This window comes from Coregonus clupeaformis, chromosome 9 (assembly GCF_020615455.1).
Source record: "Coregonus clupeaformis isolate EN_2021a chromosome 9, ASM2061545v1, whole genome shotgun sequence".
NCBI lineage: Eukaryota > Metazoa > Chordata > Actinopteri > Salmoniformes > Salmonidae > Coregonus > Coregonus clupeaformis.
This window is the reverse complement of record NC_059200.1, coordinates 6952987-7025075: the sequence shown is the minus strand read 5'-3', so window position 1 is coordinate 7025075 and position 72089 is coordinate 6952987. Positions and strand designations below refer to the sequence as shown.

Genomic DNA, 72089 nt, shown 5'->3' with positions numbered 1-72089 from the left:
TCAACATTTCAACATAATCTAATCACCTATGCTTAGTCTAATACAGTGACAACTAAAAGATACCAAAAACCATTTTTAAGCTAAATATGATGTGGCTGTCCATGGTACTGATTTGTGTCTGTGTGTGTATGTGTGCAAGTAGAAAAACATGTTGACTCACCTACTTGTAGAGAAACATCAATGCCATCCTCCTCTCTTTCATGTTGCCGAAACGGTCTGTGACTCTGTCATACATTACACGATTTTAGTTATTGTTGTCCTAGGCTACCTGGCTAAAATGCTTGCTCGCTAGCCTAACTACTTTTCATGGGCAACGATGCGCCAGGCCGGTTAGTTAACATTAGCATACCACATGTTGAACTTCCATCCTCTCAGGCCAGGGGCACAATGTATGAATTTATGGTTGGATCAGAATCGCCGTTATAATCATTGGCCAGTATGGAGAATTAAGTAAAACCAGTGGTGGAAAAAGTACCCAATTGTCATACTTGAGTAAAAGTAAAGATACCTGAATAGAAAATGACTCAAGTAAAAGTGAAAGTCACCCAGTAAAATACTACTTGAGTAAAAGTCTAAAAGTATTTGGTTTTAAATATACTTAAGTATCAAAAGTAAATGTAATTGCTAAAATATACTTAAGTATTAAAAGTAAAAGTAAAAGTATAAATCTTTTCAAATTCCTTATATAAAGCAAACCAGGAGGCACCATTTTCTAAATTTACTGATAGCTAGGGGCATGCTCCAACACTCAGACATCATTTACAAACGAAGCATGTGTTTAGTGAGTCCGCCATATCAGAGGCAGTAGGGATGACCAGGGATGTTCTCTTGATAAGTGTGTGAATTAGACAATTTTTCTGTCTCGCTAACCATTCAAAATGTAATGAGTACTTTTGGGTGTCAGGGAGAATGTATGGAATAAAAAGTACATCATTTTCTTTAGGAATGTAGTGAAGTAAAAGTAAAAGTAGTCAAAAATATAAATAGTAAAGTACACAAAAAAACTACTTAAGTAGTACTTTCAAGTATTTTTACATAAGTTCTTTACACCACTGAGTAAAACCACAAGTCCAAATCCCTATCTCCATTCATGGCTAATTTAGGAAAGGGGTGATTTTAGCTAGCTAGCTAAATAGCCACCGGAAGACAACAATACAACGAGATTCAACAATTCAATTTATTTTCATTTGGCTTGTGGTGTGATTGGTCTGAAGCCAAATCCAAACTGGATTCCCTTGACACTTTTTTTTGGGTGCGCCAGGACCATTCACAGCTGAGCTCACTCAATTTAGCTCAACGCTGATTTTTTCTTAAAGGGAGGCTTAATGCTCGCTGGCTTCCCTTGCATTCAATGCTATGGGCGGCAATAATGTCATACTCTTTCTGACCAGACAGTATCAGATAGTACGCTACACATACTGAGACAGAGGGACGCTGTTTTGTTAGCTCAGATGCTTTCTCCGGTGAGATACATTCAGTCTCTTGTGAATTGAAGGAAATGTATGAAACACAGAGATGAAAGAAACATTATTTTGTATGGTTATTTTATTTTAGCAAATTTTTTGGGGAAGCCTGGCTTCCCTTGGCATCCATGAATACACACCACTGCATCCAATGCTTTAGTCCACATTACAAAGAAGAGACAAAAATGATCTGTAAATGGTAATGGTTATAGGCCTTCGCACGGAGGAGAAAGGACTTGTAACTTTTCAAGACTACATTCATAAGGACAAAGGCGTCTGCAAATGTATATTGACAAGTTATCACCTATTTTTGTCAATTATGAAGTATTGGTTAACTACTTTAATATTTTCCCCACAATAATATTCTCCCACAGTAAATCATACAGTTAACTACATTAATGTCAAGAGGAATAATGACATCCCCAGTCATATTCCAGATATACTCAAATATTATTATTTTACACATGATAGGAAAATCCAAAAAAATGTAAATGAGGGTTAGGGCAAATATGTTCTTCAGTTAATATCTAAGATTACTTGTTTCGATGTTAGCCGGTCAAGTTCAAGTTCAAGTTCTTAACATTTTTAATTGGATATTTGTACCTTTAGTGGCCAATTTAATTTGGCCTCACTTGGTTTGAGTGTAACATTCTAATCAGCTTCGGACAGAACAAGAAGCTTGTGTTCCCTATTTATTTGGATCTATGGGGACAGCAATGCCTGATCATGGTGAACTTACAAACAGTTCGGGGATCACACAGACAGTCCCATTGGAGACAGCCAACACTGTTTAATGAGCTTGTTATTGTTATCAAACTAAGATGTGTTTTATGTTCATTAAAGCTAGAATCCTTAGTTGAAACATTAACAAAGAGCAACCCCACCTCTATTTTGTTAAAAAGCTGAGGGATGGGCCTAGAGAAATCACTCCTAACCACTCCTAAATTCATAGAACGAGCTATGGATGCAAGGAATGACCATCCATGATATCACAATTATAGTTTTAAGCATGTTTTGAGGCTATACAGTGTTTGTTTACATTTACGTTGTTTACAAACATTTGAGTACAAAAAGCTTATATTTTGGGTTCTGATGGGGTACGACGGTTGAACTAAGCTCATGAGGCATATATAAGTTATCCTCTTCAAGAATCAATGGGTATATATCATTAATTTATAAGTCCAAAAATGAATGTAAGGATTCTAGCGTTAAGGTTTAGAAAGCCCACCGACCCCTATGATATGAATATCCTTGTCCCATAGGCAGCTCTTCCCTGTATGCCCTAGCTAGGCCTGCTATAGCTGCAGCTACTGAATCATATATACAGTACATGAACACAATAATTTCCCCACTCATGTTACAATGAATGTGTTCAATCCACCCTGGTTTGATGAGCCAAGGTAAATTATGTTGAACAGTACTGTGTATTGGATCACTTGACATATTTTCTTGATTTACGGCTTTTTGTTTTGTGCAACCAAAACTGTCGTATTAATATGACAATACAAACATATTTAACTGAAGGACGATGTTGGATCCTTCATGTAATGTGAAAATTCTCACTACTCTACTTTCAGTCTGTTTGTTTTAATGAAAGTTGATGAACTAGGCTGGCGCTAACCTAATGTATTTCCAAAGGAATTAACATTTGCACAAGCACCAGCAAACATCCTCCAGTGACCCCCACAGCTTAACTATGTTCATAGAGTAATTTTTGAGGGTTTACAAGCTAACGTCATGTTCGAGTGATGCATGCGCATGCTTGCAACGAAAAGCCCTGAAGCATGACAAACTTCACAGTGAGTGAGTGATGACCATGAAAACACACAAGACTGCAGACTATGGCTACGCTCAACAAGTATATTATTCTTCTGGCTCTATCTAGATCTGTTTGTGATTATTTTACTGTGCCTCGATGGCTTGCTAGCTTGCTAGGTAATCAATCCTCCAATTACATCTGCAATGTTAAAGACAATAGCCATCTGATTATGTGTTTTCTAACTTGCATGTGCTGCTTCTGAAGTCGGACATGATCGTATCTACCTCCATGTAAACAAACGGCTTTCTGATTCGAAAATGTGTGGGCAACTTTTCATGACGCGGCCGGGAAATGGGTCTATAGTCCAAAATCAAGTTGATGGCAAAAAGAGTGTGACGAGCTAGAAAAACAAAGATCCAATCGATTGGGGTTGAACATCTTCATATATTTTAAAATGTTTGAGCTTGTTCTTTTTAAAAATGACTAAAGTATGTGTCCTGGAAGCCATATCATAACCTTTAGCAGTGTTATGTTAGAATCACATTTGGCAGTGATTACAGCTGTGAGTGTTTTGGATTAAATCTCTAAGAGCTTTGCATACCTGTATTGTACAATACTTGCCCATTATAATTTTTTATTCTTCATGTTGGTTGTTGATCATTGCTAGACAGGCATTTTCAAGTCTTACCATAGATTTTCAAGCTGATTTAAGTCAAAACTGTAACTAGGCCATTTAGAAACATTCAACGTCATCTTTGTAAGCAACTCCAATGTATATTTGTCCTTTTAGGTTATTGTCCTGCTGAAAGGTGAATTTGACTCCCAGTGTCTGTTGAAAACCAGACTGAACTAGTTTGTCCTGTTGGATGTTGCCAGTGCTTAGCTCTATTACGTTTATTTTTTATCTTAAATAACTCCCTAGTACTTGCCAATGACAAGCATACCCATAACATGATGCAGCCACCACCATACATGAAAATATGAAGAGTGGTACTCAGTGATGTGTTGTGTTGGATTTGCCCCGAGCATAACACTTTGTATTCAGGACAAAAAGTTAATTTCTTTTGCCACATTTTTTGCAGTATTACTTTAGTGCCTTATTGCGAACAGGATGCATGTTTTTGAATATTTTTATTCTGTACAGGCTTCCTTCTTTTCACTCTGTCAATTGTGTTATTATTGTGGAGTAACTACAATTTTGTTGATCCATCCTCAGTTTTCTCCTATCACAGCCATTCAACTCTGTAATTGTTTTAAAGTCACTGAGCGATTTCCTTCCTCTACGGCAACTGCGTTAGGAAGGACACCTGTATATTGGTAGTGACTGGGTGTATTGCTACACCATCCAAGGTGTAATTAACCCCCTAAGGTCGATGTCTGCACTCGCACTGAAATATACTTTGCATAATACAAAAATCCCCATACAAATCTGGCAGTTATTTAGGTTAGTATTGTGGAGTACTGATACACCATCCAAAGTTTAATGAATAACTTCACCATGCTCAAAGGGATATTCAGTGTCTGTTTTTTTTTATTTTCACCCATCTATCAATAGGTGCCCTTCTTTGCGAGGCATTGGAAAATTCATTAACCATGTCGTTGGCCGTTCTAAAACAACTGAGCGTGGGCTGTTCTAAAACAGATCTCTTGCATGTCGTCATCACAAATCAGAAGTTTTAAAGAGGATATTGCTGCAAGACGATAATGGATTTGTGGGGAAGATCGAGTGGAAAAAGGCTACAGAAACAAGAGGGAACCACAGGAACTTCTGTTATGAGTGTGGGAACTTACTGCCTCTACCTACTGTAAGCTGCAGGAGACAGTCTTCTGTTCCTGCTGTGAGGAATGGAAGAGGAAAGAGACGAAGAAGGCTTCGAAGAGAATGAGGAAAGCAAAAGATGAGATTGAATTTGATGAAGATGGCGAAAGAAAGAGAGATGGGGGGGGCGAAGAAGACTGGTGGAAAGTACAATCAGAGTGAGCAGTATGCCAGGTTAAGTTCTGAAGGTGAAATGGAAGTGAATGAGGGCGAGTTAAGTGAAGTGTAAGGTGTGGTGAAAAGCTTGGAGCCCGAGCTTTGCATCGATGGACATGATAAAGAAGAATCTGTTCCAGTAGGAGTGATTTTTTTGAAGAAAGTGGCTCCATTTGTGGTTTCAGAGTGGTTGGGAAAGGAGTTGGGTGCAGTTGAGTCAGTGAAAGTAACCCGTAGAGGACATGTAATATTGGTGTGTGTTTCTTCTGCCCAGAGGGAGCGGACGCACCATGTCATGCAACTCGGGGCAAGATCGTTTTCTTCCTTTGGTCTTAGGAACAAGGCGCCATTGAAAATAGTGATTTCTAATGTAGTGTTAAGTGCGGAGGTGAAGCAATTGAAGGTAAAGATTCCAGGTGTTTGTGACGCCCGCTGTTTGGTGCGACGCAGACCTGGTGGTGAGCATGGGGAAGTAGAGGAGTCACTGTCCTTTTGTGTTTTGAATCAGAGTCTTTACCCGACAAAGTAATGTTAGGATTTATCAGTTATTCTGTTAGAGCTTTTGTGCCAAACCCACTGCAGTGTTTCAGGTGCCACGTGTATGGTCATGTTGCAGCAGTGTGTAGGAGGGAGATTCCAAGTTGTGGGAGGTGTGCAGGAGGGCATGGGACAGAGAGAGGAATGTGTAGTTTCAGTGGAAAAGTTGTATGTCAACTGTCGCGTGCCCATGTTGATGGGGATCGGAGGGGTCCGGTGCGAGAGAGGCAAGTTGAGGTGGCCAGGGTCAAAGTAGTACAGAAGGCATTGTATGCTGAGGCAGGGAAGAAAGTAGAGGAGGATGGGTCAAGGGTGAGGGATCCTGAGAGGATGCCCATGAGTAGTAGATCTGTGCCAGCACAGAGGGATAGGTCAACGAGTGATGTAGAGTGCCTTCGGAAAGTATTCAGACCCCTTGACTTTTTCCACATTTTGTTACGTTACAGCCTTATTCTAAAATTGATTAAATAAATGTTTTCCCTCAGCAATCTACACAAAATAACCCATAATGACAAAGCGAAAACAGGTTTTTAGAATAAAAAAAAAACAGAAATACGTTTTCAGATCGTTTGCTATGAGACTCGAAATTGAGCTCAGGTGCATTCTATTTACATTAATCATCCTTGAGATGTTTCTACAACTTCATATCAAATCAAATCAAATTTGTTGGTCACATACACATGGTTAGAAGATGTTATTGCGAGTGTAGCGAAATGCTTGTGCTTCTAGTTCCGATAGTGCAGCAATATCTAGCAAGTAATATCTAACAGTTCTACAACAGAAACCTAATACACACAAATCTAAGTAAAGGAATGGAATAAGAATATATAAATATATGGATGAGCAATGTCATTATCATTATCAGAGTGGCATAGTCTAACATGCAATAGATAGTATAGAATACAGTATATACAGTGGGGGAAAAAAGTATTTAGTCAGCCACCAATTGTGCAAGTTCTCCCACTTAAAAAGATGAGAGAGGCCTGTAATTTTCATCATAGGTACACGTCAACTATGACAGACAAATTGAGAATTTTTTTTCCAGAAAATCACATTGTAGGATTTTTTATGAATTTATTTGCAAATTATGGTGGAAAATAAGTGTTTGGTCACCTACAAACAAGCAAGATTTCTGGCTCTCACAGACCTGTAACTTCTTCTTTAAGAGGCTCCTCTGTCCTCCACTCGTTACCTGTATTAATGGCACCTGTTTGAACTTGTTATCAGTATAAAAGACACCTGTCCACCTCAAACAGTCACACTCCAAACTCCACTATGGCCAAGACCAAAGAGCTGTCAAAGGACACCAGAAACAAAATTGTAGACCTGCACCAGGCTGGGAAGACTGAATCTGCAATAGGTAAGCAGCTTGGTTTGAAGACATCAACTGTGGGAGCAATTATTAGGAAATGGAAGACATACAAGACCACTGATAATCTCCCTCGATCTGGGGCTCCACGCAAGATCTCACCCCCGTGGGGTAAAAATGATCACAAGAACGGTGAGCAAAAATCCCAGAACCACACGGGGGACCTAGTGAATGACCTGCAGAGAGCTGGGACCAAAGTAACAAAGCCTACCATCAGTAACACACTACGCCGCCAGGGACTCAAATCCTGCAGTGCCAGACGTGTCCCCCTGCTTAAGCCAGTACATGTCCAGGCCCGTCTGAAGTCTGCTAGAGTGCATTTGGATGATCCAGAAGAGGATTGGGAGAATGTCATATGTTCAGATGAAACCAAAATATAACTTTTTGGTAAAACTCAACTCGTCGTGTTTGGAGGACAAAGAATGCTGAGTTGCATCCAAAGAACACCATACCTACTGTGAAGCATGGGGGTGGAAACATCATGCTTTGGGGCTGTTTTTCTGCAAAGGGACCAGGACGACTGATCCATGTAAAGGAAAGAATGAATGGGGCCATGTATCGTGAGATTTTGAGTGAAAACCTCCTTCCATCAGCAAGGGCATTGAAGATGAAACGTGGCTGGGTCTTTCAGCTTGACAATGATCCCAAACACACCGCCCGGGCAACGAAGGAGTGGCTTCGTAAGAAGCATTTCAAGGTCCTGGAGTGGCCTAGCCAGTCTCCAGATCTCAACCCCATAGAAAATCTTTGGAGGGAGTTGAAAGTCCGTGTTGCCCAACGACAGCCCCAAAAACATCACTGCTCTAGAGGAGATCTGCATGGAGGAATGGGCCAAAATACCAGCAACAGTGTGTGAAAACCTTGTGAAGACTTACAGAAAACGTTTGACCTGTGTCATTGCCAACAAAGGGTATATAACAAAGTATTGAGAAACTTTTGTTATTGACCAAATACTTATTTTCCACCATAATTTGCAAATAAATTCATTAAAAATCCTACAATGTGATTTTCTGGATTTTTTTCCTCATTTTGTCTGTCATAGTTGACGTGTACCTATGATGAAAATTACAGGCCTCTCTCATCTTTTTAAGTGGGAGAACTTGCACAATTGGTGGCTGACTAAATACTTTTTTACCCCACTGTACATATGAGATGGGTAATGCAAGATATGTAAACATTATTAAGATAGTATAGATTACAGTATATACATATGAGAAACCCTGCCACATACGTCTCGTGTCTTGTGGAGGGAACGACCACTCTGTTTGTATTCTGCCATATTCCCTGTCACCTTGCCATGGTTAAATGCAGTGGTTCGAGTTTTCAGTTTTTCGCAAATTTTGCCATCTATCCACGGTTTCTGGTTAGGGTAGGTTTTAATAGTCACAGTGGGTACGACATCTCCTATACACTTCCTTATAAACCCACTCACCGAATCAGCGTACATGTCTATATTATTCTCAGAGGATACCCGGAACATATCCCAGTCCGCGTGATCAAAACAATCTTGAAGCGTGGATTCCGATTGGTCAGACCAGCGTTGAATAGTCCTAAGCACGGGTACTTCCTGTTTGAGTTTCTGCCTATAGGAAGGGAGGAGTAAAATGGAGTCGTGGTCAGATTTGCCGAAAGGAGGGCGGGGGAGGGCCTTGTATGCATAGCGGAAATGAGTGTAACAATGGTCCAGCGTTTTTCCAGCGCGAGTGCTACCGTCAATATGCTGATAGAATTTAGGTAGCCTTTTTCTCAAATTTGCTTTGTTAAAATCCCCAGCTACAATAAATGCAGCCTCAGGATATATGGTTTCCAGTTTGCATAAAGTCCAGTGGAGTTCCTTGAGGGCCGTCGTGGTATCGGCTTGAAGGGGGATATACACGGCTGTAACAATAACCAAAGATAATTATCTTGGGAGATAATACGGTCGGCATTTGATTGTGAGGAATTCTAGGTCAGGTGAACAAAATTACTTGAGTTCCTGTATGTTGTTACAATTACACCATTAGTCGTTAGTCATGAAAGTCACCTCCCCACCCCTCTTCTTCCCGGAGAGATGTTTATTCCTGTCGGCTCGATGTACTGAGAACCCAGATGGCTGTATGGACGGGGACAGTATATCCCGAGAGAGCCATGTTTCCGTGAAACAGAGTATGTTACAATCCCTGATGTCTCTCTGGAAAGCAACCCTTGCCCTGATCTTGTCCACTTTGTTGTCTAGGGACTGAACATTAGCGAGTAATATACTCGGAAGCGATTGGTGGTGTGGGCGCCTCCTAAATCTGACTAGGAGACCGCTCTGGCTCCCTCTCCTCCGGTGGCGTTGTTTTGGGTGGGCCTCTGGAATCAATTCAAATGCCCTGGGTGGTGTGAACAAAGGATCCGCTTCGGGAAAGTCGTATTCCTGGTCGTAGTGCTTTCAAGTTGACGCCGCTCTGATATCCAATAGTTCTTCCTGGCTGTATGTAATTTCACTTAAGATTTTCTGGGCTAACAATGTAAGAAATAATACGTTAAAAAAAAAAATACTGCAAAGTTTCCTAAGGTCCACCTGTGATATATTCAATTGATTGGACATGATTTGGAAAGGCACACACCTGTCTATATAAGGTCCCACAGTTGACAGTGCATGTCAGAGCAAAAACCAAGCCATGAGGTCGAAGGAATTGTCCGTAGAGCTCCGAGACAGGATTGTGTCGAGGCACAGATCTGGGGAAGGGTACCGAAAAATGTCTGCAGCATTGAAGGTCCCCAAGAACACAGTGGCCTCCATCATTCTTAAATGGAAGAAGTTTGGAACCACCAAGACTCTTCCTAGAGCTGGCCACCCAGCCAAACTGAGCAATCGGGGGAGAAGGGCCTTGGTCAGGGAGGTGACCTAGAACATGATGGTCACTCTGATAGAGCTCTAGAGTTCCTCTGTGGAGATGGGAGAACCTTCCAGAAGGACAACCATCTCTGCAGCATTCCACCAATCAAGCCTTTATGGTAGAGTGGCCAGACGGAAGCCACTCCTCAGTAGAAGGCACATGACAGCCCGCTTGGAGTTTGCCAAAAGGCACCTAAAGACTCTCAGATCATGAGAAACCAGATTATCTTGTCTGATGAAACCAAGATTGAACTCTTTGGCCTGAATGCCAAGCGTCACGTCTGGAGGAAACTTGGCACCATCCCTACGGTGAAGCATGGTGGTGGAAGCATCATAATGTGGGGATGTTTTTCAGCGGCAGGGACTGGGATACTAGTCGGGATCGATGCAAAGATGAACGGAGCAAAGTACAGAGAGATCCTTGATGAAACCCTGCTCCAGAGCGCTCAGGACCTCAGACTGGGGCGAAGGTTCACCTTCCAACAGGTCAACGACCCTTAGCACACAGCCAAGACAGCGCAGGAGTGGTTTTGGTACAAGTCTCTGAATGTCCTTGAGTGGCCCAGACAGAACCCGATCAAACATCTCTGGAGAGACCTGAAAATAGCTGTGCAGCAACACTCCCCATCCAACCTGACAGAGCTTGAGAGGATCTGCAGAGAAGAATGTGAGAAACTCCCCAAATACATGTGTGCCAAGCTTGTAGCGTCACACCCAAGAAGACTTGATGCTGTAATCGCTGCCAAAGGTGCTTCAACAAAGTACTGAGTAAAGTGTCTGAATACGTATGTAAACGTAATATTTCAGTTTTTAAATTTTTTTTTATGAGCAAACATTTCTAAAAACCTGTTTTTGGTTTGTCATTATGGGGTATTGTGTGTAGATTGATGAGGAAAATAAATGATTTAATCAATTTTAGAATAAGGCTGTAATGTAACAAAATGTGGAAAAAGTCAAAGGGTCTGAATAGTTTCCGACGGCACTGTTTGCTTCAGTAAGGTTGGATTCTTAGCGTTCATAGTTATGGTCATCAACTGTACAGATTAGATGGAACGTAAATCACGGAAAATAGATGTTGTGGTGGCAGCAGCAGAGAAGTATTTGTGTGTATGAAATTTGACTTTAGAATAGTTACAGGGTGTGTTGAGTGGTGGTGTCTAGTCCTCCCAGGCCGTTGGCCTGGGGTAGGACTAGATAGGGTAAAATAGTGGAATAGGGTGGTAGGTTTTATTGAGTGTAGGTTTAGATGGTGGGGTAATTTCATTTAAAAAAAAATATTTTTCCTTTCCCCTTTTTTCCATTTTGTGGGTAAATGTATAAGGGATTTTTATCCCAGACTAGTTGGTGGCGGTAATGCAACATAAATTGGATGCCAACCACCGTTAAAACTCACAGAAGACGAAGAACCCTGGAACCCCAAAGAACCTCTGGTGCGTTTGTGTCACACCCTGATCTGTTTCACCTGTCCTGTGCTTGTCTCCACCCCCCACCAGGTGTCTCCCATTTGTCCCCATTATCTCCTGTGTATTTATACCTGCGTTTTCTGTTTGTCTGTTGCCAGTTCGTCTCGTTCCGTGAAGTCCTACCAGCGTGTTAGAGTGTTTCCTGTGCTCTAGGTTTGTTTTTCTTTGTCGTTAACTGTTCTGGCCTTTCTGCCTGTCGTGACCCTGATCCTGCCTGCCATCTGGGTCTTAGCCTGAGCCTTGATAGTTTGTAAAAAACAGTTGTTCCATTGCGGCTGTAAACAGCTAGCTGGCTAAGCTAGCTAACTTAGTCTAGCTGTTTTCTCAAGGTCCTTTGACCATAGTATTCACGGGTGGGATAGTCCTTATGTCCGGGGACGAATCTATTTTTTAAAATGAAAGTTGATAGATTTCCCAAAGAAGCATTGCAGTGGGCTGCATTGCCTGGATGGATAGTAATGTTAGCAGCAGTAGGTGCTGAAACAGATAAGGGCCTTCCCCAAACTGTTGCCACAAAGTTGGAAGCACAGAATCGTCTAGAATGTCATTAGATGATGTAGCGTTAAGATTTCCTTTCACTGGAACTAAGGGGCCTAGCCCGAACCATGAAAAACAGCCCCAGCCATTATTTATCCTCTTTACAGTTGGCACTATGCATCGGGTCAGGTAGCATTCTACTGGCATCCGCAAAACCCAGATTCGTCTGTTGGACTGCCAGATGGTGAAGCGTGATTCATCACTCCAGAGATTGTGTTTCCACTGCTCCAGAGTCCAATAGTGGTGAGCTATACACCAACTCATTTCATAAAGTTGTGAGTTGTGAGTAAACAGCGCCGGAGAAGATGGCTGCCGTTTTACAGCCCTCTAACCAATTGTCCTATTATGTGTGTTTTTCCGCGTTATTTGTAATTTATTTTGTACATAATGTTTCTGCCATCGTCTCTTATAACCAAAAAGAGCTTCTGGATATCAGGACAGCGATTACTCACCTCGTATTGGACGAAGATTTTTTCTTCAACGAGGCGGCCGCGAAGGATATCATACAGACACCCGACAAGGCCCAAATCCCCGTCATTCGCGTGAGGAAGAGACGGAGATATCGTGGACGTAGATCGGGGTGCCTTGTAAGGATCCGACGGCGAGCGAGTAAACTGCCTCTTCCATCAATCCTATTAGCCAACGTTCAATCATTTGATAATCAATTGGACGATTTAAGATTACGGTTATCCTACCAACGGGACATTAAAAACTGTAATATCTTATGTTTCACCGAGTCGTGGCTGAACGACGACAATGCTAACATTCAGCTAGCAGGCTATACGCTACATCGGCAGGACAGAACGGCTGACTCCGGTAAGACAAGGGGTGGCGGTCTGTGTATATTTGTAAACAACAGCTGGTGCACAAAATCAAATACTAAGGAAGTCTCGAGGTTTTGCTCGCCTGAGGTAGCGTATCTTATGATAAGCTGTAGACCACACTATTTACCAAGATAGTTTTCATCTATATTTTTCATAGCTGTCTATTTACCACCACAAACCAATGCTGGCATTAAGATTGCACTGAATGAGTTGTACAAGGCCATTAATCAACAGGAAAACGCTCATCCAGATGCAGCGCTCCTAGTGGCCGGGGACTTTAATGCAGGGAAACTTAAATCCGTTCTACCTAATTTCTACCAGCATGTTAAATGTGCAACCAGAGGAAAAAAAACTCTAGACCACCTTTACTCCACACACAGAGACGCATACAAAGCTCTCCCTCGCCCTCCATTTGGCAAATCTGACCATAACTCTATCCTCCTGATTCCTGCTTATAAGCAAAAACTAAAGCAGGAAGCACCAGTGACTCGGTTAATAAAAAAGTGGTCAGATGACGCAGATGCTAAGCTACAGGACTGTTTTGCTAGCACAGACTGGAACATGTTCCGGGATTCTTCAGACTAGCATTGAGGAGTACACCACATCAGTCACTGGCTTCATCAATAAGTGCATCGATGATGTCGTCCCCACAGTGACCGTACGTACATACCCCAACCAGAAGCCATGGATTACAGGAAACATCCACTCTGAGCTAAAGGGTAGAGCTGCCGCTTTCAAGGAACGGGACTCTAACCCGGACGCTTATAAGAAATCCCGCTATGACCTCCGACGAACCATCAAACAGGCAAAGAGTCAATACAGGACTAAGATTGAATCGTACTACACTGGCTCTGACGCTCGTCGGATGTGGCAGGGCTTGAAAACTATTACAGACTACAAAGGGAAGCACAGCCGCGAGCTGCCCATTGACACAAGCCTACCAGACGAGCTAAACCACTTCATGCTCGCTTCGAGGCAAGCAACACTGAAGCATGCATGAGAGCACCAGCTGTTCCGGATGACTATGTGATCACGCTCTCCGTAGCCGATGTGAGTAAGACTTTAAAGCAGGTCAACATTCACAAGGCCGCAGGGCCAGACGGATTACCAGGACGTGTACTCCGAGCATGTGCTGACCAACTGGCAAGTGTCTTCACTGACATTTTCAACATGTCCCTGACTGAGTCTGTAATACCAACATGTTTCAAGCAGACCACCATAGTCCCCGTGCCCAAGGACTCTAAGATAACCTGCCTAAATGACTACCGACCCGTAGCACTGACGTCTGTAGCCATGAAGTGCTTTGAAAGGCTGGTCATGGCTCACATCAACAGCATTATCTCAGAAACCCTAGACCCACTCCAATTTGCATACCGCCCCAACAGATCCACAGATGATGCAATCTCTATTGCACTCCACACTGCCCTTTCCCACCTGGACAAGAGGAACACCTACGTGAGAATGCTATTCATTGACTACAGCTCAGCATTCAACACCATAGTGCCCTCTAAGCTCATCACTAAGCTAAGGATCCTGGGACTAAACACCTCCCTCTGCAACTGGATCCTGGACTTCCTGACGGGCCGCCCCCAGGTGGTAAGGGTAGGTAACAACACATCTGCCACACTGATCCTCAACACGGGGGCCCCTCAGGGGTGCGTGCTCAGTCCCCTCCTGTACTCTCTGTTCACCCATGACTGCATGGCCAGGCACGACTCCAACACCATCATTAAGTTTGCCGACGACACAACAGTGGTAGGCCTGATCACCGACAACGATGAGACAGCCTATAGGGAGGAGGTCAGAGATCTGGCCGTGTGGTGCCAGGACAACAACCTCTCCCTCAACGTGATCAAGACAAAGGAGATGATTGTGGACTACAGGAAAAAAAAGAGGACTGAGCACGCCCCCATTCTCATCGACGGGGCTGTAGTGGAACAGGTTGAGAGCTTCAAGTTCCTTGGTGTCCACATCACCAACGAACTATCATGGTCCAAACACACCAAGACAGTCGTGAAGAGGGCATGACAAAGCCTATTCCCCCTCAGGAGACTGAAAAGATTTGGCATGGGTCCTCAGATCCTCAAAAAATTCTATAGCTGCACCATCGAGAGCATCCTGACTGGTTGCATCACCGCCTGGTATGGCAACTGCTTGGCCTCCGACCGCAAGGCACTACAGAGGGTAGTGCGTACGGCCCAGTACATCACTGGGTCAAAGCTTCCTGCCATCCAGGACCTCTATACCAGGCGGTGTCAGAGGAAGGCCCTCAAAATTGTCAAAGACTCCAGCCACCGTAGTCATAGACTGTTCTCTCTTCTACCGCACGGCAAGCGGTACCGGAGTGCCAAGTCTAGGTCCAAAAGACTTCTCAACAGCTTCTACCCCCAAGCCATAAGACTCCTGAACAGCTAATCATGGCTACCCAGACTATTTGCACTGCCCCCCCACCCCATCCTTTTTACGCTGCTGCTACTCTGTTAAGTATTTATGCATAGTCACTTTAACTCTACCCGCATGTACATATTACCTCAACTGCCTCAACTAGCCGGTGCCCCCGCACATTGACTCTGCAACGGTACCCCCCTGTATATATAGCCTCCCTACTGTCACTTTATTTTACTTCTGCTCTTTTTTTCTCAACACTTTTTTTTGTTGTTGTTTTATTTTTACTTTTTTTGTTTAAAATAAATGCACTGTTTGTTAAGGGCTGTAAGTAAGCATTTCACTGTAATGTCTGCACCTGTTGTCTTCGGCGCATGTGACCAATAAAATTTGATTTGATTTGATAAAGCTACCGACGAAAAGTTATTGTGCTGACGTTGCTTCCAGAGGCAGTTTGGAACTCGGTAGTGAGTGTTGCAACTGAGGACAGACAATTTTTATGCGCTACGTGCTTCAGCACTCGGTGGTCCAATTCTGTGAGCTTGTGTGGCCTACCACTTCACGGCTGAGCCGTTGTTGCTCCTAGACGTTTCCACTTCACAATAACAACACTTACAGTTGACCGGGGCAGCTCTAGCAGGGCAGAAATTTGACGAACTGACTTGTTGGAACGGTGACACTGAGCTCTTCAATAAGGCCATTCTACCTCCAATGTTTGTCTTTTGAGATTGCTGTGTGCTCGATTTTATACACGGGTGTAGCTGAAATAGCCGAATCCTCTAATTTGAAGGGGTGTCCACATACTTCTGTGTACTTCCATAATTTTTTTCAACTGGTACGGGGGACCTTCAGAGGAGTCTTGTCAGGCTTGTGGGCATCCTATAGCAAAACAACCGACAAGTACGTTTTCGGGAGAATCTCACCTTTATACAGAGGGGTACTATTAATGTGCCAAAATTGTTGGGATGTTACAGACAGAAGTTGGCAGATTGGCTGTATCGACTTCAGACGAGTCCCAAGACGCGACAGACGATTTTATGGGGATTTTTGTATTATGCAAATTATATTTCAGTGGGGGAGCGGACATCGACCTTAGGGGGTTAATTACACCTTGAATGGTGTATCAATACACCCAGTCACTACAAAGATACAGGCGTCCTTCCTAAAGCAGTTGCCGGAGAGGAAGGAAACCGCTCAGTGACTTTAAAACAGTTACAGAGTTTAATGGCTGTGATAGGAGAAAACTGAGGATGGATCAACAACATCGTAGTTACTCCACAATACTAACACAATTGACAGAGTGAAAAGAAGGAAGCCTGTACAGAGAAAAATATTCCAAAACATATATCCTGTTCGCAACAAGGCACTAAAGTAATACTGCAAAAAATGTGGCAAAGCAATTAACTTTTTGCCCTGAATACAAAGTCTTACATTTGGGGCAAATCCAACACAACACATTACAGATTACCACTCTACATATACTGAACAAAAATATAAACGCTACATGCAACAATTTCAGTTACAGTTCATATAAAGAAGTCAGTCAATTGAAATACATTTATTAGGCCCTAATCTCTGGATTCCACATGACTGGGCAGGGGCACAGCCATGGGTAGTCCTGGGAGGGCATAAGCCCACCCACTTGGGAGCCAGGCCGACCTACTGGGGAGCCAGGCTCAGTCAATCAGAATGGGTTTTTCCCCCACAAAAGGGCTTTATTACTGACAGAAATACTCCCCCCACCCCTTCCCACCTCAGACGATCCCGCAGGTGAAGAAGCCAGATGTGGAGGTATGTAAACACTTTTGTGCACAAAATTTGAGAGAAATAAGCTTTTTGTTCGTATGGAAAATGTCTGAGATCTTTTACTTCAGCTCATGAAACATGGGACCAGCACTTTACATGTTATGTTTATATTTTTGTCCAGTGTATTTTCAAGCATAGTGGTGGCTGCATCATGTTATGGGAATGCTTGTACTCGTTAAGGACTGGGGAGTTTTTCAGCATAAAAAAGAAATGGAATGGAGCCAAGCACAGACAAAATCCTAGGGGAAACCTGGTTAGGTTTACTTTCCACCAGCCACTGGGTGTCAAAGTGCGACGTGAATGCGGTAGGCGAAGTCAAACGCAGGACACCGAGCTACTGGAAACATACTTTTACTAACAAAGTAACCAGAGTACAAAACAACCTCCAAACAGGGAGGAGAATACCCGCACAATAGCAACTGCCGAAAATGACGAGAACAATCACACACAAAAGTCAAACACAGAAACATAGATCGGTAGCAGCTAGTACTCCGGGGACGACGAACGCCGAAACCTGCCCGAGCAAGGAGGAGGAGCAGCCTCGGCTGATTCCATGACAGTACCCCCCCCTTGACAAGCCGTGCGCCGACCCCGGCCTCGGGGACGGCCAGGAGGACGCGGAGCAGGGCAAGTCGGATGACTCCGGTGGAAGTCCCTCAACATGGAGGGATCTAGGATGTCCCTCCTGGGGACCCAGCACCGTTCCTCCGGACCGTACCCCTCCCACTCCACGAGATACTGCAGGCCCCCCGTCCGACGCCTCGAATCCAAGATGGAACTGATGGAGTACGCCGGAGCCCCCTAGATGTCCAACGGGGGCGGAGGAGCCTCTCGTACCTCACTCTCCTAAAGTGGACCAGCCACCACCGGCCTGAGGAGAGACACATGGAACGAGGGGTTAATGCGGTAATTAATGGCCTATAGCATACCTCGTTCAGTCTCCTCAGGACTTTAAATGGCCCCACAAACCGCTGACCCAGCTTCCGGCAGGGCAGGCGAAGGGGCAGGTTTCGGGTCGAGAGCCAGACCCAATCTCCCGGTGCATACACCGGAGCCTCACTGCGGTGGCGATCGGCGCTCGTCTTTTGCCGCCTGATAGCCCGCTGCAGATGGACATGCGCAGCGTTCAAAGTTTCTTCCGAGCGCCGAAACCACTCGTCCACCGCAGGGGCTTCGATCTGACTCTGATGCCAAGGTGCCAGGACCGGCTGATAACCTAGCACACACTGGAAAGGCGTAAGGTTAGTGGACAAATGGCGGAGTGAGTTTTGGGCTATCTCTGCCCAGGGAATATATCCCGACCACTCCTCTTGCCGGTCCTGGCAATACGACCTCAGAAACCTACCCACATCCTGGTTCACTCTCTCCACCTGCCCATTACTCAGGGTGAAAACCTGAGGTAAGGCTAATTGAGACCCCCAGACGTTCCATAAACGCCCTCCAGACTCTAGAGGTGAACTGGGGACCCCGATCAGACACTATATCCTCAGGCACCCCATAGTGCCGGAAGACGTGTGTAAACAGGGCCTCAGCAGTTTGTAGGGCAGTAGGGAGACCTGGCAGGGGAATGAGACGGCAGGCTTTAGAAAACCGATCCACAACGACCAAGATCGTAGTGTTCCCCTGGGAGGGGGGAAGGTCCGTGACAAAATCCACCGATAGGTGAGACCACGGCCGTTGTGGAACGGATAGGGGTTGTAACTTCCCCCTGGGCAGGGGCACTGGGCGCACACCGAGCAGGAGGAAACATAAACCCTCACGTCCTTCGCTAAAGTAGGCCACCAGTACTTCCCACTAAGGCAGTGCACTGTCCGACCAATACCCGGATGACCAGAGGAGGGTGACGTGTGAGCCCAGTATATCAAACGATCGCGAACCTCGAGCGGCACGTACTTCCGACCCTCTGCACACTGTGGAGGAGTAGGATCGGAACGTAACGCCCGCTCGATTTCCGCATCAACCTCCCACACCACCGGTGCCACCAGACAAGACACCGGGAGTATGGGAGTGGGCTCAATGGACCTCTCCTCTGTGTCATATAGTCGAGACAGGGCGTCTGCCTTAGCGTTCTGGGACCCTGGTCTATAGGTGAGCTTAAATACAAAGCGGGAGAAAAACATAGCCCACCATGCCTGGCGAGGGTTCAGCCTCCTCGCTGCCCGAATGTACTCCAGGTTACGATGGTCAGTCAGAATGAGAAAAGGGTGTTTAGCCCCCTCAAGCCAATGTCTCCACACCTTCAGGGCTTGAACCACAGCTAGCAGCTCCCTGTCCCCCACGTCATAATTGCGCTCCGCCGGACTGAGCTTCTTAGAATAGAAAGCACAGGGGCGGAGTTTAGGTGGCGTACCCGAGCGCTGAGACAGCACCGTGCCGATCCCAGCCTCGGAAGCGTCCACCTCCACCTGGAATGCCAAAGAGGGATCCGGATGCGCCAGCACCGGAGCCGAGGTGAACAGGTCCTTCAGACGTTTAAACGCACTGTCCGCCTCAGCCGACCACTGCAGGCGCACCGGACCCCCCTTTAGCAGAGAGGTAATGGGAGCTGCTACCTGTCCAAAGCCCCGGATAAACCTCCGGTAGTAATTGGCAAAACCCAAGAAGCGCTGCACCTCCTTTACCGTGGTGGGAGTCTGCCAATTACGCACGGCAGAAACGCGGTCAATCTCCATCTCTACCCCTAACGCGGACAACCGATGTCCCAGGAAGGAGATGGACTCCTGGAAGAACAGACATTTCTCCGCCTTCGCATACAGGTCATGCTCCAACAGTCTACCAAGCACTCGACGCACCAGGGACACATGCTCGGCTCGTGTAGCGGAGTATATTAGAATGTCATCAATATATACCACTACACCCTGTCCATGCAAGTCCCGGAAAATCTTGTCCACAAATGATTGGAAGACTGAAGGAGCATTCATTAAACCATATGGCATGACGAGGTACTCATAGTGACCTGAGGTGGTACTGAATGCTATCTTCCACTGCCGAGAGCCTGGATCATGGCCGCTTGGTGTTCGACGCGTGCCTCCATAGATCCAGCTGGCACCGCCGCTCCTGCTGACTCCGTGAGTGGTGTGTGATTCTGTCAAAGTGCGACGTGAATGCGGTAGGCGAAGTCAAATGCAGGACACCGAGCTACTGGAAACGTACTTTTACTAACAAAGTAACCAGAGTACAAAACAACCTCCTAACATAATAGGAAACAGGTGTACACAATCAAGACAAAACAAGTCAAACACAGAAACATAGATCGGTAGCAGCTAGTACTCCGGGGACGACGAACGCCGAAGCCTGCCCGAGCAAGGAGGAGGAGCAGCCTCGGCTGATTCCGTGACACTGGGAGATTACTTCCCCTTTCAGCAGGACAATAATCTAAAACACAAGGCCAAATCTACACTTGATTTGCTTATCAAGAAGACAGTGATTGTTCCCGAGTGGCCGAGTTACAGTTTCGACTTAAATCTGCTTGAAAATCTATGGCAAGACCTGAAAATGGTTGTCTTGCAATGATCAACAACCAATTTGACAGAACTTGAATAATTTTGAAAATAATAATGGGCAAATGTTACACAATCCAGAAGTGGAAAGTTCTTAGAGACTTACCCAGAAAGACTCACAGCTATAATCGCTGCCAAAGGGGATTCTAACATGAAGATATATTAGTGTCTTTTTTTTCTCATTATTTTTTAAAATTTTTCTACAAATGTTAGAATTTTTCTTCCACTTTGACATTACAGAGTTTGTTGTGTAGATCGTTGACAAAAAAAAGACAATTAAAATCAATTTTAATCCCACTTTGTAACACAACAAAACGAAAAAGTCAAGGAGTGTGAATACTTTCTGAAGGCACTGTGTCACTCCTACTCCCGCTCCCCCGCTCCGGTGCTCGACGTTGCCGGTTTACTAACCCCCGACCCTGGCAACCATCATTAAGCACACCTGCTCGCCATCATTACGCACACCTGGACATCATTATTTCTTTGATTACTCTCCCTTTATTTTGCCCTCAGTAGCCATCAGTCATTAGGTAGTATTGTTTTAATTCACGTTCTGTACTCTTCTCATGTTTTGTTTATTTGCATTTATCATTATTAAACTCACCTTCTGCACCTGCTTCCTGACTCCTGGCGTATATATAACAGAATACTACCTCGACATATGGAAGCAGCAGAAGATAAAATCATCTTCCAGACGGTCAACGAACCGGGTCATCTACTCCACCAACACCACGACCAGCTCACGCAACTGCGTATGGCTATGGAGGAGGTCCTCTGCTCCTACCACGGGTCGTCACAGTGAGCCAGTCCCCCAGCCTACCCAGCAGTCCGCCCAGGTCAGCAATGCCCAAATGTCCCTTCCAGAGAAGTATGACGGTACTCCATCAAAATGCTGTGGCTTCCTACTCCAGTGCTCCCTCTATTTTGCCCATCAGACGGGAGCCCCCACCACCGAGAAGTCCAAAGATGCCACGGTCATTTCCCTGCTGACCAGGGGGGCGTTGGAGTGGGCTACGGCAGTCTGGGAGAGAGGATAGGAGGAGCTGGGTTCCTATGAGAGGTTCATGGCTCTGTTCAGGGCGGTCATCGACCATCCTCCAGAGGGCAGAGAGGGAGGTTAGTGACTTCTCCAACTCAATCAGGGTGCCCAGACTGCTGCAGAGTACACCCTCATCTTTCGGACTGTGGCAGGCTCCAGCGGATGGAATGAGCCGGCGCTCCGCACCCTATTCCGGAGAGGACTGCACGAAGAGGTCCAGACGGAGTTAACATGTCAGGATGACAATCTTTCCTTGGACGCACTCATCGCAATGGCCATCTGTCTGGATAACCTGCTTCGGGAGCAGCGGTGCCCACCCCGCCATTCGCCTCCCTCCTTTGGCCGTCCTGAGGCAGAGTCTGAACCCATGGAGATAGGGTCCACTCACCTCCCCGAAGCAGAGTGGCGTCGCCGGAGACAGCTGGGGCTCTGCGCCTATTGTGGCCAGGAGGGGCACCAGCTTCAGCGATGTCCGGTGCATCCCAACCCAGGATCCATGAGAGCAGAGGGGCGGCCCTGTGATCATTCATCTCCCGGGAAAGGCGTGAGCACTCCATCATCATCGTTTTCCGCCAAACCGTTCCTGGTTTCCATTTCACTGGTTTGCTGTCCCTCATATGTTGTTTCTACCGCTCTAGTGGATTCCGGTGCCGCTGGGAATTTCATCGACCAGGCCCTCGTCTCCTCCATGAATATCTCCTCGTACCCGCTCTCCTTTCCTCTTCCGGTCCACACCCTGGATAATCGACCAGTGGGATCCGGCATTATCTCACATGTAACAGCACCACTTACCTTCACCGTGAGATCCATGCACCAGGAAAGCCTTCCCTTCCTCATCATCACCGCACCAGTGAACAAAGTCATCCTCGGCCTCCTGTGGCTCCAACGTCATGAACCCACCATCTCCTGGTCGAGGATGGAAATTACCGACTGGGCACCCGGATGCCGGAGGACCTGCTTTCCCTTGCTGTGCAGTTCCACGTCGGTTGAGAGTCCTATGGTTGCCCTCCAGCCCGACATCCCTGAAGTTTACCAGGATCTCCGGGAGGTGTTCTCCAAGACCCAAGCCACCTGTCTCCCTCCTCATCACCCCTGGGACTCTGCCATCGACCTGCTAGAAGGCTCTGCGCCGCCGCGCAGCCACATCTACCCTCTGTCGGTGACTGAGACTGAGGCCATGGAGGAGTACATCCAGGATGCTCTCCAACAGGGTTTTGTCCGCTCATCCACCTCTCCTGTGTTGGCAGGCTTCTTCTTCGTGACCAAGAAGGATGGGGTCTGCGTCCCTGCATCGATTACAGAGGTCTCAATTCCATCACCACCAAGTACCACTACCCTCTCCCGTTGGTACTGGCCACCATCGAACAGCTCCGCAGGGCCCGTTTTTTTACGAAGCTGGTCTGCAGAGGCCTACAATCTTATCCGCATCCGAGAGGGGGATGAATGGAAAACGGCCTTCAGCACGACGTCTGTGCACTACGCGTACTTGTTGATGCCTTATGGACTAGCCAATGCTCCATCTGTGTTTCAGGCATTCGTGAACGAGGTGTTCCCGGGACATGATCGGGTACCAGGTGGTCATGTATATCGATGACATCCTGGTCTACTCGGCCACCTTGGAGGATCACATCACTCACGCCCGAGTAGTCCTGTGATGCCTCCTGGATAACCAACTTTATGTTAAAGCGGAGAAGTGCCAGTTCCATCAGGTTGATGTCTCCTTTTTGGGATACCGGCTCAGCCCGCATGGGGTGAATATGGATGAAAGGAAGGTCAAAGCAGTCAGGTCATGGCCAGTCCCAACCACCATAAAAGGGCTCCAACGGTTTCTGGGGTTTGCCAACTTCTACTGCCGTTTCATTAAGAACTTCAGCTCCATCGCCTCTCCTCTCACCTCTCTCCTCAATGGTGGTCCTCGTACGTTGGTGTGGAGTCCTGCAGCCGATGAGGCCTTCCGGCTACTGAAGAGGCGTTTCACCTCCCCCCGTTGTTGAAACACCCAGATTCTACGCTGCCCTTCGTGGTTGAGGTGGACGCCTCAAAAGTGGGCGTCCCAACGCCAAGGTAACCCACAGAAATTGTATCCATGTGCATACTTCTCAAAGAAACTGTCTCTTGCAGAGAGGAACTATGACGCGGTGAAGTTGGCATTAAAGGATTGGAGACACTGACTGGAGGGCGCCAAGGAGACATTCCTCATCCTAACCGACCATCAGAACCTGGAGTACATATGGACATCGAGGCGGCTGAACCTGCGACAAGCAAGGTGGGCCCTTTTCTTCACTAGATTCAACTTCACCCTGTCATATCGCCCAGGTTCTAAGAACATCAAAGCCGATGCCCTGTCCCATCTCCATGATTCGGGAGGGGTTCCGATCCGGAGCGCAACTACGGTAAGGGATCAGCTGTTGAACTGGGCACACACAACCCTCGCCGCTGGACACCCAGGTATCACCCACACCATTCAATCTCTCTCCACTAAGTACTGGTGGCCCACCTTGGAGCGGGAGGTCGCCCACTATGTCAACTCCTGCTACGTATGTGCCCAAACCAAATCTTCCAGGCATGCTCCAGCAGGGAATCTCCTTCCCCTTCCGTGCCTCAGCAGTCTTGGTCCCATCTGTCCATAGACTTCATCACTGATTTCCCCCTTTCTGTTGGTTTTACCACTATTATGATGGTTGTTAACAGATTCTCTAAATCCTGCGGTTGTATCCCTCTCTCTGGTCTACCTACCGCTCTCCAGGTCGCTGAGGCACTATTCCAGCATGTCTTACGGCATTATGGCCTTCCGGAGGACATCGTTTCCGACCGTGGTCCCCAATTCACGTCGCAGGTATGGAGAGCCTTTATGGAGAAGCTGGGGACCACGGTCAGCCTCACATTTGGGTAACGGCCTCAGTCCAACGGGCAGGTGGAGAGGATCAACCAGGAGCTGGGGAGGTTCCTTAGGAGTCACTGCCAGGAACAACAGGGGGAGTGGGCCCGGTTCCTTCCCTGGGCGTAGTACGCCCAGAACTCCCTTCGTCACCTCTCCACCTGGAATGCTTTTCCAACGGTCTTGAAGGAGCTCCCACATATGCTGAGCACTTGCTGGCAGCTTTTCCTTCACTCTGCCGTCAACTCATCCCATACCACCTCAATTGGGTTGAGGTCGGGGGATTGTGGAGGCCAGGTCATCTGATGCAGCACTCCATCACTCTCCTTCTTGGTAAAATAGCCCTTACACCGCCTGGAGGTGTGTTGGGTCACTGTCCTGTTGAAAAACCAATGATAGTCCCACTAAGCCCAAACCAGATAGGATGGCGTATCGCTGCAGAATGCTGTGGTAGCCATGCTGGTTAAGTGTGCCTTGAATTCTAAAATAATCACAGACAGTGTCACCAGCAAAGCACCCCCACACAAAAAATATTCAATTTGGACTCCAGACCAAAGGACAAATTTCCACCAGTCTAATGTCCATTGCTCGTCTCTTCTTCTTATTGGTGTCCTTTAGTAGTGGTTTCTTTGCAGTAATTCAACCATGAAGACCTGATTCACAGTCTCCTCTGAACATTTGACGTTGAGATGTGTTTGTTACTTGAACTCTGTGAAGCAGTTATTTGGGCTGCAATTTCTGAGGCTGGTAACTCTAATGAACTTATCCTCTGCAGCAGAGGTAACTCCGGCTCTTCCATTCCTGTGGCGGTCCTCATGAGAGCCAGTTTCATCATAGCACTTGATGGTTTTTGCGACTGCACTTGAAGAAACGTTCAAAGGTTTTGAAATGTTCCGTATTGACTGACCTTCATGTCTTAAAGTAATGATGGACTGTCATTTCTCTTTGCTTATTTGAGCTGTTCTTGCCATAATATGGACTCTGTCTTTTACCAAATAGGGCTAACTTCTGTATACGCTGCTGCGCTATGATGAAACTTGCGCTCATGAGGACATTTACATTTACGTCATTTAGCAGACGCTCTTATCCAGAGCGACTTACAAATTGGTGCATTCACCCTATAGCCAGTGGGATAACCACCTTGCAATATCTTTTTTTTTTTTTTTTTTATGGGGGGCGGGGGGGGTGTAGAAGGATTACTTTATCCTATCCCAGGTATTCCTTAAAGAGGTGGGGTTTCAAAAATCTCCGGAAGGTGGTGAGTGACTCCGCTGTCCTGGCGTCGTGAGGGAGCTTGTTCCACCATTGGGGTGCCAGAGCAGCGAACAGTTTTGACTGGGCTGAGCGGGAACTATGCTTCCGCAGAGGAAGGGGAGCCAGCAGGCCAGAGGTGGATGAACGCAATGCCCTCGTTTGGGTGTAGGGACTGATCAGAGCCTGAAGGTACAGAGGTGCCGATCCCCTCACAGCTCCATAGGCAAGCACCATGGTCTTGTAACAGATGCGAGCTTCAACTGGAAGCCAGTGGAGTGTGCGGAGGAGCGGGGTGACGTGAGAGAACTTGGGAAGGTTGAACACCAGACGGGCTGCGTCATTCTGGATGAGTTGTAGGGGTTTAATGGCACAGGCAGTGTAACGATCCCGGCTGTCTGAGTCGGGTCCTGTCTGGTGACTAGTGTTCCTGTTCGTAATCTCCAGTTTCCCGAGGGTTCGGGAACGCTCCGGGGAGCGCTCTTGTTTTCCGCACCTGCATCCCATCAGCAATCTGCACACCTGGTCCTGATCATCACCCTTCTTAGGCTCTGGCCGAACATCCAGTTCCTGCCGGATCGTTAGCCATGAACAGTAGGTGTATCAGAGTATCAGTCCTAGAGCGTCTAGCGTTAGTTTTGTTGTTTGGTACCTTGTTGGTTTATTGTTACTTACCTCCGTTTTTGTTCCATCTGCAGTCACTCGTCCGGAACCTTCACCCTACCTCTGCCTGATGGTCGGCGGCTGCCGAGCCATCACTGGACCAACAACTGCACCCTCAACAACTCATCCACGCCGCCCGCTCTGTCCCTGGATTATTCTGCACCTTTTTGAATCTGTAATAAACCCTCACCTTCGTTCAACTCTCCTTGTCCTGGTCTGCTTCTGGGTTCTGTCTGAGGGAACCGTGACAGAACGATCCGGCCAGTAATGAACCCAGCGGACCTGGATTCTGTTCGCCATGCCATTACCCAGCAGGAGAAGATGTTGGGCCATCATAGCACGGTACTACAGGAGATCGCGTTGTCAGTTCGGAACCTTTCTACCGGTCTGACGGAGGTCCAGAACCAACGCCAGTGTCCGGTGGAGGACCCACTACCGGTTTCACCCATCTCGCCTGCCGCTTCTGAAGTTGTGTCCCTCCGTGAGCCCAAGGTTCCGACGCCGGATAAATATGAGGGGAGCTGGGAAGATGCCGTTCCTTCCTTATGCAGTGTGGATTAGTGTTCGATCTACAGCCCTACTCTTATGCCACAGACAAGGCTAGGATAGCCTTTGTGATTGAGTTGCTGCGTGGTCGAGCGCTGGAGTGGGCTTCAGCCGTTTGGGAACGACAGGATCCCTGCATGGCTTCATACCAGGGGTTCACGGCCGAGATGAGGAAGCTCTTCGACCATTCCGTCCGAGGGAGGGACGCAGCTAGGCGCCTGTTTTCTCTTCACCAAGGAACTCGCAGCGTGGCCGACTTTGTGATCGAGTTCAAGACGTTGGCTGTGGAGAGTGGGTGGAACGAGGAGTCTTTGCAAGCGGCCTTTTACCAGGGTCTGTCGGAGCAGCTCAAGGATGAGTTGATCTCCTATCCGGAGCCTAGTGACCTGGACAGCTTGGTAGCCTTGTCTATTCGGGTGGATAATCGAGTCCGAGAGCGAAGGAGGGAGAAGCAATGGGGTCCGTCCAATCGATCAGCTTCTCAGTTCCCAGTCGGGTCGGGTGGTGGACCAGAACACGTCGATCATTCTCCACCACAAAGGATTAGTGGAGAGGACCTCTCTCCCGATTCTGAACCCATGCAAGTGGGGCGGCACGGGTTAACCAAGGAGGAGCGTCAACATAGACGTAAGACCAACTGCTGCCTCTACTGTGGTCGCTCGGGACATTACATCTCCACTTGTTCCCGGCGGTCGTCAAACTGCCCGGCTCGCTAAAGTTGGGAGGACTTTTAGCGAGCCAGTTTCAACCTCTCAGTACCTCTGTCAGACCCCGCTTCCCGGCTACCCTTGTGAACAGGAATCAGAGCTTAGCGCTTAACGCTTTTATCGATTCAGGTGCCGATGGAAGCTTTCTTGATGCCGAGTTGGTGGAACAGCTGGGGCTTTCCAAGGAGCAATTGCCGGAAGCCATTGAAGCGACCACTCTGAACGGCAGTAGTCTGGCACGTATCACGATGAGGACTGAACCGGTTAAGATGCGGTTGTCGGGGAATCATTCTGAGATGATTTCATTTTTCATTCTGCCGTCTTCCCATGTTCCTCTGGTCCTTGGATACCCCTGGCTGAAGGAACACAATCCCACGTTCGATTGGGTGACGGGCAAGGTAACGAGTTGGAGCCTTGATTGTCATGCTAACTGTCTCAAGACTGCCTGCCCCCATTCGGTTCCCAGTCAGGTGATTGAGGCTAAACCCCCAGATTTGTCCCTGGTTCCCGAGACATATCACGATTTGGGGGAAGTTTTCAGTAAGCAGAAGGCTCTGTCACTCCCTCCCCACCGACCATATGATTGTGCCATCAACCTGGTCCCTGGAGCTGTCTACCCCAAGGGAAGGTTATACAGTATCTCCCGACCTGAACGTGAGGCGTTGGAGACCTACATCAAGGAGTCCCTAGCTGCTGGTCTCGTTCGTCCCTCGTCATCACCCCTGGGGGCAGGATTCTTCTTTGTGGGTAAGAAGGATGGCTCTCTTCGACCGTGTATTGATTATCGGGGGTTGAATGACATCATGGTCAAGAACAAGTATCCCCTGCCCTTGATGAGCTCTGCCTTCGACTCCTTACAGGGTGCTACGGTGTTCACCAAGCTAGACCTACGCAATGCGTATCACCTGGTCCGGATCAGAGAGGGGGACGAGTGGTTGACGGGTTTCAATACACCGATGGGTCACTCGAGTATCAGGTGATGCCGTTTGGACTGACCAATGCTCCAGCGGTATTCCAGAGTATGGTGAACGACGTCCTGAGAGATATGATCGGTCTCTTCGTGTTCGTTTACCTGGATGACATTCTGATCTTCTCGAAGGAACCTTCCGACCACGTCCAGCATGTCCGGCAGGTTCTGCAGCGATTGTTGGAGAATCGCCTGTTCGTGAAGGCCGAGAAGTGCGAGTTTCACGCCCACACGACATCCTTTCTCGGGTACATCATCTCCAGGGGAGAGATTAGGATGGACCAGGAGAAGGTTAGAGCGGTTCTGGAATGGGCCCAGCCCGGTACGAGATTGCAGCTCCAGAGATTTTTGGGGTTTGCGAATTTCTACCGCAGATTCATCCGGGATTACAGCCGTGTGGCCGCTCCATTAACTGCCTTGACTTCCAGTATCAGGACCTTCAAGTGGAATCCGGAGGCGGATCGTGCGTTTCTGGATTTGAAGAGGCGATTCACCAACGCACCGATTCTCTCTCAACCGGACACGGGCCGTCAGTTCGTCGTTGAAGTGGACGCGTCTGATGTGGGAGTTGGCGCCATCCTGTCGCAGCGATGCTCCACGGACAGTAAACTCCATCCCTGCGCCTACTACTCTCGTCGCCTTTCGCCTGCGGAGAGGAATTACGATGTGGGTAACCGGGAGCTTCTCGCGGTGAAACTTGCCTTGGAGGAGTGGCGCCACTGGTTGGAGGGGGCGGAGCAACCGTTTATTGTCTGGACTGACCACAAGAATCTTGCTTACGTGCAATCGGCTAAACGTCTCAACTCCCGTCAGGCCAGGTGGGCGTTGTTTTTCGGACGATTCAAGTTTTTCCTGACGTTCCGACCTGGATCTAAGAACGGCAAGGCGGACGCCTTGTCCCGGATGTTCTCCAAGATGGAGGAGAGTGGGTCCAAGACCGAGACAATTCTCCCCCGGAACTGCGTCGTGGGAGCAGTTATGTGGAAGATTGAGGAGGAGGTGCTGGCGGCCCTTCGGACTCAGCCCGGTCCCGGTAACGGTCCACCCGGTCGGTTGTTTGTGCCGGAGTCGGTTCGTCCTGCTGTCCTCAAATGGTCCCACGCCAGCAAGATGGCTTGTCACCCTGGCGTGGCTCGGACAATGGCGTTTCTTCGCAGACGTTTTTGGTGGCCTGCCATGGCCGAGGATACTCGGGGGTTTGTTGCTGCCTGTCCAGTGTGTGCGCAGAATAAGAGTACCAATCGGCCCAGCTCTGGACTACTTCACCCCCTTCCTATTCCCCGGCGACCATGGTCGCATCTGGCCCTGGACTTCGTCACTGGGTTGCCCGCTTCTGAGGGGAACACGGTCGTTCTGACTATCGTGGACAGATTCAGCAAGTTCGCCCACTTTGTGCCAATTGCCAAGCTTCCCTCTGCCTCGGAGACGTCCGAGATCCTGGTTAGGGAGGTTTTCAGGGTCCACGGTTTGCCCAGTGATATCGTTTCCGACCGTGGCCCTCAGTTTACCTCTGCTGTCTGGAAGTCCTTCTGTTTGGCCATTGGAGCTACAGTCAGTCTCACATCTGGTTTTCACCCCCAATCCAATGGTCAGGCGGAGAGAGCCAACCAGAAGATGGAATCCACGCTACGCTGTCTGGTCTCTTCCAACCCCACCTCCTGGGTCTCTCAGTTGCCTTGGGTTGAGTATGCCCACAATACTCTTCCTACATCTGCCACTGGGATGTCTCCCTTCCAGTGCCTGTATGGCTACCAACCTCCCCTGTTTCCTTCTCAGGAGAAGGAGCTCTCAGTGCCTTCTGTTCAGGCCCATATTCGTCGTTGCCACCGGACCTGGCATCGGGCCAGAAAGGCACTCCTTAGAGTTTCGGACCGGTATCAGCTCCAGGCGAATCGTCGCCGGATCCCCGCTCCCACCTATACCATCGGAGATAGGGTTTGGTTGGCCACACGGGATCTTCCGTTACGGACTGAGTCTAGGAAGTTGTTACCGAAGTTCATTGGTCCGTTTGTGGTGGAGAAGGTGATCAATCCAGTGGCAGTTCGACTCAAACTACCGAGGACGCTCAGAGTCCATCCCACCTTTCATGTCTCCTGCCTCAAGCCTGTCTTCCTCAGTCCTCTGTTGCCTCCTCCGCCTCCTCCTCCTCCTCCTCGGATGATCGGAGGTGGTCCTGCCTACACGGTGCGGCGCATCATGGATTCCAGACGGCGGGGCCGGGGTTTCCAGTATCTCGTGGACTGGGAGGGGTATGGTCCTGAGGAGAGGAGTTGGATTCCGCGGCGACAGGTCCTAGATGCGGACCTCATCAGTGACTTCTACCGCCTCCATCCTGGCGCTCCGGGGAGTCCGCCCGGTGGCGTTCGTCGGAGGGGGGGTACTGTAACGATCCCGGCTGTCTGAGTCGGGTCCTGTCTGGTGACTAGTGTTCCTGTTCGTAATCTCCAGTTTCCCGAGGGTTCGGGAACGCTCCGGGGAGCGCTCTTGTTTTCCGCACCTGCATCCCATCAGCAATCTGCACACCTGGTCCTGATCATCACCCTTCTTAGGCTCTGGCCGAACATCCAGTTCCTGCCGGATCGTTAGCCATGAACAGTAGGTGTATCAGAGTATCAGTCCTAGAGCGTCTAGCGTTAGTTTTGTTGTTTGGTACCTTGTTGGTTTATTGTTACTTACCTCCGTTTTTGTTCCATCTGCAGTCACTCGTCCGGAACCTTCACCCTACCTCTGCCTGATGGTCGGCGGCTGCCGAGCCATCACTGGACCAACAACTGCACCCTCAACAACTCATCCACGCCGCCCGCTCTGTCCCTGGATTATTCTGCACCTTTTTGAATCTGTAATAAACCCTCACCTTCGTTCAACTCTCCTTGTCCTGGTCTGCTTCTGGGTTCTGTCTGAGGGAACCGTGACAGGCAGGGAGCCCAGCCAACAGCGAGTTGCAGTAATCCAGACGGGAGATGACAAGTGCCTGGATTAGGACCTGTGCCGCTTCGTGTGTAAGGCAGGGTCGTACTCTCCGAATGTTGTAGAGCATGAACCTGCAGGATCGGGTCACCGCCTTGATGTTAGCGGAGAACGACAGGGTGTTGTCCAGGGTCACGCCAAGGCTCTTCGCACTCTGGGAGGAGGACACAACGGAGTTGTCAACCGTGATGGCGAGATCATGGAACGGGCAGTCCTTCCCCGGGAGGAAGAGCAGCTCCGTCTTGCCAAGGTTCAGCTTGAGGTGGTGATCAGTCATCCATACTGATATGTCTGCCAGACATGCAGAGATGCGATTCGCCACCTGGTTATCAGAAGGGGGAAAGGGGAAGATTAGTTGTGTATCGTCAGCGTAGCAATGATAGGAGAGGCCGTGTGAGGATATGACAGAGCCAAGTGACTTGGTGTATAGGGAGAATAGGAGAGGGCCTAGAACTGAGCCCTGGGGGACACCAGTGGTGAGAGCACGTGGTGCGGAGACAGCTTCTCGCCACGCCACTTGGTAGGAGCGACCGGTCAGGTAGGACGCGATCCAGGAGTGAGCCGCGCCGGAGATGCCCAGCTCGGAGAGGGTGGAGAGGAGGATCTGATGGTTCACAGTATCAAAGGCAGCAGACAGGTCTAGAAGGACAAGAGCAGAGGAGAGAGAGTTAGCTTTAGCAGTGCGGAGAGCCTCCGTGACACAGAGAAGAGCAGTCTCAGTTGAATGACCAGTCCTGAAACCTGACTGGTTTGGATCAAGAAGGTCATTCTGAGAGAGATAGCAAGAGAGTTGGCTAAAGACGGCACGCTCAATAGTTTTGGTAAGAAAAGAAAGAAGGGATACTGGTCTGTAGTTGTTGACATCAGTGGGATCGAGTGTTGGTTTTTTGAGAAGGGGTGCAACTCTCGCTCTCTTGAAGACGGAAGGGACATAGCCAGCGGTCAAGGATGAGTTGATCAGCGAGGTGAGGTAGGGGAGAAGGTCACCCGAGATGGTCTGGAGAAGAGAGGAGGGGATGGGGTCAAGCGGGCAGGTTGTTGGGCGGCCTGCAGTCACAAGTCGCAAGATTTTATCTGGAGAGAGAGGGGAGAAAGAAGTCAAAGCATAGGGTAGGGCAGTGTGAGCAGGACCAGCAGTGTCATTAGACTTAACAAACGAGGATCGGATGTCGTCAACCTTCTTTTCAAAGTGGTTGACGAAGTCATCCACAGAGAGAGGAGGAGGGGGATTCAGCAGGGAGGAGAATGTGGCAAAGAGCTTCCAAGGGTTAGAGGCAGATGCTTGGAATTTAGAGTGGTAGAAAGTGGCCTTAGCAGCAGAAACAGATGAAGAAAATGTAGAGAGGAGGGAGTGAAAAGATGCCAGGTCGGCAGGGAGTTTAGTTTTCTTCCATTTCCGCTCCGCTGCCCGCTCTGTTCTGTGAGCTCGCAATGAGTCATCAAGCCACAGAGCTGGAGGGGAGGACCGAGCCGGCCGGGAGGATAGGGGACACAGAGAGTCAAAGGATGCAGAAAGGGAGGAGAGGAGGGTTGAGGAGGCAGAATCAGGAGATTGGAGGGAGAAGGATTGAGCAGAGGGAAGAGATGATAGGATGGAAGAGGAGAGAGTAGTGGGAGAGAGAGAGCGAAGGTTGTGGCGGCGCATTACCATCTGTGTAGGGGCAGAGTGAGTAGTGTTGGAGGAGAGCGAGAGAGAAAAGGATACAAAGTAGTGGTCGGAGACATGGAGGGGAGTTGCAGTGAGATTAGTAGAAGAGCAGCATCTAGTAAAGATGAGGTCAAGCGTATTGCCTGCCTTGTGAGTAGGGGGGGACGGTGAGAGGGTGAGGTCAAAAGAGGAGAGGAGTGGAAAGAAGGAGGCAGAGAGAAATGAGTCAAATGTAGACGTAGGGAGGTTGAAATCCCCCACTGTCACAACACAACGGATTGGCTCAAACGCATTAAGAAGGAAATAAATTCCACAAATTAACTTTTAACAAGGCACACCTGTTAATTGAAATGCATTACAGGTGACTAACTCATGAAGCTGGTTGAGAGAATGCCAAGAGTGTACAAAGCTGTCATCAAGGCAAAGGGTGGCTATTTGAAGAATCTCAAATAGAAAATATACTTTGATTTGTTTAACACTTTTTAGGTTACTACATGATTCCGAATGTGTTATTTCATAGTTTTGATGTCTTCACTATTATTCTACAATGTAAAAAATTGTAAAAATAAAGAAAAACCCTTGAAGAGTAGGTGTGTCCAAACATGTGGAATCATGTAGTAACCAAAAAAGTGTTACAAATACAAATATATTTTAGATTCTTCAAAGTAGCCACCCTTTGCCTTGATGACAGCTTTGCACACTCTTGGCATTCTCAAATCAAATCAAATTGTATTTGCCACATGCGCCGAATACCACAGGTGTAGACCTTACAGTGAAATGCTTACAAAAGTGTTGAGTAAAAAATAGATGAGTGAAAAAAAACAAATAATTAAAGAGCAGCAGTAAAATAAAATAACAGTAGGGAGGCTATATACAGCGGGTACCGGTACAGAGTCAGTGTGCGGGGGCACCGGTTAGTCGAGGTAATTGAGGTAATATGTACATGTGGGTAGAGTTAAAGTGACTATGCATAGATAATAAACAGAGTAGCAGCAGCGTAAAAGAGGGGGTGTGGGGGACAATGCAAATAGTCTGGGTAGCCATGATTAGCTGTTCAGGAGTCTTATGGCTTGGGGTAGAAGCTGTTAAGAAGCCTTTTGGACCTAGACTTGGCTCTCCGGTACCGTTTGCCGTGCGGTAGCAGAGAGAACAGTCTATGACTAGGGTGGCTGGAGTCTTTGACATTTCTTAGGGCCTTCCTTTGACACCGCTTGGTACAGAGGTCCTGGATGGCAGGAAGCTTGGCCCCATACGCACTGGGCCATACGCACTACCCTCGGTAGGGCTTTGCGGTCGGATGCCGAGCAGTTGCATTACCAGGCGGTGATGCAACCGGTCAGTATGCTCTCGATGGTGCAGCTGTAGAACTTTTTGAGGATCTGAGGACCCATGCCAAATCTTTTCAGTCTCCTGAGGGGGAATAGGCTTTGTCGTGCCCTCTTTACGACTGTCTTGGTGTGTTTGGGCCATGATAGTTTGTTGGTGATGTGGACACCAAGGAACTTGAAGGTCTCAACCTGTTCCACTACAGCCCCGTCGATGAGAATGGGGGCGTGCTCAGTCCTCTTTTTTTTCCTGTAGTCCACAATCATCTCCTTTGTATTGATCACGTTCAGGGAGAGGTTTTTATCCTGGCACAACACTGGCAGGTCTCTGACCTCCTCCCTATAGGCTGTCTCATCGTTGTCGGTGATCAGGCCTACCACTGTTGTGTTGTCGGCAAACTTAATGATGGTGTTGGAGTCGTGCCTGGCCATTCAGTCATGGGTAAACAGGGAGTACAGGAGGGGACTGAGCACGCACCCTTAGGGGCCCCTGTGTTGAGGATCAGCGTGGCAGATGTGTTGTTACCTACCCTTACCACCTGGGGGGCGGCCCGTCAGGAAGTCCAGGATCCAGTTGCAGAGGGAGGTGTTTAGTCCCAGGGTCCTTAGCTTAGTGATGAGCTTTGAGGGCACTATGGTGATGAACGCTGAGCTGTAGTCAATGAATAGCATTCTCATGTAGGTGTACCTCTTTTCCAGGTGGGAAAGGGCAGTGTGGAGTGCAATAGAGATTGCATTATCTGTGGATCTGTTTGGGCGGTATACAAAATGGAGTGGGTCTAGGGTTTCTGGGATAATGGTGTTGATGTGAGCCATGACCAGCCTCTCAAAGCACTTCATGGCTACATAAGTGATTGCTACAGACTATGGTGGTCTGCTTGAAACATGTTGGTATTACAGACTCAGTCAGGGGCATGTTGAAAATGTCAGTGAAGAGACTTGCCAGTTGGTCAGCACATGCTTGGAGTACACGTCCTGGTAATCCTTCTGGCCCTGCGGCCTTGTGAATGTTGACCTGCTTAAAAGTCTTACTCACATCGGCTACGGAGAGCGTGATCACATAGTCATTCGGAACAGCTGATGCTCTCATGCATGCTTCAGTGTTGCTTGCCTCGAAGCGAGCATGGAAGTGATTTAGCTTGTCTGGTAGGCTCGTGTCACTGGGCATCTCGCGGCTGTGCTTCCCTTTTGTAGTCTTTAATAGTTAGCAAGCCCTGCCACATCCGACGAGCGTCGAAGCCGGTGTAGTACGATTCAATCTTAGTCCTTTATTGACTTTGCCTGTTTGATGGTTTGTATACCACCCCTACCTTGTCACAACACAACTGATTGTCTCAAACGCATTAAGAAGGAAAGAAATTCCACGAATTAACTTTTAACAAGGCACACTTGTTAATTGAAATGCATTCCAGGTGACTACCTCATGAAGCTGGTTGAGAGAATGCCAAGAGTGTGCAAAGCTGTTATCAAGGCAAAGGGTGGCTATTTGAAGTATCTCAAATATAAAATATATTTTGATTTGTTTAACACTTTATTGGTTACTACATGATTCCATATGTGTCATTTCATAGTTTTGATGTCTTCACCATTATTCTACAATTTAAAAAATAGTACAAATATAGAAAAACCCTTGAATGAATAGGTGTATCCAAACTTTTGACTGGTAGTGTACATACACCAGAATTCATGATACATTATGTTCTTCTGTCCTGGTTAAGATAGATTATCGGTATTCAAACAGCACGTTGCAGACAAGCAGTGAGTAGTGTGAAGCGAGTCATGTTTTCAAATTTTATTTTGAACCTCTTTGGTCCCTGTTGCAAGTTCTTCAGTAACTTGTTATGACATAGGTGGAAAGTCTTGTTAATTGTGTGGTGATGATGAAAGGGTTGTGAATAATAGTGGCCCTGATGCAACAACCCGTTACTACAGTCATAGTCACTCTAGCACCAATTAGGTAATTACAACCCAAACTGGTCTTGGCGGCAGTGCTAAGGGAATTGGGAATTTGGGAGGAGAATTTAAGAAGGGGCCATTCTTTGACCAGGAGGAGAATTTAAGAAGGGGCCATTGTTTGACCAGGAGGAGAATATAGCCAATGATGGTGAGGGGTAAGACACTGTGGACAGTGTACTGTTGGTGCTCCTTCCCTTGTTCTCTTTAGTCTATGAGAAGTGATACATATACAGGACAGGGTCAATTACGGGAGGCCTTGATACATCAACAACAAGGTACAGTGAAGCCATCCGTAGATCACATTTTCTTGCTGACTTCACTTCAAATGATATATATTTTAATGAAATGTATATGTGTCAATTCCCCCATATACTCAGCTTTGAGCGAAGACAGAAAACCACTGTCCAAAGAATACTGCTAGAGAACTATTGGGGGTGAGTTGAACAAAGTCATTTCTTCTTTCAGATTAACTCATTGCTCACTGTTTTCATGATAGGTTGAAATATGCACTAATATGCACTAAAGCTGCACTAATATCTGTTTTATTATTTTGGTTACAGGTATTGATTTAACCTCCCAAGTGCTGGAATGGGAATGGAATTAGGAACCTTCAGAAATTTCTCCCATACCGAATTCTATTTCATTGGATTTACTTCCCTTAAAGAGTATCGACGGCTCCTCTTCATTCCTTTTTTTGTAGGCTTCTGTTTCTCAATGACTACCAACATTGCCCTGGTATTTACTATTGCGAAACAGAGGACTCTCCATTCACCCATGTATGTGCTGATAGGTTCTATTGCTTGTATTGACACCTTAACTCCCTTTTGGATTGTTCCCAGAATGATATTCAGTTTTGCCACTGAGATTAATGTTTTTCCTCGAGGATTATGTTTGTTGCAGATGTGGTCTGTTCACTACACTTGCAGCTTTCAGTCCTCTGTTCTGTTTGGGATGGCTGTTGACCGGTATTTTGCCATTTGTATGCCATTGCGCTACAATGTCGTCATGAGCTACAATAATTGTCGAATAGCTAGCCTTGTGATTATAATCCGTAACTTCATTATAATAACAGCTATGGTTGCCCTTGTTGGGACGCTAACATTTTGCTCATCCAATGTCTTATATCATACTCACTGTGAGCACCAGTTAGTGGTTACATTGGCATGTGGGGACACAAGTAAAAACTACTTGGCAGGTTTGATCAGTTTCTGTGTGCCCACGGTTGACTGTTTTGGCATTGCATTGTCATATATAGCAATTTTTGTGGTCATATTCAGATCAGCAGCAGGAGAGTCTCGTTCTAAAGCCATCCACACGTGCAGTACACATTTAATGGGCATCTGCATCACCTACTCTGCTTCTATGACAGCATTCATGACGTACAGGGTAAAACATACCATTAGCCCTGATTTACGTATTTTTATCAGCTTGTTGTATCTCCTTCTTCCTGGTCTTTGTAACCCATTGATTTATGGCATCAGAACTAAGGAGATAAAGGTGCACCTGGCCAAACTTCTCAAGTGTGGAAGAGTTGATCCTCTGTGATGTCTCCATTTGCCTTTTGATAACATGCCTGTTTTAGTCACATTAATTATATTTAAGAATGTCGTTCATTTTGCAGAATCTAAATTACGGATCTAAACCAGGGATGGGCTACTGACAGCCCCCCTTTTACATTTTAGTCATTTAGCAGACGCTCTTATCCAGACACTTACAGTTAGTGAGTGCATACATTTTTTCATACTGGCCCCCCGTGGGAATCGAATCCACAACCCTGGCGTTGCAAGCGCCATGCTCTACCAACTGAGCTACAAGGGGCCTTTTGAAGGCGCGCGGGGGACTCAGTCGGGATCTCAATTTACTGTTCAGAGTTAGAATAGTAGAATACACAAGGTGCAATTTTGAAATTTGGTTGTGCGTCATCAGTTTTTCTCTTGTTATGTCAGTTGCTGACAGTCATTCAATTAGCCCATGTCAGCTAAACATTTTTAGATTGGTAAGTTGTCCAGCGGGCAGCTATCTAAACTTGTAGTAATCGTGGTTGAATTACCGACCAGGGACCCCAATTGATTTTGTTAGTCACTCTCACTCAGATATCATATTAAAAACTGTTAACATTTCTCTCCACCCCATGGCAAATTGAGTAGAATTGCATGAAATGAGTTATACAATTGCTAAATCTTCTCTCCGCCCCATGGCAAAATGTGTAGATTTGCGGAATTATAACTTTAAATGAGTTATAAAACCGCAAAAATGTCTCTATGCCCCTTGGCAAAATGTGTAGGTTTGCGGAATTATTACTTGAAATGAGTTATAAAACCGCAAAAATGTCTCTATGCCCCATCACAAAATGTGTAGAATTGCAGGAAATTAACTCTGAAACCTTTTCTCTCCACTGTCAAGAGAGCCTTGCGAGCCTCGTTTTGCTCGCAAGGTGGGGGTATGGATGTGGGTACGCAGACCCGCGAACCACTGCTGCCCCCCATGATGAGTTCAGATTTTTTGTGGCCCCCACCCCCATTAAAGTTGCCCATCCCTGCTCTAAACTATCGAATTTCATAGAGGTCAGTGCTGATAAGGTCTGTGCCAATGTGACCATAACCATGTGAATACTTATTGGTTATCCCTTTTTGAATGGTAATTTAGTTGTCAGAGTTGGTATACTGTATACTGCATAGGTACTGTAATTGACAAGAATTTAGGTTAGACCTTGACTCATTGCTTTTCAATTACGATTGATTTGAAGGTAATTACAATGGTAAATTGTAATATATTATAAATTAATATAGATGTTTTTAATCCAAAACTCAAAACCTACAATCAGAATTATTTTGGTCAGGGGATGAAGCAGAGTTGGAATGATTGTTTAGAAATTATGCATTTGCTAAGGCCTGTAACGAAAGGCAAAATACTGTATGCTATACACGTAACATTTTTCTCTAAACGGAAATTTATAACAAGGGTTAAAAGTTTGTTTATATGATATAAAAGTATTGTCACCCTTGATAAAGATGAGCAAAAAAGCATTTATAAAATAAATAAAACAAATACTGAGCTATATTGTATGCTACATTTCTTTTATTATTATATTATTTTATACTAATACTATTGCTCAGAGAAAGAGATTTTGTTTAACAAGTAATAAAAACATTTAAGACAGGGGTCAAAATTATTGGTACCCCTGTTTTCAATACTCAGGCACCCTCCCCTTGTGAGGATAACGACACAGCCTTTTTCTAACATGTTTTATGAGTTTGGATAACACATTCGTAGAGATCTTAGACCATTCATCCATACAGAATCTTTCCAGATCCTTGATATCCTTCATCTGTGCTTATGGACTGCCCACTTAAATTAAAACCAAAGGTTTTCAATGGCGTTCAAATCTGGAGACTGAGATGGCTGAGATTGTTAATTGACAACAAAATCAACATTTTGCGATGGCCATCTCAGTCTCCGGATTGACCCCATTGAAAACCTGTGGCTTAAATTGAAGAGTGTAGTCCATAAGTGCAGATGAAGAATATCAAAGAAAGTGGGTGTCTACAGTACTGTATGTATGTGAAACCGAAACGGAACATTGTTAGATTCTTTACAGGTACAGTACAACTGTTTTAATCAAGATTGGTTGATTTCACTGGGAGTGTCACTGTAAATTCTTCTGATGTTTAATTTCAACCCTGTGGCTTTTGGCACTGCTTAAACATCAATTTATAACATCATATGTGTTTTATTATTGGCTTTTGTTATACTTGTTCTTGTTTTGCCATAAGAGATTTCTCTAATAAACACAGTTGGATACCAGATTACCGTTTTATTTTCTGTAGTAAATGAACCTGTACTATGAGTTGCATTACCCTAAGAGGGACGCACATGTTGAGAGCTATACTGAAAGTACAGTCAAAACATTTTCACAGCAGCAGGAGGAGGATATCTGAGGATATTTCCCCAGAGAATTTGCTGCATCATGTGCTTATGCAGGCCTGCATTTAGGTCAGGGCACTTAAGTCATCAGAGGCACCTCAAACAGCACAGCACACTGTCCTAGAGTCAGCTTAGCATTGCAACATACTGTATTAGGGATGGGCATTTCCATGTAAAAGAACCCATGAGCACCAACATGTGAAATCAAATTGAATCAAATTGTATTTGTCACATGCAGCATAAGCAACAGATGTAGACTAATAGTGAAATGCTTACATATGGGACCTTCCCAACAATGCGGAGAGAATAAAAATAAAAATACTAGAAAAAATAGAAAATAATAATAACACAATAAATAAATAGAAAAATAATAGCACAAGGAATAAATACACAATGAGTAACAACAACTTGGCTATAGACACGGGGTAACAGTACCAAGTCGATGTGCAGGGGTGCGAGGTAGTTAAGGGAAAGGGGATACCTAGTCAGTTGCACAACTGAATGCATTCAACCAAAATGTGTCTTCCACATTTAACCCAACCCATATAGGTATGGATAGATTGACTAGGCAACGGGACAGATAATAAACAGTAACAGCAGCGTATGTTATGAGTCAAAAGAGATTAGTGCAAAAAGGGTCAATGCAGATATTCCGGGTAGCTATTGGTTAACTATTTAACTAACTATTTATCAGTCTTATAGCTTGGCGGTAGAAGCTGTTCAGAGTCCTGTTAGTTCCAGACTTGGTGCATCGGTACCGCTTGCCATGCGGTAGTAGAGAGAACAGTCTATGAGTCTATCAGTCTATCATTAAAGCTGATCCACCCCTAAAAACTAAAAAACTAAAAAACAAACAAGTAAAGTAAAGACCCTTGCCAACTAATATCAACATTTATATTTCGTCTTGCAGAAAATATTTGCCTTCTGTAAGTTTACAAAATATTGTCTGAATATTGTCATTCTTCAAGATATTTTCTAATTTCTCTCCCTAATGAGGAGAGAGGATAATGAAAGTTCACAGAAGTAACAAGTAAAGGTAGACCTACCAATTAGTTAAAGTGTTTGTACTGATAACAATTTTGTTTATGAATTATTAAGTGATTATTAAGTGAATCGGTAACAGAATGACCGAAAAATCTGTAACAGAATGACTACAATTGAATTGGCTACAATGGGAAATCATAGTAGTCACAAACCACAGTTGGCTCACCTGTTACTGTCCACCTGTTTTCTTTCTCTTTCTGTCATCTGGTGGTCAAAGTAAGTGTGTGAAAAAACAGTCTGGACAAGCCCTCCCTCTCCCTCTCTCTGCCTCACTCTCTCCACTTAATGTCACCTACCCATGAGCCCCCTCTCTTTCCATTTATGGTAACCAGCATCCTCACCCACTGACCACCAACCGACACCAGACGACTATATTTAAAAGTAGTTAAAATTTGGTCAGTCCACCCTGGCCTTGATTTCAACGTCCACAGCCGTCGGTTATTGGTCTGTTCTGGACAGGCCTTGATTTCAACGTCCATAGACGTTGACTTTTGGTCTGGACGGCCTTGATTTGGCCCAAACATAGATAACTATGATCAGACATCTGAATATTTCACAAGTTTGGACAGCACAGTACAGTACAGTAAAGAATAGTAGAGAATAGTTCAGTACAGCACAGTAGGGCACACTAGAGTAAAGTACAGTATAATATACTGTATTGTACTGTACTGTAGGGCGGCAGGTAGCCTAGCGGTTAGAGCGTTGGGCCAGTAACCGAAAGGTTGCTGCTTCGAATATCTGAGCCAACAAGGTTGATGTGCCCTTGAGCAAGGCAATTAACCCTCATTTGCTCCAGGGGTGCCGTACTGCTATAGCTGACCCTGTAATCAGCACATTTCACTGCACCTATCCGGTGTATGTGACAATAAAAATAAAATAAATATTTGTATTTATTTATTGAACTATACTCTACTTTACTGTACTGTACTCTACTGTGCTGTACTGTGATGTCCAAACTTGTGAAACATAGATAGTCTATGATTGGGGGGTACTGTCACGCCAACTCCTGCTCCCTCACTCCGGCGCTCGACGTCGCCGGTCTACTAACCACCGGTCCTGGCAACCCACATTGCGCACACCTGCTTCCCATCGTTAAGCACACCTGGACTTCATCACCACCCTGATTACTCTCCCTTCATATAGCCCTCAGTAAGCCTCAGTCATCAGGCAGTATTGCTCTCTCTCACGTTCAGTATGTTGCTTATGTTTGTTCTTTTCATTATTAAACTCACCTTCTGCACTAGCTTCCTGACTCCCTGCGTATACGTTACACTGTTACTGGCAGTGTTGCTAACTAATTTTCAGGGGAAGTTAATAGAGGCAGGTCGATTTGTTGCTAAAAGTTGCTAAATTACGTTGTGATGTCATTGCGTGATGACGTCATTCAGTAATAATGTAAAACTGCGTCATAACGTAGAATACACAATAACGTTACCTAAATTGACTGGCCATCTTGGCGACAAATATGATTTTATATTTGTTAGTTTAGATTTGTTTGTTTATTATCACATATTTGTTTTTGTAAAAGTAATATAAACACAACACATTTTCTATGATCAGATATTTTTATTTTTAAACACAACACATTGAATTATTAAACAATTACACATGACACATTATTGAACAATTACATTTAATGTATTTTCTTATTAACTAGTAAACCTACACATTCTGAACAATTATAGTTTTAAGCAGTGTATTGGTAGTTAGTTAACATGCTATCTAACTGATCAACAATTATAGGTACAAGCTAATAACAAGGTATATATGCTATCTTATTGAACAAGCACCTTAACTCAAATAATGATGTGTGCGCTAGGCATCTCTTTCCAGCTCTCTCCAGGTTGTTGTGCTGCTTGGCTGGCCTGCTGCTGCCTGTGCACGAGCTGAGTGCCTGCTGCTGACGTTACTCACAATGCACTTTTGCAGCAAGGCAATGACTGAGTGTGTGACAGAGAAAATCATTTTTGTGTCATTGAGAGGGAAATGTGTGCATTTTAGCATTTGAGTCACTTTTCAAATGTTGCTAAAAGTTCCAAATAAATGTTTAAAAGTAGCTAAATTTGTTGCTAGGTGCTGTTTGAAAATAAAGTTGCCAGGGTAGTGTGAAAAGTTGCTAAATCTAGCAACAAAATTGCTAAGTTGGCATCACTGGTTACTGGGTGTTAGTCCACTTCACTTACGGTCAGGGCTCTAAATTAAAAATGTTCATTGGTAGCACTGGTGCTCCCAACGTAAAAAAGTTAGGAGCAATACATGAGCGCCAGAAAATAAGCTTTTATAAATTGATTGAGATAAAGCCTATATTGGGCCTATATGAATTCTAGCTACTTTTGAAGCAAATGTTGTGCACTAGAAACTAATATGTAACACTGTAAATACATGAGTTTATTATATAAAAGCTAAAATATTGATATGAATACCTGTCATTGAAATTACGAAGTCATTTGTGGAATAAGGGTTTCTACATTGTGTAAAAGCACTATTTCCCTATAGACGGGTTAGCTGACAACGTCACAAAAATGATGTGCACGCTTCAATGGGGCAGAATTCCGTGTGTTGTTGTGATTCTGGATGGCCAGATAGCTAGCAACAACGACAAGAAGCTGCCATGTGGGGAATCGTAGGTGACTCGTTTCAAATCAAATCAAATTGTATTGGCCACATGCGCCGAATACAACAGGTGCAGACATTACAGTGAAATGCTTACTTACAGCCCTTAACCAACAGTGCATTTATTTTTATTAAAAAAGTAGAATAAAACAACAAAAAAGTGTTGAGAAAAAAAGAGCAGAAGTAAAATAAAATAACAGTAGGGAGGCTATATATACAGGGGGTACCGGTGCAGAGTCAATGTGCGGGGGCACCGGCTAGTTGAGGTAGTTGAAGTAATATGTACATGTGGGTAGAGTTAAAGTGACTATGCATAAATAATTGACAGAGTAGCAGCAGCGTAAATAGATGGAGTGGGGGGCCAGTGCAAATAGTCCGGGTAGCCATGATTAGCTATTCAGGAGTCTTATGGCTTGGGGGTAGAAGCTGTTGAGAAGTCTTTTGGACCTGGACTTGACACTCCTGTACCGCTTGCCGTGCGGTAGCAGAGAGAACAGTCTATGACTAGGGTGGCTGGAGTCTTTGACAATTTTGAGGGCCTTCCTCTGACACCACCTGGTATAGAGGTCCTGGATGGCAGGAAGCTTGGCCCCAGTGATGTACTGGGCCGTACGCACTACCCTCTGTAGTGCCTTGCGGTCGGAGGCCAAGCAGTTGCCATACCAGGCGGTGATGCAACCAGTTAGGATGCTCTCGATGGTGTCTGTAGAATTTTTTGAGGATCTGAGGACCCATGCCAAATCTTTTCAGTCTCCTGAGGGGGAATAGGCTTTGTCGTGCCCTCTTCACGACTGTCTTGGTGTGTTTGGACCATGATAGTTCGTTGGTGATGTGGACACCAAGGAACTTGAAGCTCTCAACCTGTTCCACTACAGCCCCGTCGATGAGAATGGGGGCGTGCTCAGTCCTCTTTTTTTTCCTGTAGTCCACAATCATCTCCTTTGTCTTGGTCACGTTGAGGGAGAGGTTGTTATCCTGGCACCATACGGCCAGGTCTCTGACCTCCTCCCTATAGGCTGTCTCATTGTTGTCGGTGATCAGGCCTACCACTGTTGTGTCGTCGGCAAACTTAATGATGGTGTTGGAGTCGTGCCTGGCCATGCAGTCATGAGTGAACAGGGAGTACAGGAGGGAACTGAGCACGCACCCCTGAGGGGCCCCCGTGTTGAGGATCAGTGTGGCAGATGTGTTGTTACCCACCCTTACCACCTGGGGGCGGCCCGTCAGGAAGTCCAGGATCCAGTTGCAGAGGGAGGTGTTTAGTCCCAGGATCCTTAGCTTAGTGATGAGCTTTGAGGGCACCATGGTGTTGAATGCTGAGCTGTAGTCAATGAATAGCATTCTCACGTAGGTGTTCCTCTTGTCCAGGTGGGAAAGGGCAGTGTGGAGTGCAATAGAGATTGCATCATCTGTGGATCTGTTGGGGCGGTATGCAAATTGGAGTGGGTCTAGGGTTTCTGGGATAATGGTGTTGATGTGAGCCATGACCAGCCTTTCAAAGCACTTCATGGCTACAGACGTCAGTGCTACGGGTCGGTAGTCATTTAGGCAGGTTATCTTAGAGTCCTTGGGCACGGGGACAATGGTGGTCTGCTTGAAACATGTTGGTATTACAGACTCAGTCAGGGACATGTTGAAAATGTCAGTGAAGACACTTGCCAGTTGGTCAGCACATGCTCGGAGTACACGTCCTGGTAATCCATCTGGCCCTGCGGCCTTGTGAATGTTGACCTGCTTAAAAGTCTTACTCACATCGGCTACGGAGAGTGTGATCACATAGTCATCAGGAACAGCTGGTGCTCTCATGCATGCTTCAGTGTTGCTTGCCTCGAAGCGAGCATAGAAGTGGTTTAGCTCGTCTGGAAGTCTTGTGTCACAGGGCAGCTCGCGGCTGTGCTTCCCTTTGTAGTCTGTAATAGTTTTCAAGCCCTGCCACATCCGACGAGCGTCAGAGCCGGTGTAGTACGATTCAATCTTAGTCCTGTATTGACTCTTTGCCTGTTTGATGGTTCGTCGGAGGGCATAGCGGGATTTCTTATAAGCGTCCGGGGTAGAGTCCCGCTCCTTGAAAGCGGCAGCTCTACCCTTTAGCTCAGTGCTGCTGTTTCCTGTAATCCATGGCTTCTGGTTGGGGTATGTACGTACGGTCACTGTGGGGACGACATCATCGATGCACTTATTGATGAAGCCAGTGACTGATGTGGTGTACTCCTCAATGCTATCTGAACAATCCCGGAACATGTTCCAGTCTGTGCTAGCAAAACAGTCCTGTAGCTTAGCATCTGCGTCATCTGACCACTTTTTTATTAACCGAGTCACTGGTGCTTCCTGCTTTAGTTTTTGCTTATAAGCAGGAATCAGGAGGATAGAGTTATGGTCAGATTTGCCAAATGGAGGGCGAGGGAGAGCTTTGTATGCGTCTCTGTGCGTGGAGTAAAGGTGGTCTAGAGTTTTTTTTCCTCTGGTTGCACATTTAACATGCTGGTAGAAATTAGGTAGAACGGATTTAAGTTTCCCTGCATTAAACTCTCCGGCCACTAGGAGCGCTGCCTCTGGATGAGCGTTTTCCTGTTGACTTATGGCCTTATACAGCTCATTCAGTGCAATCTTAATGCCAGCATTGGTTTGTGGTGGTAAATAGACAGCTATGAAAAATATAGATGAAAACTCTCTTGGTAGATAGTGTGGTCTACAGCTTATCATAAGATACTCTACCTCAGGCGAGCAAAACCTCGAGACTTCCTTAGTATTTGATTTTGTGCACCAGCTGTTGTTTACAAATATACACAGACCGCCACCCCTTGTCTTACCGGAGTCAGCCGTTCTATTCTGCCGATGTAGCGTATAGCCCGCTAGCTCTATGTTATCCATGTCGTCGTTCAGCCACGACTCGGTGAAACATAAGATATTACAGTTTTTAATGTCCCGTTGGTAGGATAACCGTAATCTTAGGTCGTCCAATTTATTCTCCAATGATTGAAGATTGGCTATTAGGATTGATGGGAGCGGCAGTTTACTCGCTCGCCGTCGGATCCTTACAAGGCACCCCGACCTACGTCCACGATATCTCCGTCTCTTCCTCATGCGAATGACGGGGATTTGGGCCTTGTCGGGTGTCTGTAGGATATCCTTCGCAGCCACCTCGTTGAAGAAAAAATATTCGTCCAATACGAGGTGAGTAATCGCTGTCCTGATATCCAGAAGCTCTTTTTGGTTATAAGAGACGATGGCAGAAACATTATGTACAAAAATTAATTACACACATAATAGTACAATTGGTTAGAGGGCTGTAAAACGGCAGCCATCTTCTCCGGCGCCGTTCGATCGATCAGCTAGTCTTATCTTGTTTTTGATACCATGCCTTGTTTTGAGTGATGTCATGTCAATGTTAATATGGCTACAATTCTCTAGCTAGTTAACCTCTTGGTTGTGTGTGCATATAGAACATGTTATTGTTCTGACAGTTGAAAAGGTCTATAGACGGGTTGATTCTTTAGCAACAAAACCGACGTGTGCGCAACTATTGTGCAAAACAGACAGGGTTGGCTTAGAGTGTTGATATTGACAACATAAATACATTTGCACAATGAGCACTTGTTGTCTCTCATATAACTTGTTTGTTATGTTTTTGGTTGGATCAAGAAATACAAACTTCTAATTTTGTGCTAGCTAGCCAACTGACTAGCTACGTAGCAATTATGGCACGCTGCAGCGCCTGATGTTTACTGGGGAACCTACACACATTGACTTGTTGTTACCAGATCCACTATAGGTGGTGGGCCGTAGCAAGCTATCTGCTTTAGTTTTTGAGATGATCGATCTCTGTCATCGGATGAGCTGGTTTTTTACATATTGTGTATATTTATTTATTCTGAACACATTTCCATTTGTTGGCAATGTCAATTCTTGCAATTTCTTTCTGAATATTTACTTTTATGTTCGCTAGCTGGACAGGCAAACGCCGGCGAGGACTAAACTGTAAACCAATAAAAACTTGTGTACTGTCCATGGTACTATCTCTGCTAATCACATCTGCCTCTGACGTTATCCATATCTAAGGTTGTAGACAGCTGGTGACAGCTCGAGAAAGTTCTCCGTCCGACAAACTGCTATCAGGTAAAGTATATATTTTTTTGTAATGCAACTATTTAGTTATAGAAACGTAATACCATCAATGCAAGCTGTAAAATGACTCCCAACTTAGAACACAGCAACCTTAGTAATGTAGCTAGCTTGCTAGTTACAACAAGTAGATATGTTGCTAGCTAGCAGGAGCCGATACTAACTAACATCAGTTTATTCCAACTAATAATTTAAGACTACAAAAATCTATAGGACAAGTAGCGTAAATCTAATACAGTCATCAAGGCAGGACCCACTAATATCATTCACACTGACAAAAGAAATGCCACATTATCCCTGTCAATAGTTGGAGTAGGATGATTATAGAGCAACCTGCCTCAGACTATCAGGATGTTCATTTTCTAGCTCACAAAGTACATTCCTTAGCTATGAAGATGTATTTTATTTTGTTATTGTCTTTGACTTTTGTCTCAAATGATCTATTCAGCTCTCCTGTGTCCTACTCCCAGAGATCAACCAAGTGCTATTCACCATGCATGGGCTGGTTCACTCACCTGTGAGGAGAACCATCCTACTGCAGTTTGAACTAGCCCTGTTGTCACTATTTAGACATTGGGACCACATATGCATTTGCCTGTTGTATTTTCTTTGGATTTTGTCTTACACAGTCTAATGCGTTTTAGAGTTGAAGAACACCCACTACAGATACACGTGCTTGTTTGAGCATCTTTATTAATTATTGTCTCTCACGTTTGTCTCCCATGATCTATTCACCAAGTCCTGCAATTTGAATTAGCCCTGCCGTCACTATTTAGACATTGAGACCACATATGCATTTGCCTTATATCTTTGTCTTTTCTTTGTGGGTTTTGTCTTACACAGTCTAGTGCATTTCAGAGTTGAAGAACACCAACATCATTGTTTTGTATTGCTAGGTATTACTGCACTGTTGGAGCTAGAAACACAAGCATTTCGCTGCACCTGCGATAACATCAGCAAATATGTGTACGCAACCAATAAAATTTGATATGAACTACATATACACGTGCTTGTTTGAGCATCTCAAAGACTAAATTCAATGTAGAATCAGTTAAACAGGTGCCAAACAGATAATTTTACTATTGTAACATGCAGTGGTGAGAATTCTATTGTCCTCGTCAGGAGCCCAGGCTTTGCCATAGATGCTAGAGTTCTCATCTCTGAACCACACAAGCTGCTAAGGCACTTGTCACTCTCTACATCGGTCAGCTACGTTGGTGACCAGGGTGGGATCCTTCCGATACGCTTATGGGGCCTGGGCACACAAATGTTCCTAGAGAGAAGAGGGAATACTGAAGCATGCGTTGATGACAGTTCTACAGTCACCATCAGAGGCCCAGGCTTTTGGCATAGATGGTAAAGCTCTCATTTCTGGACTGCAACATTGTCAGATTGTGCCCTCCACGGCACTTGATATACATTGATGGGAATGTTACACTATATTTAGGTACTTCAAATACTGTCTGAGATACCTTTTCCATTTGTCTCCGTACTCAATAAATGGTGAAACACTATTTGTGATTGTGTTCTTTGTTCCAATGTACAGTTGAAGTCGGAAGTTTACATACACCTTAGCCAAATACATTTAAACTCAGTTTTTCACAATTCCTGACATTTAATCCTAGTAAAAATTCCCTGTCTTAGGTCAGTTAGGATCCCCACTTTATTTTAAGAATGTGAAATGTCAGAATAATAGTAGAGAGAATTATTTATTTCAGCTTTTATTTCTTTCATCACATTCCCAGTGGGTCAGAAGTTTACATACACTAAATTAGTATTTGGTAGCATTGCCTTTAAATTGTTTAACTTGGGTCAAACATTTCGGGTAGCCTTCCAAAAGCTTCCCACAATAAGTTGGGTGAATTTTGGCCCATTCCTCCTGACAGAGCTGGTGTAACTGAGTCAGGTTTGTAGGCCTCCTTGCTCGCACATGCTTTTTCAGTTCTGCCCACAAATGTTCTATAGGATTGAGGTCAGGGCTTTGTGATGGCCACTCCAATACCTTGACTTAGTTGTCCTTAAGCCATTTTGCCACAACTTTGGAAGTATGCTTGGGGTCATTGTCCATTTGGAAGACCCATTTGCGACCAAGCTTTAACTTCCTGACTGATGTGTTGAGATGTTGCTTCAATATATCCAAATAATTTTCCTTCCTCATGATGCCATCTATTTTGTGAAATGCACCAGTCCCTCCTGCAGCAAAGCACCCCCACAGCATGATGCTGCCACCCCTGTGCTTCACGGTTGGGATGGTGTTCTTCGGCTTGCAAGCCAACCCCTTTTTCCTCCAAACATAACAATGGTCATTATGGCCAAACAGTTCTATTTTTGTTTCATCAAACCAGAGGACATTTCTCCAAAAAGTGCGATCTTTGTCCTCATGTGCAGTTGCAAACCGTAGTCTGGCTTTTTTATGGTGGTTTTGGAGCAGTGGCTTCTTCCTTGCTGAGCTGCCTTTTAAGGTTATGTCGATATAGGACTTGTTTTTACTGTGGATATAAATACTTTTGTACCTGTTTCCTACAGCATCTTCACAAGGTCCTTTGCTGTTGTTCTGGGATTGATTTGCACTTTTCGCACCAAAGTACGTTCATCTCTAGGAGACAGAACACGTCTCCTTCCTAAGCGGTATGACGGCTGCGTGGTCCCATGGTGTTTATACTTGCGTACTATTGTTTGTACAGATGAACGCGGTACCTTCAGGCATTTGGAAATTGCTCCCAAGGATGAACCAGACTTGTGGAGGTCTACAATTTTTTTTCTGAGGTCTTGGCTGATTTCTTTTGATGTTCCCATGATGTCAAGCAAAGAGGCACAGAGTTTGAAGGTAGTCCTTGAAATACATCCACAGGTACACCTCCAATTGACTAAAATTATGTCAATTAGCCTATCAGATGCTTCTAAAGCCATGACATTATTTTCTGGAATTTTTCAAGCTGTTTAAAGGCAGAGTCAACTTAGTGTATGTAAACTTCTGACCCACTGGAATTGTGATACAGTGAATTATAAGTGAAATAATCTGTCTGTAAACAATTGCAGGAAAAATTACTTGTGTCATGCACAAAGTAGATGTCCTAACTGACTTGCCAAAACTATAGTTTGTTAACAAGAAATTTGTGGAGTGGTTGAAAAACTAGTTTTAATGACTCCAACCTAAGTGTATGTAAACTTCCGACTTCAACTGTATATGCATGAAATATACATTATGGAAGACATGTCTCACTCAGTCATAGTTAGTAGAATAATGAATTGCAGAGCACATTGTACAACTGTTTTTAGAGAAGATTGTATTGCAAGGTATATGGATGATTTTCTATATATGGATGATTTTCTAGTACATATGTTGTAGAGTTAAACACTTATATGCCTTAAATGCTTATGGATTGAGAACCAGTTGAAGGGTTAAAACAGAGCAGAGACATTTCTGTGCTTTTCATAACTCCCTGCAGCTGGTCTGGGTATGTCAATGACGTGATGGAGATACAACTCCTCGTGGTGGCTGTGTGGAGATTGGAGTAACAATGGAACTAGTGTTATCATTTGTTTGTGCTTATGACCTGACACATAGCCACATGCACATAATTTCAAGGGCCAGGGAGGATGGTAAATGATAAATGCTTAAATGTATGTGGTGGAGAATGGGTTACGGATGACATGTTTATACCATGTTTAAGTATTAATTGATATGTTTTATAATGTGTTATGAAATGAAAAAGGTCAAACAGAATGAACATGATTGATACTTTGTACTCCAGATGTATGTCTGGATAGTGAATATAGTCAATACAGAGTGTGATTGTTCTTTAACGTACGTATGTATATAATTCTTTGAGTCACGCCACTAATAAGAGACAGAAGCCCCACTTAGAGAAATGCTCGTAGCCTCGTGAGTAGCCAACATGTGATACTAAAAGATGTTATTCATTGACATAGAGAGGAGTGACTCTGTATGTTGTATAAGCATGACTATGCATTTGTGTCTGTATAAAAGGAGAGCTCCGGGTCAGGGCAAGCAGTTGTTCCATGGAGCAAGCTCGGCTTTGTTACGCAATAAAGTCTAATTTTTGGATTCACAAGCTCCAGTTTCTTGAGAGATAGTTTTGAGTTGACTGACTACTTTTGAGTCAAATATTTCTACGACATAAATGGCGAGCGTTGCCAGGAGTTGTAAATAGGGACCAGAGAGGATGGACATCTGTAGCTGTGAAACGGCTTGGACGGACCATACAAACAAAGCGGCCGCTTTTAAAAAAGGTAAGCCAAGTTCTTACTTATATAGTATAAAGTTTGTGTGGTTCGATCCGGGGCCCAGCCTCAGCTGCAGAATACCAAGTAGGTCTCTCCAAATTTAAGAACAAGAAAATTAGAGACTGGGAGCTTTTGGATTTAAAATGCATGTTAAATGAAAACGCCTCGAGGGTTGCAATAAATAGAAAATAGCTTAAGTAAGAGTAGATCTGCTCAGTCCGAGTGGGTGGATGGTCTGCTTGGGTCAGGTGTGTTTCATTCATTGTGGTTAAGAGGGGTGGGTTATCTGTCTCGTTTGGGTTGATCATTTGGTCAGTGTGATTGCATCCGTTTGACTAATTCGACTGTTTTGTCTGACGCGTCTTGTACCCGTCAAATGTCACTCGGCTGCTCATCTGACGCGTCTGTTCAATTCGGTCGATTCATTTGATTCTTCTTGCTGATCATTTTGTCTGGGTCATTTCGGCACGGCGGCTGTCCATCTGTTTGAACGATCAGAAAATAAATAGGTAGAAGTCCTGCAATACCGCTCTAAATGTGTCGAGGAAGTGTATCATTTAGAGGACTGCTTAGGTAGGCAAAAAATCCTGTGTAATACCGCTTTTCCTGTGTCGAGAAAGTGAATCAGGAAAAGGGCTGCATTTACAGGTCGCTTAGGAAAGCGTAGGTAGAAGTCCTGCAATACCGCTCTAAATGTGTTGAGGAAGTGTATCATTTAGAGGACTGCTTAGGTATGCAAAAATCCTGTGCAATACCACTTTTCTCTGTGTCGAGGAAGTGAATTAGAGAAGAGGGCCGAATTTACAGGTCGCTTAGAAAAGCGTAGGATAGGTAGAAGTCCAGTAAAGGTGTGTCGAGGAAGTGAATCACCTAGAGGGCTATATAGGTAGATAGTAATCCTGTATAAAACAGTTTTTCTTGTGTCGAGGGAGTGTATCAAGAGAGGGGTAAATTTACAGGTAACTTAGATAAGTGTGTGAAAGAGTGAGAGTGCAAGTGAGTGTGAAAGTTTCTGTCCTCGGTGGAAAAAGGTTGACGCACCTTTCCTGGACCGTTGCTTAAGTGTAACCTGGTAGGAAGGACGCACCCGGTCTCACACCAGGAGAGGAAGAGTGAATGGTGTGTGTGTCATAGGGGTAGAAACACACATATAGCTGAGTGATTTAAAGCTAAGAAAAACACTTGCAAGAGAAAGATTCTTGAGGTGTTCCACACAAAAGAAAGTGGACATCAGGAGATATTATATTAGTGTTAAGAAAAACACTAGCAAGGGAAAGATTCATGAGGTGCTCCACACAAAAGAAAAGTGGACATCAGGAGATATTATATTAGTGTTAAGAAAAACACTAGCAAGGGAAAGATTCATGAGGTGTTCCACACAAAAGAAAAGTGGACATCAGGAGATATTATGTTAGTATCATATAAAGAGATTGTCAAATGACCATTAATAATAAATAAGTTCTGACCAAACAATAATTAAAAAAGCACGAATAAGTTTAACAGCAAAAGCGAACACTAATATAAAAATAATTAAGAAGGAGAAATAAATAAATAGGACGAATACTAAAATAGATTAAAAATAAGTTAAAAAATACAGGCCATAAATATGAATAAAACGGTGATAGAAATACTGAGTGCTAGGTATCCCTTAGGCAAGACCTCCCGAGTGGCGCAGTGGTCTAAGGCACTGCATCGCAGTGCTAGCTGTGCCACTAGAGATCCTGGTTCGAATTCAGGCTCTGTCGTAGCCGGCCGCGACCGGGAGACCCATGGGGCGGCGCACAATTGGCCCAGCGTCGTCCAGGGTAGGGGAGGGAATGGCCGGCAGGGATGTAGCTCAGTTGGTAGAGCATGGCGTTTGCAACGCCAGGGTTGTGGGTTCGATTCCCAAGGGGGGCCAGTATGAAAAATAAAAAATTATGTATGCACTCACTAACTGTAAGTCGCTCTGGATAAGAGCGTCTGCTAAATGACTAAAATGTAAATGTAATGTAAATGCAAGGGAGAAATAGCAAAAACATCTGAAAAATGGGAGAAACGCACCAGAAAAATGGGCACCAAATGGCCAGAAGGAGGAACATTTGATGTCACGGTGTGTGAGGAAATGGAAACACTGATAAAGAACTATAAAGCAAAAGACACAGGAAAGAGAAAGAGAAAAATAAGTACTCAACATGTTCAAAATGGAAGGAGAAGGATTGCTAAAGAACATGCGAGAAGCCAGAAACATGTTGAGAAAAGATGATGAGAAAACAAACAAAAAGAAAGCAGATTGGTCTGTGGGACCTCCACCATATGTTGGTGGACAATATCCCCAGGTGTCCGGAGTAGTATCAATAAAAGGAGAAATGGAAGAAGAAAGACCCTTGTTTACATCCTCCCAAAGGATGGAAAAAGACTCAAAGAAAACAGAAGGAATCAAGCGAAGGGCAGAAATCAAGCCAAACAGATTGGATTGCTATGGAGAGCTGAGGGAAGCATTGGGAAGAATGAAAATGACGAAAAGAGATGATGGAGAACTCTCAGATGAAGAAATTGCAGATATTGAAGCAACAAACTAACTAATAGAGAAAGAAATGGACAGGATGAGGAGAATATTGAGAGAAAAGGAAGAAGTAGAGAGGGAGCAGAGTGAGGTAAGACAGCGGACAGGCAGAGACCTAGAAGAGGAAGAAGGAGCAGCAGCTGAAATATGGGGAGATTGCAATCAAGGCGTAAGGGAAGAAAGATTGAGGAATAGGAGAACATTGAGAAGACCTGAAAAATACAAGGGACAATATCCAATTCTAATAAAAGGTACCCAGGCTCACTGTGTTCCGTGGGGATCACAGGACCTGGAAGAATTGGTTGCCCGTCTGCCAGATTTGCATGATGGGGCAGGAAAATGGATAAGGATTTTTGAGGAATAAACCATGGGGAAACTGCTGGCTGTGGGGGATCTGAAGGCACTGTTGGCAAGGGTGGTTGGAAAGGCAAAAATGGAGGATATACTGGGGAACAGTGACCTGAGGAGAGAAGTGAGTGACCCACAAGGAGATGGGATGGACTTTGATTCACACCGCCCTGAAGTCTGGCGAGCACTGAGACTGGAATATCCGGCAAGAATTGACCCCAAGTCACTGAAAGGGGGGACACTGGGAGAAACTGAGACTCCAGCTGCCTATCTACATGAACAGATGAAACGATGGAGACTGGAAACAGAACGAGATCCAGAAGGGGACCCACTGATGACAACTCTATTCCGAAACTCAATAATAGAAGCCATGCCTCAATCAGTGAGAAGCAGGCTGGAGGATGTGGTGGGACTAACCTCAAAGACACACAAAGAATTCTGTGACCATGTGATACATGCAGTAGAAAAACACAGAAAAGATGAACAGAGACTTAAAGAGCAGGGGAAAGACATTCAGAGGAAGCTGACTCAACTCCAATTGGAAAAATTGACAAACAGAGGGAAGAAGAAAATCCAGGCCCCAGTAACAGCACCTATGACTGAAACAGGAATGGTGGCTGCAGTCACTCCAGGAGGGCCATATCCGCCTCCCGCACCGCAGGCCCAAGTGCAACCCACATCACCAGTAGTGAATGTGTATGCACAACAACCCCGACAATGGAATAATAATAAAAAACAGCAAAGATCTCAGCAATACAATCAAAAAGGAGGAAATCGGGGCCCACAAGGGCCACCAATGTCTGGCAAATATGCCAAAACTGTAGGATTCTCGGGACAAACGCAGTTAATTCCAATGACAGCTCCAGTTCGCCTGATAGCGGATGACAAATCCGCAACCCTTCCTATACTTGTATCAGAACACACCCCAGTCAATCTATTGGGAAGAGATGCCCTATGCAAAATGGGTATACACATTCGATGTTCCTCCGAAGGGGTAATTATAGACAAGACAGGGTTAAACTTACAAATGGTAATGAAACAGGATACAGCAAATGCCTATTGGTTAGGGGATATTGAGACAGAAGTAGATAGGGTAGTCAGGAAATGGGGTAGGTTTATTCAGGCTCAGATACCAGAAGCAGAAAGAGGAAAGTCAGAATATCACTGCACCATGCAATATGATCCCTATCGTGATGATCTTTTAGAACAACTGTGGTTGTTAAATGCAAATGGGAAATCGGTACCAATAATGTCTCAGTACATAATTATAGGAAAACAAGGAGCAGCAATGGAGTTGACGGACATGCATGGCTCAGACTTTGTGGCAAAATGGTACAATGTTTCTGAAGCTGCCCCACACATTACCTTGCTGGTGAACAAGGGAATGGAGGCCAAGGATTTGGGCCCTTGATGAAGCTAGCAAAAACAATTCAATGGAACAAGACAGAAAACCCATTGATTTATCATTCAAAGGATAAAGCCTTCATCAAGATACACCATACCACAATAATGACTGGAGATCCAAGGGAAGTGGAAGTTACATCCCAACAGCTAACACAGCTAGGGGAAGCAACATAATTAGAGAACCAGCAAAAACAGGAAATGGAGAAAAACACACCTCACGAGGTATGGTCACAACATGATACAGATGTTGGATTGGTAAAATCAGCAAGTCCTGTGTTCGTCAAAACAAAGCCAGATGTCAAGCCCCCTTGGAGGGCTCAATACCATATGAAACCTGAAGCAGAAGAGGGTATCAATGCCACAATCGAAGGACTGATAAAAGCAGGAGTACTGATAGAAACACAAAGTTGTTGTAACACACCTTTGTTGCCGGTTCTTAAAGCAGATGGGAAAAAGTGGAGGCTGGTACATGACTTCAGGGCCATAAATGACATAGTACAAGATTGGCCTGCTAATGTTCCAAACCCTCATACGCTACTCACCAATGTTCCCCCAGAAGCCAAGTACTTCACAGTGATTGACTTATGTGGAGCATTTTTTTGTGTGCCCCTGGCGGAAGAGTGCAGACACTTGTTTGCATTTACCTACAAAGGTAAACAGTACACATATACTCGGACGCCACAGGGATTTAAGCATTCTCCTCAAGTGTTTAATCAGGTGTTAAGAACAGACCTAGAAGATCTAATACTTGAAGGAACATTGATCCAGTATCTGGATGATCTGTTGATCTGCGCCCCCTCCTTGGAACAATGCCATGCTGATTCTATGAAGGTTTTAAAGCGACTGGCAGAGGGAGGACACAAGGTGTCAAAAACGAAACTCCAGTACTGCCAATCTCAAGTTGAATATCTAGGAAGAACAATTGCGCATGGGACAAAGGCAATAGCACCAGGACAACTGGAAGGAATCAGCAAGGCACCGCTCCCTATGGATGATTTTCAAGTACATATGTTGTAGAATTAAACACCTATATGCCTTAAAATGTTTATGGATTGAGAACCAGTTGAAGGGTTAATACAGAGCAGAGACATTTATGTGTTTTTCATAAACTCCCTGCAGCTGGTCTGGGTATGTCAATGACATGTGATGGCTGTGTGGAGATTGGAGTAACAATGGACCTAGTGTTATCATTTGTTTTGCTTATGACCCTATGACCTGACACATGGCCACATGCACATAATCTCAAGGGCCAGGGAGGATGGTAAATGATAAATGCCTCAATGTATGTACGTGTATTATTTGTAAAGAAAGGGTCTGCAACCATATAATGAGATTAGGGAAAGGGTCTGCTACCAATATAATGAGATTAGGGAAGAGGCTTCCTGTGGAAAAGCGCCCATGACCTTTTGGAGTAAACCACATGTGACATTTGGACGTTGAAAGATAAGGGTAGAGTGGCACTAAAATAAGTTAATCATTTGCCCTAAGGGGAGGGACTGTATGTGCTATGTAACATGATTATGCATTTGTGTGTATAAAAGGGAGCTCTAAGCCAAAGAGAGACAGTTGTTGTTCCATGGAGCAAGCTCGGCTTTATTATGCAATAAAGTCTAATTCTTGGATTCACAAGCTCCGGTGTCTTGAGAGATATTTTTGAGTTGACTATTTTTAGTCAAATATTTCTACGACATAATTGGCGAGCTTGGCCAGGAGTTGAAAAATAGGGACAAGAGACTGTATACATCTGCAGTTGTGAAACGGCTTGGATGGACCATACAAACAAAAGCGGCCGCTTGTAACAGGTAAGCCAAGTTCTTACTTATATAGTATAACGTTTGTGTGGTCCGATCCGGGGCTCGGCAACATCTAAAGAAATACCAAATAGGTCTCTCCAAATTTAAGAACCAGAAAATTAAAGACTAGGAGCTTTTGAATTTAAGAATACATGTCGCTGTCGTTTGTCTGAACCGTCTGTTCAATTGATTTGATTCATTTGATTCATTTGATTCATCTTGCTGATCGCTCTGTCTGGGTCATTTCGACACGGGCGGCTGTCCAGCTGGTTGAGCGATCAGACAATAACATGTTAAAAAGACCTACAGATACCGCTCTAGACATGTAGTGGAAGTGAATCGTCTTGAGGACTGCTTAGGTAGGCGAAATCCTGTGCAATAACGCTCTTTCTCTGTGTCGTGAAAGTGTATCAGAGAAAGAGGGCCGAATTTACAGGTCGCTTAGGAAAGCGTAGTAGAAGTCCAGGTGTGTAGAGGAAGTGTAACACCTGGGCTAAATAAATAGAAATCCTGTGGATACCGCTTTGGAGAGCTAAAATTAGCACTCCAGAGGTCTGAACGGGCAGGTGGCTAGCTAAATTTGGGACCTACGGTACCGCTCTAATGAGGAATTCATTGTTAGAGGTCTGCTTCGGGTAGGTAGGGCATCATCCTGTGTTGTGGTGATGCCAAAATTAGGTAGGGTCGATCAGGTAAAAAAGTTAGGTCATCCGGCGTAGGTGACAGCATAAATTGGAGTAACACCGGTCATCCTGAGTAGGTGAACGGGTTAAATAGCTACAAGGGCTTCAAAATATTGAGAAAGTGTTAAATAGAGTAGGTCTGCTCATCTCGTATGGGTGAATGGGTTGCTTGGGCGGCTGTGAGTCATTCAACTGTCTGATTCATTTGGGCACAAGTGGCTGCTCATCTGTATGAATGAGAATAATAAGAAATCCTGCAGATAACAGCTTATTTTCTGTGTTGAGGAGAGAAGCTGTGTTTGGGGTCGTTTGAAGTGTCGGTGTTTGGTGGAGAAAGGTTGGCGCACCTTTCCTGGACCGTTGTTTGAGTATAACCTGGTAGGAAGGACGCACCCGGTCTCACACCAAGAGAGGAAGAGTGAATGGTGCGCGGATATTCATTGACCAACTGAGTGTAGAAAATTCACGTTACCAGGAGGGGTAGAATAAAACCTGTTGGAGGAACAGGTCACGTGTACCGGTGTGGTCATATGACGTCTATGCATTGTATTTTGATCAATCTTTTAGGGTATGTTTCTGACATTATATTTAGAAACTTTAGAGGTGATGCAGTATTATGATAAATTGACTACAGTAAAATAATAACTAGGATAGGGTTAACATTCCACATTTGGGCCCTTTGATAGAATAAAATATTCCTGTAGGTTATACAAATAGTAATTAAGGGCGTTTGAGAACAACATTGTATAACTATGGAATAAGAGTGGTATAATGATGTAAATTTGTCGCACTCTGAAGTTTGAATGATGAGATATAGAGGTGTGTTTGATAATTATATATACGTTGGAATAATAAGCTTTTCTTGTAAATTATATCTTGGAGTTTCGTACAACAATGCCTGTCATAGAATTTTGTAAGATCAGGGAATAGTGACCAGCATATATGATTCTAGGAGGATTCTATGACTGAGGGAAAGGATTTGGGTAATTTGTTGTTTGTTCCGCTGAGACTAGATGGTGATTAACTGATTTGTGGCAATAAAGAATAATTAGAAACATGAATGGTTTGGTAGATATGAATATATTGGAATATAATTAATTTTATGTGAGTGTGATTTAATACGAGGGATTGGATAAAATTATAGGTGTTGACTTGCCCAAACACGTAGACGTACGTGGAAATGGGAGAGAGTACATAGGACATGTGGTACAATTAAGCATTATAATAAACTATCTATTATTTCAGAAGCAGAGGTAAGATAGTCAAGGACTTTTAGTATATTAGGGGAAAATATAATTCATTTGGTTAGGTCGTTAGATCTGTTTCCAAATCAATGAATGTGGGGTTTGACTTGTTGACTGCTAAGTTGATTACGTTGAGTGTGTGAGATCTGTGTCCTTCAAAGCTATTTTCTGATAAAGTGTGGTATGTGCCAGATACTAAAACTACTGACCATTATCATTGAAATAAAGGAGGATTAACTTGTCAGATTCTGCATCGCTGAACAGAGTCTAGGTTTTCTAAGTATAGTTTAACTATAGTTGTGGGTTGTTTAGATTGAAGGAACAGTCAGGATAAGACTGGACGATTTAGCAGCCTGCGTCATTTCAGACTGAAGGACTCACTTATTCAACGGGAAAGAAGGAGGAGTGTCTATAGTCTAAATCAGAAAGGACAGTTACATTTGAATAGCGGACTGGCAATTGCGGTAGAGTTATGGCCATAATTTGAATTGTTTAGGTAGACTGGAATGAAAGTAAGGTATTTTAATAATATGAATATACATATATTATTAGTTATTGTTGGGATGTGAATAGACTTTACTAATGCCATGAACTAGTTTCCGGGTAAAATAGAGCTGTACTTGCTTGACTGTATCGAGCTGAAAGAGTTATTTAAAGCAAGTTTGAATAGTTGGATGGAAAACATTTCTTTGACTAAATTCTAATTGTTATTACTTTATTCTATGGTTTGCGTCACCAGTGGTGTATGCAAGTAGTTGGTGAATTGTAGAATGATAATGTATTTTCGTTGCATAAACCAGGGGATGCAAGGAGCTTTGGCTATTATGCTGAGTGAATAGCACCAATTTATAGTGGGTTCTAGATTTGTTGAATAAACAAACTTATATTTTAAACTAAAGTAATGCAATAGGCTACAATTATAACATTATCAGAAAAAGGCACTATACGCTCATCTGTGGTCCTCTGTAGCTCAGTTGGTAGAGCACGGGGCTTGCAACGCCAGGGTTGGGTGTTCGATTCCCAAGGGGGGCTAGTATAAGTATAATAATGTCGTTTGGAATAAGAGCATCTGCTAAAATGTTAACGGGTATGGAGAGGAGAGTATGTGGTGGTAATGTTTTAGTCATTGAATAAGGTGTTGCTAGATTAAACGAGTGACAATGGTGGAATATGTATATAGATAAATTGGATTGTGATAAATGGATGATTTCAATATATGATGGTAAACTACAGCAATAAGGGTCATATAAGGGACATTATGGGTTAAGTTAGGTGTACAAGGATCGCGTATTTTGTAGGAAGTCATAGGAGGTTGAATATTATGACTGTAAGTTGCTTTGGATAAAAGCGTCTGCTAAATGGCATATTATTATTATTATTATTATTATCGGCAGGAAATTGCTAGCTAGTTAGCGGTGAGAGCTAGTGCGGTTTTCGTTGGGTGACGTCACTTGCTCTATGAACTGGAAGTAGATGCTTTGCGTGGCATTGGTGGAACGACGGGTAACGGTGCTTCGATGGTGATTGTTGTCGATGTGTGCAGAGGGTCCCTGGTTCGAATCCAGTAAGGGACAGAAAGCAAATCTTTTACATTGATGTTATTGATGTGAATTACTGGTTTCATTGATAACATTATAGGAAAGATGTTGTCCTACCAATCCATGTTGGATAGGATAACATAGTAATTAAAATTGCATATTGGTGAATTGGATGTTTTATTGGTTTTTACTATAAATATAAATAATTTGTCATCTGTTGAGGTACCGTTATAAGGGAAATTAGCGGTAGAGTATGATAGATATTGTAGAGGGTTTAAAAAATAAGTTAATTGGGTGATGAGACAGGTTGACTTGATGTTGAATGGGATTGTTTAATAGAAGTAATTATTTATATTTAGGAGAATGAGAATATGTTATTAGGTAGTATTGCTTTGTGGAGACGATTTACTAATGAAGACCATGTCTCGATAGTTGAATAAGGAACGATATTTGATAATTGATCATTTTATTATGACATTATATAGTTTGTTTAAACAGCAGTAATTTGTTTATAGTACGTTGAACCTTGGGAGGAAGTTGTTGCTGTTGGCTTGATGGATTAAGTAGACATCTTTTTATGGGTTTTGGATTATGAAACAATAAGTTTATATTTTTAAAAAAACATCAATGCAACAGTTTGCGACGTTTAAATTACTAAAAAGGGGTTATAGGTTTATAGTGGAAGGTGTAGTTAACTTAATAAAATGTGTTATTATCTAGTGTCTTCTAAGTGGGAGTTTTCTTTTAAGGATTGATGGGAGTCTCCTATAATGTTATGTTAGGGGTAAAGTAGGACACAACGTATTAAACAATTTTAAATCGATGCTGGGGTTAATGATTGTTGATGAGATAGGACTGGGGATATATGTATGATGTTTTGTGTGTAATTACTATCTTTGGATTGTTGATTATATGTTAACGACATGTATACTTTCTCTTCCAGGAACATGGGGATTTCTTTATTGGGAGGTTAAAAAAGTCTGTAGGCTAGGGTGGAACTAGTTAGTAAAATTAAGTAGTTTTATTTTTAGGTTGTCATAGGGAGCTACCAAAATAAATAAGGCCTGGCCATTTTTGTTTGTTTATTGTTTTACTATATGGTGTTCGAATAACCACAAACAAACTACTTAGTATGAAATGATAGCTGTATAGGATTTTTATTTCTATTTTGGTTTTTTTGACAGGATGGAAGTGAAATATCTTAAAGGGGCATACACATGTAATTTGGGTTTTATTTACTGAGGGATAAGTAAATATGTGTGATTTATTTTGAAAAGAGCTGTACTAAGGACTTACTGTACACTCGGGATAGAACATTTATGAAATGTTTTGATGGTTATTAATGAGTAGTATACTATTGGATGAAACAATTAATTGAATGATTTCAATGACCTCTGAAATCTGTCCTGGCTTTATAGTGTGACCTGATCACCCGCACTATAAATTCTAGAGGCATACTGTATTAGGGGGTTAGATATAATAAGGATAATTGTGAAGAAGTTTATAATTTGGACAAAATCCTATATATATATATATATATATATATATATATATATATATATATATATTAGTCCAAACAGGACAAGGATGAAGTGAGAGGGTTAGTCCTGAAGGAGAGGTATTCCTTGAATAGTGTTATGGAATACAGTTAAGTAAAGATATGCTCAAGGGTTGTCATTTTGAGGTTAGTTATTATTTTAGGTTTGATAGGCAATATTGTTGTTGTTTTGTTTTTTGAACACATGAATCACGATGTGATGCATGTGTCCAAGGGGGGAAGTTGGGCTTACAGAGGTTTTAATGTTTTATGATGGTTTTGTGGGGAAATATGCAAGGTGTATTAAGGATATGAGCAGTAGTAATAATGTGTTATGGGTTAGGTTAAATCTTTTTTGTTTTTGTGATAGGAGGCATGAAATAAGTGGACTACAACAAGCTGGAAGCAGGTGTGCTTCAGATGTTATTACAGATGGTGTTGTAATGCATAGTAGAAATAATTCGGTCCAGAGCGGTGTGAACCTCAATAAAAACCAAAAACCCTCTACCCGGCTGAAGGGGAACAACAAAGGCGTTGAAGACGTTCCTGTCCGACACCACCTCTGACAGGAGACCTGAATCCAGCATCAAATCAAGGCAATCAATTGCCTTCTCTTTTGTGCCTTTTCTCTCAGGAATGTGACAGGAGTCCATGTGGAGTGAGCAGGAAGAGAGAGGTCTATGCAAATGCAACGTTCTTCATAGGGTATACTGGTTTGCAAATTGACAAAACAGAATGATGGTGGAGGTGGGGTGGCTCAGGTGTGACATTGGAATTGGGACATTGTCACGGGCAATCCAAGATGAACTATGAAGCTATCTGAAGAACATAATGAAGACGCCAGAAGATTGAGTGCCGGTAGAGGAAGGGACTGTTAGTTGAGGTAGTATGTTGATTAAGGAGGTATTATACACTACTAAATTTATAGTAATTTGGACAATGCATTAAGATACTGATCTGTTGTAATTCTCGTTATGAGGAAGTTAATGCTAGAATTATGATAGTATAAATATACATTCTGCCAGTGTCAATATGTGCCAAGGTGAGAGATTTAACTTTGAATGATGGAACCAAAGTGAATAACTAAGAATTGTCATTCTAAATTTGTTTTGGGTAATTCATCTGATAATGACTATGAATTATAAGGTGACTGATTGATTTGAATAACTTATTAATGTTAATAACTAATGATGTTGACATTGCAATTAATTGATTAGATATTGATAATGATTATTTTGATTGTTATAATACTTGTGATATGGGTAAAAAAGGTTATGTAAGCTAAAGATGTTGACACCATTCTTAAACATGTCCTAGATATTATTGTTAAGACAAAGTTGCATATGTTGATGTGATAGGATACTAACACATATATTGGAAATGCTATAACTAAACAAAAGTGGGGAGCATTGTTTATAAAGAAATACACCCAGTTCAGGGAGCGCCATGACAGTAGGTAAATGAATATGGGACATTTTGGGAATTTGGGAATCCTGAATGTTTGTATGAAGTTGTTCCTGGGGGTGGATGGGCCTGCCATGGTTACAAAGCCTAATAGAAAAACTTGGAGGTTAATTTAGAGGAAAACCTTCCAAACTTGTATCCAATACCTGACTAGGCTCTGGGTCCTCATCAGGATAGGTCAAACAATGAGGAATATATATTGGTTTAAATATATGTATATGAAAAGTAACCACATATGGCAAGGCTAAGAATAAGTAAATGCACAGGCTTACATTCATTTTAAAAATTATCTTTGTATTATTGGGACATTATTGGAATGTCCCAAAGGGGGGAATATATGGATGATTTTCAAGTACATATGTTGTAGAATTAAACACCTATATGCCTTAAAATGTTTATGGATTGAGAACCAGTTGAAGGGTTAATACAGAGCAGAGACATTTATGTGTTTTTCATAAACTCCCTGCAGCTGGTCTGGGTATGTCAATGACATGTGATGGCTGTGTGGAGATTGGAGTAACAATGGACCTAGTGTTATCATTTGTTTTGCTTATGACCCTATGACCTGACACATGGCCACATGCACATAATCTCAAGGGCCAGGGAGGATGGTAAATGATAAATGCCTTAATGTATGTACGTGTATTATTTGTAAAGAAAGGGTCTGCAACCATATAATGAGATTAGGGAAAGGGTCTGCTACCAATATAATGAGATTAGGGAAGAGGCTTCCTGTGGAAAAGCGCCCATGACCTTTTGGAGTAAACCACATGTGACATTTGGACGTTGAAAGATAAGGGTAGAGTGGCACTAAAATAAGTTAATCATTTGCCCTAAGGGGAGGGACTGTATATGCTATGTAACATGATTATGCATTTGTGTGTATAAAAGGGAGCTCTAAGCCAAAGAGAGACAGTTGTTGTTCCATGGAGCAAGCTCGGCTTTATTATGCAATAAAGTATAATTCTTGGATTCTAGGAGACGAGTGTCTTGAGAGATATTTTTGAGTTGACTATTTTTAGTCAAATATTTCTACGACATCCCTCAAACGATTGCTCAGATGATGACGTTCCTAGGGATGACTGGATTCAGCTCAGACTGGATAGAGGAGTATGCGGTTAAAACAGCTCCTCTGCGAGAAATCATGAAAGAAGCAGGACAACTAGACCTTAGAGCAAGCCTGGAATGGAACAGTGATGCATTAACTGCATTTGAAACAATGAAGAAGGAAATGCAGTCAGCTCCGGCTCTGGCAGCCTCAGATTACACAAAACCATTCATGTTGTATGTGGCAAATAGATATGATAGGTATGCAACGGCGGTACTTATGCAAGAGACGTGCAGTGGAAGACGAAAACAACCCATTGCTTATTATAGTTCTAAACTAGATTCTGTTGCTCAGGGATATCCACCCTGCTATCAAGGTTTAGCTGCATTACAATATGCATATGACAAAGCGTCCACAATTACTATGGGATACCAGGTAACAATACATACACATCATAAAATAGTGGAACTGATAGAAAAAGGGAAGTTTGTTCTTACCAATGCTAAAACTTTAGAATACATGACTCTACTGACCTATCCAGATGTTTCCATTAAACGATGTAGTACAGTAAATCCAGCTGAAAGAATCCCTTTGGAGTTTGAGGGACAAGCACACGACTGTGTAGCAGACTCATTGACATTTACCCGACAAAGGCCAGACTTGGAGTCAACCCCGTTGTCCAGCGTGGGGGAAGAGTGCATAGAAGAGTATTTTGTGGATGGATCCTGTTATAAAGATCATGTGGGAAATCATGCAGGCTATGCAGTAGTACAAAAGCAAGGAGAGGATTTTAAAGAGGTAATAGCAGAATATTGTCCACACATGCTCAGCTCAGTTAGCTGAACTAAAAGCACTCACTGCAGCTTGCATCCTGGGAAAACGGAAAACAGTTAATATCTATACTGATTCAGCATATGCACATGGGGTGTGTCATTTATTTGGGGCAGTCTGGAAGCAGCTAGGGTTCAGGAAAAGCGATGGTACACCCATACAACACCACAAGCAGATTGTGGAATTCATGACGGCGTTAATGCATCCCACTAAATTGGCGATAGTGAAATGGCAGGCGCATAGGAAAGGAAAAGGATATATAACCAAAGGAAACAATGCAGCTGATGAAGCTGCAAAGAAGGCATCTAGATGCACCGTCCCAGTGTTAACAGCACCAATGGTCATTATTGAATCCATACCACAACCAGACGATATAATAAGGATGCAGGAAAGAGCAGGACCTTCTGAACAGACTATGTGGCACCAAAGAGGGGCCACCAAAGATGTGAAGGGATTATGGAGGTCTCATGAAGGAACCATAGTAGCACCCATTGTGTTGCTCAACTTACTGATAACTGATGCACATGGTTTGGACCACTGCGCAAGGGGGGAGATAGTAAGGAAAATTAAAAAACAATGATACTGGTCTCCATACCTACAGGCAACAATAGATGAGGCATTAGCAAGATGTAAGGTGTGTGCACAAAACAATGTAAGGAAAGGAATAACAACGCCTATAGGGCACATACCAGTTCCTGAAGGACCATTTCGACATTTAGTCATGGACTATGTAGATATGATAAAAAAGGTGAATGGCAAAAGGTACATGCTAGTGATAATAGATTGATTCAGTAGATGGGTAGAAGCGGTACCATCAGCAGATCTAGGATTAGGAGCAGTAATCAAATTTCTAACCAGAGAAGTAATACCCAGATTTGGAATACCAACAGAAATCAGCTCAGAAAATGGATCAGCATTTGTTCAAAAAACTGTGAAGCAAGTATTACAGCAGCTAAGGATTAAAATCTGTGCCGGTGCAAAGCTCAATTGGGTGGATGCACTACCACTAGCTTTGATGAGTTATCGCATGCAAACTAACAGAAATACGCATCTAACCCCACATGAAATGCTTACGGGTCGACCCATGCCAGTGCCAGTTCTAAGAAGGCCCTACAAAGGACCCCCATTGGAACAATTAGAGATGGAGCTTAAAGCATATGTAAGACAACTAACTGCTATACATAAAGTGATCTATCTCCAGGAAAAAGGGCGAGAACCGGAAACTGGACCACAGGAGCCAGGGCCGGTGATTCCAGGAGATCGAGTCTACATCCGAGTGTTTCGCAGAAAGTGGAACGAGCCCAGGAGAGAAGGACCATGCAAGGTGATCCGAGCGACGCCCACAGCGATACAGGTGGAAGGAAGCACAACGTGGTACCATCTGAACCACTGTACCAGGGTCCCGAGGAGAACCAGCCTGCCGTCAGCGAGCCACGAGGAAGCGGAGGATGTTGAGGCACCAGATGGATTCCAAGAAGAAGAAGCAAGCACGAGTCCAAGTGCCAACGTCAAAGAACAGCAGGCCCTCCCACCTGAAAATCTGGAGAGTCGGGAGGTGGGGTCTGATGGTGTGGGGAATACTACTAATAGGATACCTGCTATGGCAGATGCCCCAAACACAAGCAGCGACCCAAGGAATGGAGAGACAACAGGAGAAGGAGGAGAAAGCGACCTTTCTATCATTGAGGGGGGTGACGTCTCCACCGGTGAAGGAAGAGACTCCTCAGCCGTTGAGGAAGGGGACTTTCCCACAATTGACTTCTCTGCCCTCACATGGTCTCCAACAATTTAAGAACTGTGGAATTGCTTTAACGGTAATAGCAGTTAATCTAGGAGAGATGGTGGTGAGTCTGCCTACAACTATACAATATTCTAGAGATAGCCTTACTGAACCTGGAATAATTGTTGTTGTGAATAAAGAACAAGTATCGTACATAGGATGGCCTAGATTGAGGAAATGTCAGATTGAAGGATATGCAATGTTTAAAATAAAATGCCTAAAAAATCATTGTGTAGAAGTTGAGCCAAAAGTAAATAGACATGGAAAAATAATGGATATAAAACAAGCTAAACATCTCATGATTCCATCAGTGCTTAAGAAATTGGCCCCTAAAGTTAGATTGAAGAATAGAATAAAAAAGCATGTACCATTGGGGATAGCTCAAACTAGTATTTCTATTCCAGCCCAAGTACTGACAGTTGAAGAAACTCAAAGATCCTTTTCAATACCTGGTAAAACCTTTGCCAGAAACAGCACTTTGTGGGTGGGCTAATCATCAAACAATGGGAGAGGTGATCTGGGATGAATATGGATGTCTAATAGAAATTAACAAAGCAAACATTACTTGGGAAATTACCTTAGAGGAGAATGAAATGATGCAAAATATGTTTTGGAATTAGTTAGCACAAAGTGGCCAGAAGGAAATAATATAACAACAATCGATTTATTTTTGTTCCCACACGTCAAACTAGACAGGAAGGAGAAATAGAGACAGTCAATCTAACTATGGCAATCACTCAAGGACCGTCCATTGTTGTAACAACTAAAGCAATGAAGGAAGACTCAGAAACAACAGAATCAACTGGGTTCTTTCAAAATGTATGGGAATCTTTGACTAATTGGGGAAACCAGGAAAATAAACAATCTAGCTCAGCACCAGCAGTAATACCGGAAATAATGAAAGCACCAACAAAACTAAGTAGACTATGGGAGGGAGCATTACAAAATGATTGGTACAGATGGGCACAGTATTCAGCTAAAGTAATTAATAAGAAAACGGATTGTCGAGTATGCTCCCCCTCCCCATTAAAGGAACTGATGGTAATACCAAGTCCACATAGCCACAGGGACTGTGCTGACTTTAAGCGAAACTTCTGTCATCTCAAAAGATCAGAGAGACCCTATTGCCCTGCAGAAAGCTTATCCTTCTTAGGAAGTCCTGACCATCACAAATACTATAATCAAACAGGATGGGGGGAGTGGTGTAATTTTTTTAAAATGTCAGAATAGAACCCAGAAAAATGGAAGCACCGGAAAAATATCTTAGAGATTATAATCAAGATTATGAATGCTACAACAAAACGGATGGGGAGCATGATTTGGGAGAATTTAGGGGAAAGTGTGAGACCACATGGCACCTAAATAATGATATGTCTTGGAATGCAGATACTCCGCGCAGAGCAGTTTATCAGGCGGCGGGATCGAGCACTGGGGAATGTGAGAAGCAAACACTAGCAATGCCACTGATCTCTCCTTATGAGGATCAATCGGTGGCAGTGGCAGATTTCTTTTGGATTTGTGGAGGACAAAGAATTAGAGCCACTTTGCCTAAAGGATGGAAGAGAATATGTGCTAGGGTACAAATGCTTCAGGAAGTGGTTATATCAGAATGGGAGGTGGAAAAAACAACAAATCAGGACACCCAGGACAATAATAAAAGGGTAAAAAGAGCGTATGAACATGACCCCAATGTACAGTGGGGGAAAAAAGTATTTAGTCAGCCACCAATTGTGCAAGTTCTCCCACTTAAAAAGATGAGAGAGGCCTGTAATTTTCATCATAGGTACACGTCACCTATGACAGACAAATTGAGAAAAAAAAATCCTGAAAATCACATTGTAGGATTTTTAATGAATTTATTTGCAAATTATGGTGGAAAATAAGTATTTGGTCACCTACAAACAACCAAGATTTCTGGCCTCACAGACCTGTAACTTCTTCTTTAAGAGGCTCCTCTGTCCTCCACTGTTACCTGTATTAATGGCACCTGTTTGAACTTGTTATCAGTATAAAATACACCTGTCCACAACCTCAAACAGTCACACTCCAAACTCCACTATGGCCAAGACCAAAGAGCTGTCAAAGGACACCAGAAACAGAATTGTAGACCTGCACCAGGCTGGGAAGACTGAATCTGCAATAGGTAAGCAGCTTGGTTTGAAGAAATCAACAGTGGGAGCAATTATTAGGAAATGGAAGACATACAAGACCACTGATAATCTCCCTCGATCTGGGGCTCCACGCAAGATCTCACCCCGTGGGGTCAAAATGATCACAAGAACGGTGAGCAAAAATCCCAGAACCACACGGGGGGACCTAGTGAATGACCTGCAGAGAGCTGGGACCAAAGTAACAAAGCCTACCATCAGCAACACACTACGCCGCCAGGGACTCATATCCTGCAGTGCCAGACGTGTCCCCCTGCTTAAGCCAGTACATGTCCAGGCCCGTCTGAAGTTTGCTAGAGTGCATTTGGATGATCCAGAAGAGGATTGGGAGAATGTCATATGGTCAGATGAAACCAAAATATAACTTTTTGGTAAAAACTCAACTCGTCGTGTTTGGAGGACAAAGAATGCTGAGTTGCATCCAAAGAACACCATACCTACTGTGAAGCATGGGGGTGGAAACATCATGCTTTGGGGCTGTTTTTCTGCTAAGGGACCAGGACGACTGATCCGTGTAAAGGAAAGAATGAATGGGGCCATGTATCGTGATATTTTGAGTGAAAACCTCCTTCCATCAGCAAGGGCATTGAAGATGAAATGTGGCTGGGTCTTTCAGCATGACAATGATCCCAAACACACCGCCCGGGAAATGAAGGAGTGGCTTCGTAAGAAGCATTTCAAGGTCCTGGAGTGGCCTAGCCAGTCTCCAGATCTCAACCCCATAGAAAATCTTTGGAGGGAGTTGAAAGTCCGTGTTGCCCAGCGACAGCCCCAAAACATTACTGCTCTAGGGGAGATCTGCATGGAGGAATGGGCCAAAATACCAGCAACAGTGTGTGAAAACCTTGTGAAGACTTACAGAAAACGTTTGACCTGTGTCATTGCCAACAAAGGGTATAAACAAAGTATTGAGAAACTTTTGTTATTGACCAAATACTTATTTTCCACCATAATTTGCATAAATAATTTGCATAAATTCATAAAAAATCCTACAATGTGATTTTCTGGATTTTTTTTTCTCATTTTGTCTGTCATAGTTGACGTGTACGTATGATGACAATTACAGGCCTCTCTCATCTTTTTAAGTGGGAGAACTTGCACAATTGGTGGCTGACTAAATACTTTTTTTCCCCACTGTATACTGAGATGCAATAGGTCAACCCAGAGGAATTCCAAATGAATATAAGGCAAGAGATGAAATTAAAGCAGGATTTGAATCAATATTTGTCTGGATATCACCAAACAAAAACCTAGAATGGATCAATTATATTTACTATAATCAACAAAGGTTTATTAATTACACAGACTCTGCGTTAACAGCTCTGGG

At 44.3% G+C, this 72089-nt stretch overlaps 1 protein-coding gene across 1 annotated transcript; it reads left to right on the top strand.

Moving 5' to 3' along the window:
- Nucleotides 1-23277: 23277 nt before the first annotated feature.
- On the top strand, nt 23278-37973 carry LOC123491592 (olfactory receptor 52J3-like). The gene is made up of 4 exons (XM_045222744.1): nt 23278-23437; nt 23524-23584; nt 37268-37605; nt 37798-37973. Exons 1-4 carry the CDS (start codon nt 23278-23280, stop codon nt 37971-37973), a joined length of 735 nt encoding a protein of 244 aa, XP_045078679.1.
- Nucleotides 37974-72089: the final 34116 nt, after the last annotated feature.

What these genes read in the sequence shown, in the direction of transcription:
- LOC123491592 (XM_045222744.1), top strand. Translation starts at nt 23,278, where the DNA reads ATGGATGAAAGGAAGGTCAAAGCAGTCAGGTCATGGCCAGTCCCAACC. An exon ending in GTGGGCGTCCCAACGCCAAG is followed by an intron (nt 23,585 to 37,267) that starts GTAACCCACAGA and finishes GATTGTTCCCAG; the next exon opens with AATGATATTCAGTTTTGCCA. An exon ending in ATTGGCATGTGGGGACACAA is followed by an intron (nt 37,606 to 37,797) that starts GTAAAAACTACT and finishes CTTCTATGACAG; the next exon opens with CATTCATGACGTACAGGGTA.